This window comes from Pinus tabuliformis, chromosome 5_2, assembly GCF_031772625.1.
Source record: "Pinus tabuliformis cultivar Carrire ecotype Pingquan chromosome 5_2, CPIR1, whole genome shotgun sequence".
NCBI classification, from domain to species: Eukaryota; Viridiplantae; Streptophyta; class Pinopsida; order Pinales; family Pinaceae; genus Pinus; species Pinus tabuliformis.
In genome coordinates this window covers 572,119,277-572,186,729 of record NC_142306.1, presented here as the reverse complement: position 1 = coordinate 572,186,729, position 67,453 = coordinate 572,119,277, and the positions used below count along the sequence as shown (strand labels likewise).

Genomic DNA, 67,453 nt, shown 5'->3' with positions numbered 1-67,453 from the left:
TACGACTGAAGCAAGAGCTCAAGACACCATCATAAGAAGTTTGAAAGATAGATGAAGTGGAATTCTATGAATACATCGTTAGAAGAAAGTAGCTCTTTCTAACCTCATTAGAAGCATAAGTATGTGTAGAAGGAAGTCATCTACTATAGAGCTCATCATACATCATTGGAAAGGAGCATTGGCAAGATAAGCATAATCAAGATCCTCCATTGGAATCTTCATTAGAAATTTCATCTCTTGGAAGAAGAAAGTGTCTCGTTAAGAATACCACCTTGAATGGGATTCACTATTTAGAATAATGGTATGATGACAAAATAATGCAGCATGTGAACGATGATTGAAGCACTCTTAATCAAGGACAAGAAGTTGTTGAAGGAAGCCTAGATGACCAAAGAATAAAAGAGGTATGTATGCATATGCTCAATGAGTCAATTCATGTCATTATATAGTTACATATAGTAAGGATGCATGTTCTACCTCATGAGCATGATCAAGGGAAAAACGATCTCTTTCATTAAAAGGATGCATGGGTAACATATTAACTAGATGAAATCAAGGTAATATGTCCTCATATGGAATATGGGATGGTTGAAAAAATGAAGGAACTATGATTTGGAGTTCATGTAAAGTAATATGTGAATAAAGAGAAATAAGAGATCATGAAAAATGCAACTATGGAGAAGGAAATCAACATACTATGACTAGAAGAATTAACCATGATATCTCCATGAGAAAGATATGAAAACCATGGAAAAGTTTAAAAAGAGATAAGACCCTTTACAAATGAATATCTTGGAGATGTGTTAATATGAATGCAGAATGTTGATGTTGCAGCAAGAAGATGTGTGATGAAGGGCGATAAAAAAAGGTAATTTTTTATTTGATGTTCATTTTTTTTAACAATATCTGGATGGGCTAATACAGGGCTACCGAAAGAAAGGTGTGGATTCACCTACAACTAGTACTCATGTGGTGGGATGAAAGATAATGAAGGATACATGATGTGGAAAAGGTACCTATATGAGGAAAGGCCAGGTATGGTCTAATGAATCACTCTTCGATAAAATGAAGAAAGACATGACTACCTTGATTTGAGAAGGAAAGTGATAGATGGTTGATGACCTACGAAGAAGTCCCAAAGATGAAGGCTCCATAATGTTAAAAATGAAATTCATGACATCAAATAGAGGAACACTACAAGAAGCTAAAGGTCCCATGATCTCCATGAATGAAGAAAGAGTTGTTGCTAGGAACATGTCACTAATTAAGAGGGAGCCTGGAAGAAAGTTTCTAATTAAGAAGAAACTTGGAAGAAAGTCCCTAGCTAAGAGGGAGCTTGGGTACATACCTTTTATAGGAATGAGTACATTCATTCCTTGGAATGGGTATATCCTCTCTAGTTGAGAGGGAGAGATAGACACATCATTCTTGTCTTCACTTGGGAATAAAATGATGGAGGATTCGTAAGCATATGGCATCCAATACCTTTTGAGGATGTGGTATGGCATCCAAGATAAGAGTAGTCATAGAGGAATGATATTATTTGAGGACTGGGAATCCAATATAAGTATAGTCCTACAAGGACATACCCTGTGAACACTCGGGTGGGTTATGCTCCTAGAGAGACAATGATGAAGGTGTCTATAAAACATTGGTCTTGCCAGAATTGTGCTCTAATCTTGTGGAGAGATAGATTTATTAGTACAGGCCTTGCTATGTGACAATTTTTGATGATATGATGCTATACCGATGAGTTACCAATTCGACTCTTCTTATGAAAATTCTTTAGATTGAGAATGCCCAAGAACCTTGTATGGATTATAAATACCTCCCTAGTTAAGAGGGAGTGTTGAAATATGTAACTAGGTTCCATCTTCATAATGACATATGTAATTATGATTTTATGTATGTAATCATAAGAGACAAATAAATTTATTATTGTGAGTCTTGAAGCATGGGTTTCATGCTCAAGAGAATTTTTTTTATAGATAAAAGCACCCATTGAGTGCTTCTAGGCTTATCATAAAGTCATTGAGTCATTTTCATGTATGAATGATCCATTCGGGCATGTTACATATTGTAAGAAAAATTATTTGAGTCAAATTAGAGCCAAAAGACCCTCCAAGACCATACGAAATGTGCAAGCATCACATCGGCCTCATGAAGCAACAAGTCGGTCTAAGGACACTTCAAGTTGGCCTAAAAGGATGTGTCAAGAAGCCTATATATAGATCCATTGACTTCATTTGAAGAGAACTCACTCAAGAAAAAGAAAATTCGATCGAGGGACAAGAAGAAGGCTCCTATCCTAGCAACAAAAGAAGAAAGAAGAACCGAATTGTTTGGGCCTATTTTAGGCATGTGTGAAGGTTTAGGGCCTCTCCATGTTGTAGACTAGACCGATATATTACAACCATCATAGAAGGCTGAAATTTAGGAAGAGAATGTTAATTTTGCACACCGAATTGGTAAGGAAGTAGCCTATCATTAGCGGAATTTTGAGGTCTAAAACGGGCCTCCTAAGAAAAATGTACAACCAAAAAAAAAATTATAAGAATCAATAAGATTCAAGATGATGATGTCAACCATGGGGGATGATTTACCATTTTTGGAGTAAAACAATAAAAAGATTTAAAAATAATAAAATAATAAAACTACTTTTTAAACTCGTTTTTCAACTTATCTCCCTAAGGTTTTACTCAAATTTCGAGAAGGAATACTCGTTGGATGAAAAATTTAATTCCTCATTCAAGGAGTACCCATGTTGTATACTTTTGATGGACCTTACTACATGAAAGATAAGAAATACACGAAAAACGTGATTGCAATCACGTTTTTCATGTATTTCTCATTTTTCGTGTAGCAGGGTCCATCAAAAGTATGCAACATGAGTAATCCTTGGATTATGAATCAAATTATGTATCCAACGAGTGTTGCCGCTCAAAATTTGAGTAAAACATAGGGGGATAAGTTGAAAAAAATAGTTTTTCTTTTTTCCCTTTAAAAATTTGATGATGTAATCTAATCTTATTATATTATTTCCACTATTATTTTATAATTTTCTTAGAAGGCTCATTTTAGACCTCAAAAGTCCCCTAATTATCTAAGTGAAAGAGGAAATAAGAAATCTTTTGCATCACTTAATTGATCTAGGGTTTATGTAGTACGAATTGCAGTCACATACTGTAGATCCAGAATTGCAGGATCGAAGTGCAGTAGCACAGTCGAAGAAGAGTCAAGGTCAAAGTTGCAGCTGTAGGATTGAAGTTGCAATTATTTAAAGAAAGGTTTACATGGTCTTGGAGGGGCCTTGGTCAAGGGTTTAGGTCTTGGAATTCATCAATTGAAGTTTCTATAAGAAGAAGAATTCATTTGGGCTTTCCTCTCAAGATTGAAGAGGTTTTGACCCTGGCTGATTGCCTACATCTTGTGTCCTATTGTCTCATTATTTTTTTGCTTTTGGTAATTGATTGATGATAGAAGAACACTAATAATAATAAGAAAGAAGAATAATTTAATTAAGTAAAGTAAAATTACGTCACAATCAGTTATCAATTAAGAGAAATCACCTACACTTGCTTTCCCTAGATTTCTCAACACCATGCCCATACAGGGTCTGATACCACGTAAGAATTATTGAAAGTGTTACACTAAAATTTGTCACCATGACTATTTGCAGTCAGTATGGCTCCATCAATAACCATACTGTCCTCCTTGGCAAGTCTTATACCTCTGCTCCTCATGTCAAACTCCAAAAAAGAGAGAAAGCCTTTAAAAAATCAATATAACTCTGGTTCCGCACTTTATCTTACTCTTACCTGCGGGCACGCACCTCAAGTACATAATACCTGCGTACTTGTACGCTCTGTCTGTAAAGGGGTGGGTGCGTACCCCTGTAAAAGTCAAAAGGCGCAAGTTTTACTTCAAAAAACTTACTTGTGGTCGATTCTAGAGCATTTAGAAGATGGTTTGACGTGGATTGAGCGCCTCCAGATGGTTCATGCATCCCAATGAAAGAGGAACTTATCCCATGAAGAGGGGAGCTATCCCTTTGAAAGAGGGGCTTATCCCATTGATGGTGGACCTGTTTAACTTCCTCCAAAGCATTATAAATACAGGCATTAGGCCAGAGGCAAAGGAGGTTGAAAGCTGAACATTCCTAAGGGTAGATGCTGCTGAAATTAGGACTCCCTTATAGAGCTTGAGAGGATAGATCACATTCCTTTCTTAGCTTCATTTGGAAGTGGGTGAGCTGATCAAAGTAGAGGAGAACTCTTGCTGGACCCTGGGAGGGACCTGCACAACACCAAGGCATTGGTTGTAAGGTTTCTTTTGTTTCCAATTAATACAATTAAGTTCATTTTTCTCAACAAGTTGTTATATATAATTTGTTTCATAAACTCCTTGGTCTTTATGATGAATATGTTTTATTATATGAGTTATTCAGGTGCTATGTAATCGTTTGCTTGTTAGTGTATGCAGGCTTCGAGGAGAAGGAGCTCATCTGGATCGAAGAGGCTTGGCTACTACAAACAACGTTGGACTAAAGGTAAGCCTTAAACACCTAGTTGCTTTTATTTTAAATGCATATTTAGGGAAAGATAGTGCTTGATTGTTTTGTTTGTCACTAGAAAAGCCTTGTTTTCTAGGGAGGTCGATTTTGTCCACAAAATTGACTCTTTCCGCATGACAAAATGGCGACCATACTGGGGAATCCATGGATTTGATTGATTTCTCTTTTTGATTGATACTTTGACCAGAGAAACTGTATTTTCTGTTTCTGTTTTTGACTTGATGATTGTGGGATTGGGTGAATTTAGTTAATTTTGAGTTAGTTTTCATTTTTCATAGTTTTGGAAGAGGTACGCACTCTCTGAGTTAAGCACAGTGCGTACCTGTACGCACTTTTGCTTTGTGCACAGAGCGTGGACGCACCTGTGTAAACAGGTTGCCTGCGTACCCTGTCAAAAATTTGAAAAATTTTAAATTTTTCTCTTTTTTATCAGTTTAGAATTTGTTTATAGGTTTTAGCCATTGCCCAGACCTGCTTGTTCCCTGTCAAAAACTTTCCTTGGTTAATTTCATTGGCATTCCTACTCTAAGCTTTTATCAATTGGGTGTTTTGAGTCTCTTTTTGGGAAATTCTTGATTTATTTTCCTTTGGTCATTACTTGAAGGTTTCTCTCAGTCCTTTCACAATTTTGCATCTTTTTGCTTCTTGTATGAGTGTTAATCGCCTTTGAGTGTTTTTATTTTTTGATCTTTGGAACTCTCACCCAATTTTCTCGACTTGCACTTGATTGGTTCTTCGATTACATTAGAATCATCTTGTGTTTGAGAATTCTCTTGCATAGACCACATTTGCATAATTAGAATTCTCATTTTCAGAATATTAATGAAAAATGTGCATAGATTACATTTGCATACTTTTCAAGTGAATTATGCATAGATTACAATTGCATAGTTTACATTCTGAAAAATCAATCGTAGATTTAGATCAGTTTTCTTTGATTTGAATTTACAAAAAAAAAAAAAAAAACTATTTTGGAATTGATTTTCATTAGTTTTTCTTGATGAAATTAGTGCATTAGAGAATTTGTTATATTTTCTCTTAGTGATCAATTTTTTGCATTGTTGGAAGTGAATGGAAACTCTCTCCTTACTTTAGTTAGGATTCATCGAATTGAAAGGATTACATTATCATATTCGATTGCATTCAGTTTTGAGTCGGGTCATAACACCATTGGTTTCGTATCCATTTACCCCTTTGAGTAATAACAACCTAAATAACACAGCGCTTAATTAAAATTCATCTAGTAATTTTTACATTTCTAGGGCTCTGATACACCAACATAGCTTAGGCTAATGTCTTGGAGTAGGAGAGTAATTAACTCTCCAAGACAATAAAAACAAACAAGTAGTTGTATCTTGTGGCAGGAAGAAATCCAATTGTTGCATTTATGCCCTGGGAAAGCTCCTCTTAAAGGAGAAGCACGAGATCGTGTCCGAACCAGTGTGGGAATCAATCCTTCCTCATTGGGAATGACGCCAGATATTCACGTATTAAAAACGGTAAACCTTGGATTAACCATTGTCGAGGAGCATGGGGTCACTTGTTGGTAAACCTTGGATTATGTCAAGGAGCCTTCAAGGGGATTGAGCTTGCTACTCTGCCCTTGCATGCGTATCGGATCGTAGACTGTTCCCCCAGGTATATTTGTTTCAGTTGGTAACCTTAGTGGCCATATTCTTTAGGATTCTTCCTAAGGTGACAGTGGTGGGAAGATCCCACTGTACCGGGAGCAAACGTCGGCTAGACTCACTTGGATTTTCTGGGGGGTTCTCTTCACTCGAGACGGTTTAGTGGAGAAACTTGTGCCAATCTATTCATTAAGCAGGTTTCCGGGGTAACTGTTCCAACCGCTATTTCTGTATTGAATTCTGCGACGTTGGATTTCATCACCAACTAGTGTTTTCGATACGGAAAGTTACTGTTTGTGTGTGGTTTGACTCCTAGATTTGATAGTGCGTGTTAATTTGTTTGTTTTTACTTTTAGAGACCATAGGTGTGAATTGTGAATTTTAATTGTTAGGTGTGAATTGTTAATTGTTAATCTTAGTCTTAAATTGTTAATAAAATTCACTGAAGTTGAATATAATGGCAACTGTTCCGGAATTTACCAACCTAGGAACCCCTCTTAACGAGGATCCTAGTACTTTTCCTTTCTTTGGAAATGTTGGTCCTCCTTATATGGCTACTTTGTCATTACCTGGATTTGCAATAGGTTTACTGATATGGTTATTTTCAACTTCGTTGGCCCCAAATACTCCAATTGTTCCACCTCAACCGAATGCTTCACCTCAACAGAGTTCACCATCTCAACATCACCGACCTTCTGTTGACCCTTTACCTTCTTCGCCTAATTTTTCTTCCTCCATTTCTTCCTCTTCGCTTGGTAAAAGCCTTGATGCTAGTAACCAGGTGGCTAAGAAGAAGAAGAAGGGGAAGAAGAAGAAGAAGCAAGATAAGAAAGAAGTCAACCAACCAACTATGGCTGTAAGTGTTAGTTGTGTTAAGGAAACCTCCAACATGCATCGTAAACCCAAATACCCTTGCAGGCTTTGTAAGGGTGACCACTTCCTTATCAATTGTCCTGGTATTCCAAAGGTCTTGGAAGTATGGTCAGAAAAATCTCATCAACTTTCCATTGATCCATCAACCAGTGATAGTCAGATTCCTGGGAAAAAGGGTAAAGTTAGGTTTCCTTGTAAGTTATGCAAAGGGAGTCAACAAACTCACATTTTCCCTCACATGGATGAAGCCTCAACATTGTTGGAAAACCTTACTGTTCCACAGCAAGAATTTCCAACTAGTTACCATAAACTTTCTCCCAACCTACCGTCAACTGACGGAGTGATTGATCTAATTTCAAGTACAGTCGATCACACTCTTCCATTGGAGAGTGAAACTCATGTCACTCAGGTTGATGATCCATTAGTTGATCAAGTGGTCGATTCAATTTCACATTCGGTCGATCCCACTTTCCCTTTAGAGAGTGAATCTCATACCGCTCAGGTTCTTATTGTTACATCAGATTCTTCTACGACGGGGGGCATTTCACCTGTTTCTACAGAACCCCCTCCAAGTACTGAGGTCTTTTCCTTTGATTGGAATAGACTGACAGAACCTCGTCTTCCTTCCTCCATCCCTTTCCAAATCATTGTCAAGGCTGGTGGTAGGGACATACATCGTACTCAGGTAGATGAAGGTGCTTCTGTTAGTATTTTATCCTCAACTGTTTGGAAAGCTTTGGGTTCCCCTCAGCTTGCGCCTATTACGCAGAATCTGAAAGCTTTTAACAGAACCATTAGTGAACCTTTAGGGATCCTTCCTAAGTTTTCTATTACCTTGGGAGGTAAAACTGTCTGTATTGATCTTATGGTAGTTCGAGGTCCCTTGGATTTCAATTTACTCGTTGGGCGAGACTATGTTTATGCAATGAAAGCTGTCGTATCGACACTCTTTCGTGTGATGTCTTTCCCTCACAATGGAAATATTGTGACTGTAGACCAGCTTTCGTTCCCTAGTCTTGTTTCAACTACCAATAATATGACATCCCTAAGTGTTCCTGATTCTAAAATGGTATCTACCCTGCCATGGGTTAATTATGTGGCGACTGGTCCCATGTTTTCAGTTACTGGTCTCGCTGTTTGCTCATCTTCCTTTGATTTAGATCCGGTAATTGACATGGAAAACTCTATGGGATTACTTGAACACGATGTTCTTATCCCTTTCGAGTCCCTTGACATGTGTTCTTTCCAGAGAAGTATTCTTCCTTCTGATGAAGACCTCTTGGAAGCCATGATCAAGGTGTGTCCATTGACATGTCTTTCTTCCAGTTGGAAGCCATGATCAGTGAATGCGAGGATAGTTTTTTCTTGTATCAACCTCGTTAAAAAATGAAACAAGGTGTGAGGAAAGTTCCTGTTACTGAGAAAACCTCGTTAAAAAATGAATCAGGTGTGAGGATAGTTTGTTCCTGTCTCAACCTCGTTAAAAAATGAAACTAGATGCGGTGAGGATAGTTTGTTCCCGTCTCAACCTCGTTAAAAAATGAAACTGGATGCTGCGAGGATAGTTTTTTCCTGTATCAACCTCGTTAAAAAATGAATCATTTATTCGAGGAAAGTTCCTTTTACTGTGTCGACCTCGTTAAAAAATGAATCAGTGAGTATGAGCATAGTTCCTTGTCTTGTGTCAAGCTCGTTAAAAAATGAATCAAGGTTTTTAGAGTATAGTTCCTTGTTAGGTAGATTGAAGAGAGTAGTCATGAGCATAGTTCCTTGTCTTGTGTCAAGCTCATTAAAAAATGAATCAAGGATTTTAGAGCATAGTTCCTTGTCTTGTGTCAAGCTCGTTAAAAAATGAATCAAGGTTTTTAGAGTATAGTTCCTTGTTAGGTAGATTGTAGAGAGTAGTTATGAGCATAGTTCCTTATCTTGTGTCAAGCTCGTTTAAAAAATGAAACAAGGGTTTTGAGGATAGTTCTTTTCCTGTGTCAACCTCACTAAAAAATGAAACAACTCCCTCGAGTCTTTCCAAGATTTCGAAAGTGAACCTTCATTTCATCCAACTGGTTGAATGAAATGAAGCTGGGGGGCATGCGCTCTAGCAGTTATGCTTAGGGGGCATCAAGCACAGTTTTCTCTCTGTTTCAAGCTTGTGTAAAAATGAAACTACTTTGAAGCATAGTTTTTCTCTGTTTCAAGCTTGTGTAAAAATGAAACTACTTTGAAGCATAGTTTTTCTCTGTTTCAAGCTTTTGTAAAAATGAAACCTATCTCGAGTCAATTTCAGTTATTTTCAAGACTCGTTAAACTCATGAAAATCCCGAGATTATTTTGCTATCTTTCATTCTCGTAAAACAAATGAAAATGCCGAGTTCTTTCCGTCTTTTCTTGCTCGTAAATTAAATTGAAAGTCGACCATATGAGTACATTTTTATCATTTTTTCGAACTCATTAAAACTTACGAAAAAATGAAAACCATGAGTACATTTTTATCATTTTTTCGAACTCGTTAAAACTTATGAAAAAGTGAAACCTTAGAGTCATCTTTAAGCCCTTTTTTGACTCCTAAAATATGAAAAGATTGCCGAGCGTTTCTTTTACACTCGTTAAAATGGAATTAAAAGACGGTCTACTTACAGCTCTTTTCCGACCGTAAAAATACGAAAAGATTGCCGGATTTTTGTCGTTTCAAATTCGATATTGGTTATAAAACGACGTGTCGTTGATCGCTTTTTTACTTTTTCGGATCAGTGACACTAATAACGAAAAGTAATCCTTGGTCGTAAAAGATCAAGCAGTTCTCTCAAGTATTATTTTATACTTTTTTCGGGCTTGGGAGACACAAATTTACGAAAAAAGTCAACCCTGGAGTCTTCTTACGTTTTTTCAAACACTCTAAAATTGAAAAACACCGAGTTTCTCCTATACTGGACTCGTTAAAATTTCACAGTAAAGGACCTGTTCGATTACAAACAGGAACGGACCACTCCTTCTTAGGGTTCGAATCTAAACTAAGTTGGACTCATCCGAAGGATGAGCTTATAATCAAGCAAATGTTATCCTCCTCAAGCTTGTAAAAAATAAAGAGGTACTTGCCAGAAATGGTGGGGGAAAAGAGAGGAAAATGAGCCTATTTGTTATACTTTGTAACCACTCTTGAACACGACACTTTTATTCACCTGGGTTGGGAAATCCTTTGCCTAACAGTTGATCGAACCACATTGAAAGTCTTCAGCCGGTTTCTGGGTATTAACTTTGGGTCAATTGTCACCAAGCCATCTGTTGTGTCGTTATGTGTTCAAGAGGTCACTGCCAATAAGCCATTCATCTGCAAAATATCTGTCATCCATCTTGACCATCCCTGAGTCAGTCCTTACAGCTACATTTCTTCAACTTGATCTACGATTTCGTGTTGTGGGCTTGCCTACAACGGATCGCTTTCTATCGACTTCAGTTCATTATCTAGAAAGATGATCTAGAAATCATCAGTGCCTTGGGATCTGCATGCCTCAATGGCAGGTTTCTTGCCTTTGACGACAGGTTACATCAATGACCTTCGATCAAGGGATTCTGTGACATGTTCGACATCAACACATTCATTCACATCTCATGGATTGTATTGGGTACTTTGAGATCCATTGACATAACTGGTGGTTTCTCTCACACTTGTTAATAGTTTACATCATTGACGGGTAATCAAGTGGTTTCTACCATGTTCGACATCAACTCATGTATTCGCATGGATAGAATCGTACTATTTCGGGAAGCAGAAATGAAGACCCTGGATCTAGTTTCCGCCATCCAGGCTGCGAGGAGTTTTGTATTCATTATACAGTAGACTAATTATAAAAATATGGCTGCGTCCATACTGTGTCTACATGTGTGTATGATTATGATGTATTGCGAAATCATTCCTATATCAGAGCAGTAGTTAGTTTGTTAGTTAAGTTTTTGATCTGAGTATGGGAATGCCTACCTCAGCGATGATATGATCTCATATATGTATTTTGTGTTGAATATTTGCAGATTCCGACTGGGCTCTCCACAAGATAATCCTCGAAATGATAAAGTGCTTCACCCTTCCTAGATGATATAAAACCCTAATCTACTACAGACCTCGCACTTTAGGGGGCAATCTGTTACACTAAAATTTGTCACCATGACTATTTGCAGTCAGTATGGCTCCATCAATAACCATACTGTCCTCCTTGGCAAGTCTTATACCTCTGCTCCTCATGAGAAACTCCAAAAAAGAGAGAAAGCCTTTAAAAAATCAATATAACTCTGGTTCCGCACTTTCTCTTACTCTTACCTGCGGGCACGCACCTCAAGTACATAATACCTGCGTACTTGTACGCTCTGTCTGTAAAGGGGTGGGTGCGTACCCCTGTAAAAGTCAAAAGGCGCAAGTTTTACTTCAAAAAACTTACTTGCGGTCGATTCTAGAGCATTCTAGAAGATGGTTTGACGTGGATTGAGCGCCTCCAGATGGTTCATGCATCCCAATGAAAGAGGAACTTATCCCATGAAGAGGGGAGCTATCCCTTTGAAAGATGGGCTTATCCCATTGATGGTGGACTTGTTTAACTTCCTCCAAAGCATTATAAATACAGGCATTGAGCCAGAGGCAAAGGAGGTTGGAAGCTGAACATTCCTAAGGGTAGATGCTGCTGAAATTAAGACTCCCTTATAGAGCTTGAGAGGATAGATCACATTCCTTTCTTAGCTTCATTTGGAAGTGGGTGAGCTGATCAAAGTAGAGGAGAACTCTTGCTGGACCCTGGGAGGGACCTGCACAACACCAAGGCATTGGTTGTAAGGTTTCTTTTGTTTCCAATTAATACAATTAAGTTCATTTCTCTCAACAAGTTGTTATATATAATTTGTTTCATAAACTCCTTGGTCTTTATGATGAATATGTTTTATTATATGAGTTATTTAGGTGCTATGTAATCGTTTGCTTGTTATTGTATGCAGGCTTCGAGGAGAAGGAGCTCATCTGGATCGAAGAGGCTTGGCTACTACAAACAGCGTTGGACTAAAGGTAAGCCTTAAACACCTGGTTGCTTTTATTTTAAATGCATATTTAGGGAAAGATAGTGCTTGATTGTTTTGTTTGTCACTAGAAAAGCCTTGTTTTCTAGGGAGGTCAGTTTTGTCCGCAAAATTGACTCTTTCCGCATGACAGAAAGCTCACATATATTTTACACAAAGGTATGTATGCATTAACATACAAGCACACAATTTTACATTCGGTATTACTTTATAATATAGAGTTTTTGAGATTTAACTTATTCCTAATTTAGGAGGAAAGGTTGAGAGAATTTCTCAACCATCACCAACAACTCACACACCAACTTCTTAGATATAAAATGTAAGAATTAACTCTAAATTAGGTTTAACTTAATAAAATAAAAATAAAATCTTGAGTTGTTGTATAAACCAAGGTTACACAAATTGGACCAAATCATGTTGAATAATTTGAAAATTTGGCAATTCGATTTAGCCATTAAAACGGTTAAATCTGGTTGGATACAGGGGAAATGGTTAATTTGTGTTTCTTTTGTTGTTATGTTGTTACTTGAGAGAGCTGGTGTTGATGGTCGGAGTCAGAGTTATGCAGGAGGGAGAGACTTGTAGTATTCACACCAATGTGAAATAGCATTTCTATTTGCACTTGCTCAACCAGGGAATGTGTAGCATACGATTTAGTTATGGATAGAGGGAGCAGATCGTAAAAACGATCAACATGGTTAGGAAGTTAAGGGACCTAGCCATGGAATCGACACCCTCCAATGCTCTTACCTGCGGATACCAAAATCGAAGACCATAAAAGCCATGAATTTAACGTTCATGTGTGCTTCCTGAATTACAATTGAAATTGAAATTTGGATGTGTTTATTCCGGAAATTGTGGTCTAACGGCTTAGTCATGTGGTGGTTTAATCCTGGGTAAGACTATGTACACCTAAGAGCTATTCCAAACTTCAATAAAAAAAAATTAGATACATTTCCCTCCTCCTGACTTTATTCATTATTCTAGATTTCTAGATTTTTAAGATATACCATTTTAGTTTAACTAGATAAACATTACCAACAGCATAAACTACTGTTAAAAGTGTCCTTCAACAAGATCCAATCGAAATGCTAATCTACAAGGAGAGATTTAGATTTAGTTATTAATTAATAACCGTGAGAGAATGCTGAGAACCTGATTGGTTGTTAACAAAAATGACAGTTTACATTTCAAAACCCGTTCACTCCTTTAGTGGGGGTTTAGCCAACAAAACATGGTAAAAAGTTGTATTTTTGGTTTGATGTGTCCGCGCTTACTAATTATGCCGTAAGGCGTTCCCCTCTGAAATATACTCCCCTCTCGTCTTAACTGTCTTACTATGATCCGTCCAATCTGATGTTAGACGATTAAAAGGTTTGCGAACCCTAGATTGAGCGAAGGTAGAGGGCCATGGCTTGCAATATTGCAGAATATTGTCGTCCTCGAAGCGCAAAAACCCTCCTCTGGCTGAAACCCTCCTTTGGTTGTTCCGTCTCTGTCTAGCGAGTTTCGTGCTTGGCCCCGCTAGAGAGGGTTTCCTGCTTGTCCCTGCCAATGTCCAGGAAACGCGTCACTCACCTTCTTAAGGTTGTGCATATTTCTAGATTTTCCTTTTGAGTGCATTTCCTTCTGTTTGCTTACTCGATTTATCCCTTTTACCATAGCACATTTGATTAAATTTTTTCTTTGTTTGGCTATTCTGGTTATTTGTTGATATGCTTATTATTATCTCTGCTTTTTGGACAGGCATTTGGTGGGCTTTGTGCTTTTCCTCTGCCTCACAATATACACAGCCACCAAGCTTCCTAGTGTGGCGGATCTACCTGTTCCCAACATGGCCAATCTTTACAAACTGGGCATCTGCAACTGAGATGGTAGTTGGCATGAATGATAGGCCGATAACCCCATGGCCGGCCGCAGAAGAAATTTCAGCTGTGAAATCCCATGACTGCTCCGGAGGAGGTCGAGGTGTAACCAAGTCGTCAGGGTCCAAGATGAATTCTCGCCCGTTCTAATTTGTTATTACAGTGAGTTCCTTAACAAGTTAAGAAGTCCTTTGTGACAATGGTTGTGAAAGGAAAGAGCATAGACTTGTACAACAAAGGAACCTCACTTCTCGGGCAGCACAACTAATCATTACCAGAAATCTTCCTCTGCCAGGGGATTTCAAATCTCAAACAATACTTACATAGCAGCAGTCCGCTTTAGCTTCTATTTCTTCAAAATCAGCAGGATCTAGGACAAGGAGTCCTCAATCTCTGTTTTTTTTCCAATTTACAGTGATATAGAGTTGTCTGCAATCACACCGGATCACCACCCACCTTCTTGAGGTTGTGCATATTTCTAGATTTGCCTTTTGAGTGCATTTCCTTCTGTTCGCTTACTCGATTTATCACTTTTACCATAACACATTTGATTAAAAAATTTCTTTGTTTGGTTACTCTGGTTATTTGTTGATATGCTTATTATTATCCATGCTTTTTGGACAGACATTTGGTGGGCTTTGTGCTTTTCCTCTGCCTCACACTATACACAGTGACCAAGCTTCCTAGTGTGGCGGATCTGCTTGTTCCCAACAAGGCCAATCTTTACAGACTGCAGAACGAGATCAGGGCATGGTCCATGTATCTTCCAAATATGGCGGAACTGCAGGCAAAATTGAGGACGTGGTCCAGTGTTTGAGATTTACACTAAATAAACAGGGAAAGAAAACTCAAAAAATTAGATTGGGAGCGATGTCGTAAGTCGTCGAAGAGTCCTGTAATAAAATCCTGGATTGATGCCCTTAGAAAAGCATTTGCCCAAATTGATCTCAACTGTCCAAACCATAACTGACCACAACAAACTGCTTATTCACTAAGATCCGAAAAAAGTACTATCATGTAAATCACAATTCCCCCTTCCACCAGCCTGAGAATACTCTTCTTCTTATCTGGTCTATGTGGTGAAAAGTTAGCCATATAGTGATGGAGGCCTTTCCAGCAGGGTTCAACGACACACCTAATATGTGTTAATTGCAGATTATACAAAAAGATGGAACTCATCTCTATGTTTAAGCAGAAAAAGGGATCTGATATGTGCTAGCCCCCTTATAGGTCCTTTAGGCTTTAATAGACTATAATACCGAATTTGATCAGCCTAATACCAGGATTGAACTATGATACTGGAGGTAGTGTCAGATATGACTTATGCACAATGCTAGATAACGGCTCCCAAGTTTAAGTACCAATCTTGGTAGTTGACTTGAATCACAATTCAGTGTGCATGTGTTTATGTGTCCTTGCAGATTCACTACATACAATAGCCAATAGAGTTTGGTATAATTGTCTGCAGAAATACACATACAGTGATATGATATGTTCTTGAAATGTACAATTACAGAGTGCATGATCCCTCAGCCATTAAAGCTTTGAAGATTAACATTCTTATATGTCTGCATAGGTATTTACAATTCTAAATATCACTTGATTTCATTCTAGACCCTGACTGCTAACTCACTATGAACTGGAAATCCTAAACATCATTTAACAACTATCTTCCTTGCACCTCCATTTGGACCGAAGAATTTATATAATCAGGTTGTTATTTTTCCAGTTTGATTTTGGTTACAACAACTTCCAATTCTACACCTATCATTGCCATGATGATTGAGTTTCCCGTTACTTAAAGCCTTTGTTGATTGAGTCCACTGAATGAGCCAAGTTCATGTTAGCTTTGGTTGAGTTGATGTAAAATTGTGTAGTGGAGTTGATATCAACTAAGGTCTAGCTGTAGAATTACCAAACTGAGTTGAAGTTGGCTTAGGTAGACATACAAGGTTAAACATACATTCTTGTTATTACTTCTAGAACAAAAAGCTACTCAAGAAACACAACAGAAATATATTATATGAACAGAAGAGAAATGCAAAAAAGTCTGTTCTCAAATTTACTGTTCACAACCTTACATTCACCATCTCAGAACAGTAAAGCAAGAATGTAAATTTCATATAGAAAAGTCTATAATAGAGCAATACAAACTTACAATGGTTCCATATAATTCTTAGTGCATATGACTAGAACTCAAGCTTCGCTTGCAATATTGGCCTTGAGGGATTCTTTTCATTAAAATTCATAATTTAAGAGTTGACAAAATTCAAACACAATTCTTGTTTCTCAACTAGTTGATTCCCTTTTATATCTATTCTCATCAATGCCTTGTGAACACTTGGAATTCCTTCTTGGCAGTTATGAACTTTTCATTTAAATAGGATATTTTACAACAAGGATATGCCTTTGGTTGGAGCCATAGGCTACCATGTGCCTTATCATCCAAATAGGCTGACCATACATCATGCTAAGAGGAGATTCCTATTATGCACTTGAATATCAATTGCTCAAAGGAAACTTCATAAGATATCAACTATTTGGGAATAGGGTCCGCACCACTTTTGAGTGTGCTGAGATATAAACTAATCAAATTTATCTCATTTGAATGGTTTGCAATGTATTCCTTTAATATCTCCTTGGATATCCTTGAGGTCATTCCAATAGTAGTCCCTTTATCTCTGATAATTGCCTCTAGGTCATTCAAAGAATTAGCTATAGGTATGGATGAACTCATGTCTCCAAGTGGGGGGAGAGGACATCTTATCTTTCTCGAAGGATTCACTTGTGGATATGCAATTTGCTAGAGTTGTATAGTTACATTCACTCTCCCTTTCAATAATTCGAGGAAGATCATCAGGTGCATCCTTTTCCTCTACTTGCCATTTCTTTAGTATATTTGATGCTCATTTGGGCCTCATATTATATCACTTTTTTGTCTTTGATGCCAAATAAGTGGGGAATTGAGTGGTGTAACCTTTAAATTTTTGAATATTACTATACATAAACCTTTTGGGCGGTACTTAGTTCATATTGTAGTTCAAAAGTGCAGGCTTTGAACTTGGGCAGGCTAGTCATGTTTGTTTTATAATGGGCCACTTCCTTCTCTAATTGATCTATCTTTTGTTTGTAGCCCTTTATTTCCTTGACCATATTTTTTATGTTAAATTCAGAAGCCTGAGTGAGAACAACACTTGTAGAAGTTGTGGCAATTGGATTGGTTCTTGCATTTGCAATCAATGGAGTCTCAGTAGTCATTGTGAGCTTTGGGACTCTAAGTAATTTGGGTTTCTTGTGAGATTGTTTTACCACCCATCCTTTTGTCTAATTGAAGGAAAATGCTTTTGGAATTGCGACTGCTTCAAACTTTGATGGGTGAAATTTTCTACGTTGAGTTGGCTTAAAAGGAAATGGTGTCCTGTGATAGATGGCCTTGGGGATTCAATAGATGTTTTAGTCAGTGTGCATGTGTTTATGCGTCCTTGTAGATTCACTACTTACAATAGCCAATAGAGTTTGGTGTAATTGTCTGCAGAAATACACATACAGTGATATGATATGATCTTAAAATGTATAATTACAGAGTGCATGATCCCTCAGCCATTAAAGCTTTAAAGAGTAACATTCATATATGTCTGCATAGGTATTTACAATTCTAAATATCTCTTGAATTCGTTCTAGACCCTCACTGCTAACACACTATGAACTGGAAATCCTAAACATCATTTAACAGTTATCTTCCTGCACCTCCATTTGGACTGAAGAATTTATACAATCAGGTTGTTAGTTTTCCAGTTTGATTTTGGTTACAACAACTTCCAATTCTACACCTATCATTGCCATGATGATTGAGTTTCCCATTACTTAAAGCCTTTGTTGATTGAGTCCACTGAATGAGCCAAGTTCATGTTAGCTTTGGCTGAGTTGATGTGAAATTGTGTAGTGGAGTTGATATCAACTAAGTTCTAGCTGTAGAATTACCAAATTGAGATGAAGTTGGCTTAGGTAGACATACAAGGTTAAACATACATTCTTGTTATTACTTCTAGAACAAAACGCTACTCAAGAAACACAACAAAAATATATTATATGAACAACAGAGAAATGCAGAAAAGTCTGTTCTCAAATTTACTGTTCACAACCTTACATTCACCATCTCAGAACAGTAAAGAAAGAATGTAAATTTCATATAGAAAAGTCTATAATAGAGCAATACAAACTTACAATGGTTCCATATAATTCTTAGTGCATGTCACTAGAACTCAAGCTTCTCTTGCAATATTGGCCTTGAGGGATTCTTTTCATTAAAATTCATAATTTAAGAGTTGACAAAATTCAAACACAATTCTTGTTTCTCAACTAGTTGATTCCATTTTATATCTATTCTCATCGATGCCTTGTGAACTCTTGGAATTCCTTCTTGGCAGTTATGACCTTTTCATTTAAATAGGATATTTTACAACAAGGATATGCCTATGGTTGGAGCCATAGGCTACCATGTGCCTTATCATCCAAATAGGCTGACCATACATCATGCTGAGAGGAGATTCATATTATGCACTTGAATATCAATTGCTCAAAGGAAACTTCATAAGATATCAACTATTTGGGAATAGGCCCCGCACCACTTTTGAGTGTGCTGAGATATAAACTAATCAAATTTATCTCATTTGAATGGTTTGCAATGTATTCCTTTAATATCTCTTTGGATATCCTTGAGGTCATTCCAATAGCAGTCCATTTATCTCTGATAATTGCCTCTAGGTCATTCAAAGAATTAGATATAGGTATGGATGAACTCATGTCTCCAAGTGGGGGGAGAGGACATCTTATATTTCTCGAAGGATGCACTTCTGGATATGCCATTTGCTAGAGTTGTATAGTTTCATTCACTCTCCCTTTCAATAATTCGAGGAAGATCATCAGGTGCATCCTTTTCCTCTTCTTGCCATTTCTTTAGAATATTTGATGCTCATTTGGGCCTCATATAATATCACTTTTTTGTCTTTGATTCCAAATAAGTGAGGAATTGAGTGGTGTAACCTTGAAATTTTTGAAGATTACTATACATAAACCTTTGGGCGGTACTTATTTCATATTGTAGTTCAAAAGTGCAGGCTTTGAACTTGGGCAGGCTAGTCATGTTTGTTTTATAATGAGCCACTTCCTTCTTTAATTGATCTATCTTTTGTTTGTAGCCCTTTATTTCCTTGACCATATTTTTTATTTTAAATTCAGAAGCCTGAGTGAGAACAACACTTGTAGAAGTTGTGGCAATTGGATTGGTTCTTGCATTTGCAATCAATGGAGTCTCACTAGTCATGGTGAGTTTTGGGACTAAGTAATTTGGGTTTCTTGTGAGATTGTTTTACCACCCATCCTTTTGTCTAATTGAAGGAAAATGCTTTTGGAATTGTGACTACTTCAAACTTTGATGGGGGAAATTTTCTACGTTGAGTTGGCTTAAAAGGAAATGGTGTCCTGTGATAGATGGCCTTTGGGTTTCAATAGATGTTTTAGTCAGTGTCCATGTGTTTATGCGTCCTTGTAGATTGACTACTTACAATAGCCAATAGAGTTTGGTATAATTTTCTGTAGAAATACACATACAGTGATATGATATGATCTTAAAATGTATAATTACAGAGTGCATTATCCCTCAGCCATTAAAGATTTGAAGAGTAACATTCATATATGTCTGCATAGGTATTTACAATTCTAAATATTTCTTGATTTCGTTCTAGACCCTGATTGCTAACTCACTATGAACTAGAAATCCTAAACATCATTTAACAGTTATCTTCCTGCACCTCCATTTGGACTGAAGAATTTATATAATCAGGTTGTTAGTTTTCCAGTTTGATTTTGGTTACAACTTCCAATTATACACCTATCATGACCATGATGATTGAGTTTCCCATTACTTAAAGTCTTTGTTGATTGAGTCCACTGAATGAGACAAGTTCATGTTAGCTTTGGTTGAGTTGATGTAAAATCGTGTAGTGGAGTTGATATCAACTAAGGTCTAGATGTATATATTTTGGTTACAACAACTTCCAATTCTACACCTATCATTGCCATGATGATTGAGTTGCATGTTACTTAAAGCCTTTGTTGATTGAGTCCACTGAATGAGCCAAGTTCATGTTAGCTTTGGTTGAGTTGATGTAAAATCGTGTAGTGGAGTTGATATCAACTAAGGTCTAGCTGTAGAATTACCAAACTGAGTTGAAGTTGGCTTAGGTAGACATACAAGGTTAAACATACATTGTTGTTATTACTTCTAGAACAAAAAGCTACTCAAGAAACACAATAGAAATATATTATATGAACAAAAGAGAAATGCAAAAATGTCTGTTCTCAAATTTATTGTTCAACCTTACATTCACCATCTCAGAACAGTAAAGCAAGAATGTAAATTTCATATAGAAAAGTCTATAATAGAGCAATACAAACTTACAATGGTTCCAGATAATTCTTAGTGCATGTCACTAGAATTCAAGCTTCTCTTGCAATATTGGCCTTGAGGGCTTCTTTTCATTAAAATTCATAATTTAAGAGTTGAAAAATTCAAAAAGAATACCTGTTTCTCAACTAGTTGATTCCCTTTTATATTTATTTTCATCGCTACCTTGTGAACTCTTGGACTTCCTTCTTGGAAATTATGAGATTTTGATTTAAATATGATATTTTACACCAAGGATTTGTCTTTATTTGGAGCCATAGGCTACCATGTGCCTTATCATCCAGATAGGCTGACAATACAACATGCTGAGAGGAGTGTGGATTCTCACTAATTGTTAGGGAAAACAGAACTGTGGAATATAATCACTGAAAATTTCAATAAGGTCAGAGACAAGCCATATGTTACTTTAATTAAACTAAGGCATATTCTAATAGCACATTCAGTCAAGTAAAATAACTCCCCTATTTACTTTTTTTCATTTATGCTACCTGTAGCCATGGTGTAAACCTCGACTGTTTGTGGCTCTGTGACCTCAACCAGTTCACTTGGTTTATGAGTGGGTATTTCAGGGCACCATTGATGGTCGGTACAATTATGTTTGTATTGATCCATACTTAATTGTCTAGGTTGCCCTATGCCGGATTAGCTCATCTCAGAATTTGAATTATTTCAACGGGTCGATAGCAGTTTTTTTACTTGTTACATTTTATCCATCACTCTGCTGTAGAGTGAGAACTGTGTATTGTCCTTCAAATGTATTTCTGTATGTCAGCCAGATAACCATCATATTTTTGCAATTCAATTAGACTTGGCAAACTAACGTGGAGTTGTCTTTGATTGATCTACCGTCCTCTTTAACTGGACCTAATTTCAGATGAGGCAGTTTTTGAAAATTGTTACTGTTTTCATTTTTCAGTTAGTCTTGTAAGTTGTCTGTAATGAAAAATGTTTGTTATTAAATTTATCTGCAAATTTAATTAGAGGAAAAGTTTTAGCTCACTAAATGTTGTGGCAATTTTTAGTTAAATTGCATCAAGGTACAAGTGTATAAGGTCTTGATTGATAGGATGTGTTTTAATAATTTTTCCATTTCATTTTTTATTTTTGATATTTTCTTTTCTTCCCTTATTTGTTTTAGCAATGCCAATGTTTGTGAATGTTCTTCATGTTATCTTCTAGATCGCTTCATTTTTATACTCTTTGATATCTATGAGCTGGTCATTGAATCTCTCCCTATGTTTATGTTAACATTTTGAATTGTTTCATTCATTGCAACATCCCTTTACAATGTACTTCCATACTGCTGTAATTATTGTTAACTGATATTACTGGTATTTTGACAAGGTTCGAAGAGTCACAATGGGAGCTCACCTTATCAATATGAGCAAGATAAAAACGATTCTTCTCAGCATCCACCATTGCCAATGATGATGCAACAAGCAGTTGCCATGCAACAATTACAGTTTAAACATGCATTGCTTATGCAACAGTCAATGGCTACACAGCAGGCAGCCAGTAGGGCTGCATCAATGAAGTCTGCAACTAAAATGGCATCAGCTAGGGCTGCAGAAATAAGTTAAACCCTTAAAGTAGATGGAGATGATATTGATGAAAAGGCTGCAAGTTGAAAATCAATGCGTGCATTCACTTAGTCTTTTTTCTTTTAATTATATTGAATCTACTTCCTTCTTATGTAGATGACATTATTTATATTGGAGCTGTCTCTTTTATGTGAATAAAGTTTCTATGTTGGAGCTCCTTTCTTCTCACACGAATAAAATTATTATGTTGGAGGCTTATCTGAAAATATCTAATTCCAATTGACTTGTCCAGATCTCCTAGGTCACATGCAAAATCACGCTCTAGGTCAAGGTCCCCAGTTAGATATCGACATGGTTGGCGCTCTCTATCACCTCCGATTTGATATCAGCGAGACCACCACTCTAGATCACTAGTGAGAGCTTACCGTGGCCACATAAATCATGGCAAGGGTCGAAGTTATTATTACAGAGATGAGAGGACCAAGCACTGAAACTATTTAATGCAATGCCTAAGCTAGATGAAGTTACATGGAATTCTGTAATTTCAGGTTCCGTAATTTGGTGATATGCACAAAATGGGTAATGCCATGAGGCCCTAAATGTTTTTGGTCAAATGAGGAGAGTGTTTTTAAGCCATTCCTCGTCAATTCTTCGGTGAGCTGCAATCCAGGTATGGGAATCAATTTTTTGTATTGGAAGAGGGCTATCAGGCAGCCCTTTTCAATACAATTGATGCCATCAAGCAATGCATTGTTAGGGAAGAGGGATGCAATAACGTGCCTGGTTTGACAGATGACCTGTACTTTTTTACTCTTGCGACATCCATTGCTGGGGGTTGTGTGTTTGGGTTTGCTGCCCGGCTTAACCCTCAAGGCAGAGTGGAGGGTTCATGGCAATGGGTTGTTCTTCTTTCTCCTCTGTGGCTATTGGTATTTGCTTTGTTTGGGATACTTCCACTTGTGGGGAGAACTTCGGATTGGGAGCCTATGGTAAAGAACAGCTTAGGGTTTTTAGGAGTAGCTGCTGCTTTTTATCTGACACACATCTTTGGAAAATCACCTATTGAGAAAAAAATGATTTAAATCTGATATAAAAGTCTGGGAATTTTTTATTTTGCAGAAGTTCAGGGCTCAAATGCAACTCATGTTTATGAGTATCCTCAAGAGGGTTGCAATGGCTGCTTATAATTTTTTTCAATGTAGCCTTATGTTAATGGTTGTCCCTGTGGCATATCTGAACCTGTCTCTCTTACATGGGACTATTAATCCAGTGGTTGCATCAAAGGAAATGGAGATATAACACAGAGTGATCATGCAAGACTGCATCAATTAATGGGTCTCCTTCACATATCCACCATGCTTTGTAGTGAGATGGAATTGGTTCTATTGCTATAATTGACTCTGTGTTTCTCTTGCCAAAACAATACTATAATTAGCTGTAAAGTTCCCAAGTCTGAGATGCTCTATGCTCAACATCCCTGTTATATTTTTGCTGATTGATGATTATATTTATTGGTCATTTAATTGTAATGATATCAATGATATATTTCGTTTGAAATTCTTGGCAGTTTAAGTGCAGCAATGTAGTGGAAGTTGGGTGAGGTGAGCTATGTGGAGGGTCTCTTGGCCCATTGTAACACTAATGATTTCCTTTCCTGATGAGTTGAAACTGTTGATAACTCGAAGATGTGGCATATTCTCATTTATGTGGATCTCCTTAGGATACCCCATTGCCTTCAAGATAACTGCAACTTCACCTAGTTTAAGTGGACAACAACACTCGTTTTGTTTCTGCAATGCTAGTGGCCATATGTGGGAACAATTTTTATAACGGCCAGGCCACTCTTTTTTTCTGTAAGAAACCATCATTGTATTTTCAGAAAGGGAGCCACATTTTGATGTACTTTGAGCTTTGAATCCTCATGTAGAATAAAAACAATCTTCTACACAAATATCGTCCTGATAAAATGAAAATAGTCCAAAGAATATGGACTCATTGGCATCTAGGACACTAAAATAGAGTGGCAAATAGGAAGTGGAATTTATAAATATACATTGATTTAAAGGTCCTGTATATATAGTTGTTTTTCCTGAAAGATTATTTTATGAAATTTTTAACTTTCAAGGCCAATTTTGAGCTTTGAAACCTCCTGTAGAACAGAAGCAATCTTCTACACAAATACCCTCCTGTAGAATAAAAACAATTTTATATAGAAATACCCTCCTGATAAAGTGAAAATAGTCCAAAGAATATGGACTCATTGGCATATAGGACACTAAAATAGAGTGGCAAATAGGAAGTGGAAGTTATAAATATACATTGATTTAAAGGTCCAGTATATATAGTTGTTTTGTGAAATTTTTAACTTTCAAGGCCAGTGATTAATTACCCTCATCTGATACCTACATCTAAACAATAGACCAATAAATAATTGTACACATTGGCCAAAGCTACAAAACCTCTTCTCATGAGAATTAAAGTAGGTAGCTTACGTGAAAACTTTTCATGCATTTCGGCACATGGTTTGCATGAAGTTGTTGCGGAGTGTGGATTCTCACTAATTGTTAGGGAAAACAGAACTATGGAATATAATCACTAAAAATTTCAATAAGGTCAGAGACAAGCCATATGTTACTTTAATTAAACTAAGGCATATTCTAATAGCACCTTCAGTCAAGTAAAATAACTCCCCTATTTACTTTTTTTCATTTATGCTACCTGTAGCCATGGTGTAAGCCTCGACTGGTTGTGGCTCTGTGACCTCAACCAATTCACTTGGTTTATCAGTGGGTATTTCAAGGCACCATTGGTGGTTGCTACAATTATTTTTGTATTGATCCATACTTAATTGTCTAGGTTTCCCTATGCCAGATTAGCTCATCTCAGAATTTGAATTATTTCAACCGGTGGATAGCAGTTTTTTTACTTGTTACATTTTGTCCATCACTTTGCTGTAGAGTGAAAGTTGTGTATTGTCCTTCAAATGTATTTTTGTATGTTAGCCAGATAACCATCATATTTTTTCAATTCAATTAGACTTGGTAAAACTAACGTGGATTTGTCTTTGATTGATCTACCATCCTCTTTAACTGGACCTAATTTAAGATGAGGCAGTTTTTGAAAATTGTTACTGTTGTCATTTGTCAGTTAGTCTTGTCAGTTGTCTGTAATGAAAAATGTTTGTTATTAAATTTATCTGCAAATGTAATTAGAGGAAAAGTTTTAGCTCACTAAATGTTGTGGCAATTTTCAGTTAAATTGCATCAAGGTACAAGTGTATAAGGTCTTGATTGATAGGATGTGTTTTAATAATTTTTCCATTTCATTTTTTATTTTTGATATTTTATTTTCTTCCCTTATTTGTTTTAGCAATGCCAATGTTTGTGAATGTTCTTCATGTTATCTTCTAAATCGCTTCATTTTTGTACTCTTTGATATCTATGAGCTGGTCACTGAATCTCTCCCTATGTTTATGTTAACATTTTGAATTGTTTCATTCATTGCAACATCCCTTTACAATGTACTTCCATACTGCTGCAATTATTGTTAACTGATATTACTGGTATTTTGACAAGGTTCGAAGAGTCATAATGAGAGCTCATCTTATCAATATGAGCAAGATAAAAACGATTCTTCTCAGCATCCACCATTGCCAATGATGATGCAACAAGCAGTTGCCATGCAGCAATTACAGTTTAAACAGGCATTGCTTATGCAACAGTCAATGGCTACACAGCAGGCAGCCAGCAGGGCTGCATCAATGAAGTCTGCAACTAAAATGGCATCAGCTAGGGCTGCAGAAATAAGTAAAACCCTTAAAGTAGATGGAGATGATATTGATGAAAAGGCTGCAAGTCGAAAATCAATGCATGCATTCACTTAGTCTTTTTTCTTTTAATTATATTGAATCTACTTCCTTCTTATGTAAATGACATTATTTATATTGGAGCTGTGTCTTTTATGTGAATAAAGTTTCTATGTTGGAGCTCCTTTCTTCTCACACGAATAAAATTATTATGTTGGAGGCTTATGTGAAAATATCTAATTCCAATTGACTTGTCCAGATCTCCTAGGTCACGTGCAAAATCACGCTCTAGGTCAAGGTCCCCAGTTAGATATTGGCATGGTCGGCGCTCTCGATCACCTCCGATTCGATATCAGCGAGACCGCCACTCCAGATCACCAGTGAGAGCTTACCGTGGCCACAGAAATCATGGCAGGGGTCGAAGTTATTATTATAGAGATGAGAGGACCAAGCATTGAAACTATTTAATGCAATGCCTAAGCTAGATGAAGTTACATGGAATTCTGTAATTTCAGGTTCTGTAATTTGATGATATGCACAGAATGGGTAATGCCATGAGGCCCTAAATGTTTTTGGTCAAATGAGGAGAGTGTTTTTAATCCATTCCTCGTCAATTCTTCGGTGAGCTGCAGTCCAGGTACGGGAATCAGTTTTTTGCATCAGAAGAGGGCTATCAGGCAGCCCTTTTGAATACAATTGATGCCATCAAGCAATGCATTGTTAGGGAAGAGGGATGCAATAACGTGCCTAGTTTGACAGATGACCTGTACTTTTTTACTCTTGCGACATCCATTGCTGGGGGTTTTGTGTTTGGGTTTGCTGCCCGGCTTAGCCCTCAGGGCAGAGTGGAGGGTTCATGGCAGTGGGTTGTTCTTCTTTCTCCTTTGTGGCTATTGTTATTTGCTTCGTTTGGGATACTTCCAATTGTGGGGAGAACTTCGGATTGGGAGCCTTTGGTAAAGAACAGCTTAGGGTTTTTAGGAGCAGCTTCTACTTTTTATCTGACACCCATCTTTGGAAAATCACCTATTGAGAAAAAATGATTTAACTCTAATATAAAAGTCTGGGAATTTTTTATTTTGCAGAAGTTTAGGGCTCAAATGCAACTCATGTTTATTAGTATCCTCAAGAGGGTTGCAATGGCTGCTTATAATTTTTTTCAATGTAGCCTTATGTTAAGGGTTGTCCCTGTGGCATATCTGAACCTGTCTCTCTTATATGGGACTATTAATCCAGTGGTTGCATCAAAGGAAATGGAGATATAACACAGAGTGATCATGCAGGACTGCATCGATTAACGGGTCTCCTTCACATATCCACCATGCTTTGTATTGATATGGAATTGGTTCTATTGCTGTAATTGACTCTGTGTTTCTCTCGCCAAAACAATACTGTAATTAGCTGTAAAGTTCCCAAGTCTGACATTCTTTGTGCTCAGCAGCCCTGTTATATTTTTGCTGATTGATGATTAGATTTATTGGTCATTTAATTGTAATGATATCAATGATATATTTCGTTTGAAATTCTTGGCAGTTTAAGTGCAGCAATGTAGTGGAAGTTAGGTGAGGTGAGGTATGTGGAGGGTCTCTTGGCCCATTGTAACACTAATGATTTCCTTTCTTGATGAGTTGAAACTGTTGATAACTCGAAGATGTGGCATATTCTCATTTATGTGGATCTCCTTAGGATACCCCATTGCCTTCAAGATAACTGCAACTTCACCTGGTTTAAGTGGACAGCGACACTCATTTTGTTTCTGCAATGCTAGTGGCCATAAGTGGGAACAATTTTTATAATGGCCAGGCCACTCTTTTTGTCTGTAAGAAACCATCATTTTATTTTCAGCAAAGGAGCCACATTTTTATGTACTTTGAGCTTTGAAACTTCCTGTAGAATAAAGACAATCTTCTACACAAATACCCTCCTGATAAAGTGAAAATAGTCCAAAGAATATGGACTCATTGGCATTTAGGACACTAAAATAGAGTGGCAAATAGGAAGTGGAATTTATAAATATACATTGATTTAAAGGTCCTGTATATATAGTTGTTTTTCCAGAAAGATTATATTATGAAATTTTTAACTTTCAAGGCCAATTTTGAGCTTTGAAACCTCCTGTAGAACAGAAAAAATCTTCTACACAAATACCCTCTTGTAGAATAAAAAAAAAATTCTACACAAATACCCTCCTGATAAAGTGAAAATAGTCCAAAGAATATGGACTCGTTGGCATTTAGGACACTAAAATAGAGTGGCAAATAGGAAGTGGAAGTTATAAATATACATTGATTTAAAGGTCCAGTATATATAGTTGTTTTGTGAAATTTTTAACTTTCAAGGCCAGTGATTAATTACCCTCATCTGATACCTAACTCCAAACAATATACCAATAAATAATTGTACACATTGGCCAAAGCTACAAAACCTCTTCTCATGAGAATTAAAGCAGGTAGCTTACATGAAAACTTTTCATGCATTTCAGCACATGGTTTGCATGAAGTTGTTGCGGAGTGTGGATTCTCACTAATTGTTAGGGAAAACAAAACTATGTAATATAATCACTGAAAATTTCAATAAGGTCAGAGACAAGCCATATGTTACTTTAATTAAACTAAGGCATATTCTAATAGAACCTTCAGTCAAGTAAAATAACTCCCCTATTTACTTTTTTTCATTTATGCCACCTGTAGCCATGGTGTAAGCCTCGACTGGTTGTGGCTCTGTGACCTCAGCCAGTTTACTTGGTTTATCAGTGGGTATTTCAGGGCACCATTGATGGTCGCTACAACGCTAATGCTTTCCCTCGTACATTTAATTAGGAGTGTTATGCATATCTCGTTGCCTGCTGCGACCGAGTGTCGTAGTTTCTTAGTCTACATATCCTCATTCTGGTGTGTGCCTGGCCTTACAGGTGGCTCAGAGTTTTGGTGCATTTGGTCTTTCGTGATTAGACCCATCTCCAGTATCTCATGGTAACTCAAGCTCAAGCCTCAACAAGCAACCATCAAGAGCATTCTAAGTCTTTCTCCACCCTAGTTAAAATGCCACTCAGTTCCTGTTGCGTTATCTCTTTTAAGTCATTCTCTGTCCTCTCCATTTTCAATTACAAGCCCACCTTCAATCGCATAAAACACTCATACTCTGTCAGTCAATGTACACCCGATTCAATAACCCACAACTTCAACCCCTTTCAGATCACCTTCAAAAACCTGGGTATTTCTCAGTTGATATATGCACAGCACAAAAACAACATTCTCAAGGATGTGGGTAAGAAAACTCTGCCAATGGCATCCATGCTCTTGTTCACCTTTCTGATTCAACAAGTGTAGTTGACACCATCTTTAGCAATTACCCAAATCCTGAACTCAGACTTTCAATCCAACATGGCCTCAAAAGAGCCAGAAGCAATAAAAGTCCCAGACCTTCAGCTACCCAACAACTTCACCAATATTATTGACATAGCCAGGGTCTTATCTCCAGCTGAAGCAGTGAAGATTTCACAAGAGTTGTAGGCTTTGGAAGACAAGTCAGAGTGGAAAATGAGAATCGTTACAAGGTCTGGGCCATCCCCGTCTCCTTCAGATAAATCCTTCAGGGACCTATGGCACCCTGATGACAGGATTGTGATTATAGTAGAGGACATCTCTTCCCCAAACATCTTGAATTTCGGCATAGGATCAACAGTGGATTCCAGGCTTCCTTGTCAATTCTTCGGTGAGCTGCAGTCCAGGTACGAGAATCAGTTTTTTGTATTGGAAGAGGGCTATCAGGCAGCCCTTTTGAATACAATTGATGCCATCAAGCAATGCATTGCTAGGGAAGAGGGATGCAATAATGTGCTTGGTTTGACAGATGACCTATACTTTTTAACTCTTGCGACATCCATTGTTGGGGGTTGTGTGTTTGGGTTTGCTGCCCAGCCTTTTTTATATCGACTTCTCATGGGATTGAATTTGAAGAGCCACACTTGATTCTTCTTTACCTTCACTATGTTAAGACAATTTAAATGCATATAGGTTATAGTTTTAATGTTATAGTTAACATGTTAGGTATTAAAGTTTATGTCTTGTAACATTTTAGGAGTTACAATATGTTTATGATGAGTGTACTAGGGGTCATAATTTTTAGAATTCATTGTGTTAAAAATCATATTGCACTATGGTTTACTTAATAATAGAGTTATTCCCTTGAGGATTATAAGGTAATAAATGCCATTTTTTCTTAATGGTAATAGTGGTTAGAAGTTCCATTTTGGAAGGGTTTGCAATTCTCCAAGAGTGATCAAAATATATTATGGTTTATATGGGATATGGGACATATAAGTATTTTGACTTTCATAATGGCTTTTGGTTAAGAGACACATATTGTATTTGATATTATAGTGACCATAGTGGTGAAAGGTTACATTAAGAAAGGGAAACAATTAGTGGGGCTAATATATAGGAATATCTAATAATAAATTCATTATAAGTATTTTAATTCTTTATGAAAGTATTTTTTTTGTTGTATTTGCGTTCTTCAATTTATGCCTTATAGCGTTTCCTTTGCAACATGTGGTGCAAATGCTAGTTTAAATTATCACTTACTAATAGGGCATTTTGTTCATAGTTATTTAATTTTTTTACTTTTTAATTTTTGGATGAATATTCGAATATTTATAACTGGAAAAAAAATAGAAAGTGGACTTTTTTGGAAGATAAATTCGCGTAATCTGTTAGAACAGGTTGTTTGAATCAACTTCAAATCAGTGAATTCGAATTCTCTATGTAATCATTTTCTAAATATTAAAGATTTATTTTATTAAATAAATGATAGAGGTTATTTATTAAATTTATAGTTTATTTATTATATATTTTGGAGATGTTTTTAATGAGTTTAATGGGTAAGAGTATGTGTTTTCTTTTAAAAGATTAGAAATTTAAAACTAGAGTTGTGGAGTATGTATGTTTTTGTAGACTTAACATGTCAAATTACTACATGGAGGTGGGTCCATTTTCCACAAACAAAAAAGTCTCATACGCCAATGCAGTGTCTGGCTTGGTCATGACTTTAAAATTAGATAATAATAATAATTTTTGAGTTAAATTTGTTCAAAATCACAAATTTAACAAAAATAAAAAATAAAAAATTAACAAAACCAAAAACTCTAAATATATATAATAACTAAACAAACTCTTTATCAAATAATTAAAAATTTATTTATAAAAATAGGTAGTTTGAGTTTGAAAGGGTTACCTCTCATAGTTTCTAATTTTTTCATTTTAGATAAATATATATAATAAAAAATACATGTATCACATTTCTGCATAATCAATATTAATAATTGTTTCTATGTAAATATGATTCAAAAATCGAATTCTTTATGTAATCATTTTCTAAATATTTAAGGTTTATTTTATTAAATAAATGATATAAGTTATTTATTAAATTTATAGTTTATTTATTATATAGTTTGGAGATTTTTTTGACATATTTTTTAGTTAAATTTGTTGTAAAGATTTGTTGGAATCACAAATTTGAGTTGTGAACTCTCTATAATCCAAGTGCTTTGAAGTTTCTGAAGATGCTCAATTTATATATAAAATCAAAAGCACATTTTAAACAATAAAAAATCAAAATTTGCCAAAACCAAAAACTCCAATATATAATGCTCAATTTATATATAAAATCAAAACACATTTTAGACAATAAAAAATAAAAATTTGCCATATATATATTCTTTATCAAATAGTTAAAAGTTGTTTATAAAAATAGTTAATCTGAGTTGGAGATAGTAACCCTCTAACAATCGATAGTTTTTTATTTTTATTTTTTTCCATCAAACAAATTTATATAATGAAAAATACATGTACCACATTTATGCATAACTAATATTAGCAGTTGTTTCAATATAAATAATTAAAAGAAAATAGTTTAACCAAAGATAAAATCAAAATGTATATATTTTTTAAATTTAAGAAATAAATCATTTTGTAACATATATCTAAATTTTAATTCATATTTATATTCAAATATGGTAGCTATTATATAAACCACATTGAATATAAAAATAGCTAGATAGTAGCTAGTACTTGCCACTTAGTTTAAATATAGCTCAATTAAACTAAAAACAATGAAAATAAAAATTTCATAAAGATAAAACAACTAATTAAATATATTATTGTTAAATGTTATAACCAAAAACTAAGAAACACTATTAACTAATATTGTTTATATTAACATATATACAATTTAATATATATTTGTGTATGTTGCTTATTTTTTATATATTTATGTGTTTTATTTTTTTTAATGTATACAATTTTGTATAATTAAATTTATTAGAATATTTTTTAATATAATAATAAGTCATTTTAAACTGAAAAGAGAAAAAAAGTAAAAGTAATGAAAATGGAATAATAGAAAAAGGAAAAAAATAAAAGTCAGAAATAAATAAAACAAAAAATTAGTAACTAATAGAAATAGAAGTTATTAAACAATCTATAATAAGACCTCAACCAGTCAATTTACAAATAAATACATTTAAATAATAATAAAAAATAACAAAAAAATATTTCCTAATGTTAAACTAGGAATAAACAGTGTAACTTTTTAGTCAAAGACAAATTAATACACACTCAAAACAAAATTAAATACTTACTACCATACTAAATATAATAAAATAAAAAATTATATCATTTATACCACTTAGGTCGTTTTGTGCATACTTGATAGAGGAGCATCATTTAACATTATATTTCCTATATTTTTGATAGACTAAAATTTTTGACTTGATCTAATATACTTGAGAGATTTTTGACTTTATCTATATACATAAGGTGTTTGTTCTTTTCTTCAAATATGGTGTATTGTAACAGATTTAAATTAGAGTTTATTATTTTCTTTGCTATTATTAAAAGGTTGGTTTTTTCCTCAAATATGTAACAAATTTACTAAATTAGAATTTGTTCTTTTCCGAGCCATTATGAAGTTTGTTTTTCCCATCAAATATCATTTAATGCCAGGGAGAATTTGTTATATTACTAGAAGTTTGATTTTTCTTCACATATCAGTTAATGCAACACATTTGTTCTCTTACTATTACTAAAAGCTGTGTGTTTTTCCTCACATGCCATATGATGCAACAAACATACTAAGTTAGAGTTCGTTTTTTCCCTCAGATACCATATTTAATGTAACAAATTTTCTAAATTAACAAATATTGGAAAATATGAGAGGGTTTAGGGAGATTTAGAATTATTTGAGGGATTAGATTTCATGTTTTTGTTGAAATGGGGAATATGAACCCATCCTTCAGGTTCGAGTTATTGCTCATAGATCTGTTTAAGTGAGAACAGACTACAGGAGTGAGAGAGAGTAGTAGCGTGTCTTCGATCTCTATATTGTATTAGAGGTTTTTGTGATCTATAACATTTATAAGTGGTGTTTATTGAATTGAGGCTTTTGTGATCTATAACATTTATAAAAAGAATTTTTACCGAAATTCTTCTTATAAATCTGGTGTTTATTTAATAAAACTCTGAGTTGCAGAGCGATTTATTGTGTAATACTCTTCTTTTTTCTGCTTATCTGCCATCGAATCACTGTACAGACAACGCGGACATTTCCATATGTTGAATAACGGTAGAAACCCTCTAAATTCTATGTTTTCGCCAGATTTCTGGGGCGATGGTGAATGACAGAGTAAATTGTAAAATCTCGGAGAAGCGGATCGAACCTCAATTTAGGCCGAAAAATCAATATGAAGTTGCGGCCTGCGCAGAATGTCCATAGGCATGGTTTATGTTGAATACCGGGAAAATATAGATGTTTAAAATTTAATAATGTGGATATAAATTTAAGAATGTATGTTTTGCTGTAATAAAAAAATCAAGAGAATATTTTTTATAATTTTGTTTAGGATTAATCAAATTATGAGTTGTCGGTCAATCTTTAAGACTATTTAATTTGAGTTGTTGGTTGATTTTTAGGTCTATTTAATTTAGAGAGGCTGAACCACATTACGATTCATATTGATTTTGATAGTCTTTAGAATTAATCACATTATGAGTTGTTGTTAGATATTTTGAAACATTTAATATGGTGAGGATGAACCACATTAGATAGTTGGAAACTTCCACGCACAACTCATAATATGATTAATCCTAAAAACACTATCAAAATCAACATAAATCACAAAAATCTAAATTCAAACAATATTTTTCATAATTCAATAAATTAAATTAAATATTTTCAAATCATTTTTTTTTTTCTTAATTTCATTGTTTTTACTTTTAAATTTACAAAACTATAAAATATTTATAATCATTTAACAATATTAATATTTATCAACTATTTAATTTATACAATTATACTAATTTTTATATTTATGCAATAAAAAAATATTTTATTTTACATCATCTTTACATCTCTAAAACATTGTGCCCACTACTAATGTGTATATATATACAAATTCGAATTTGTTAACTTACAAATGGTTGTATATATATACAAATTCGAATTTGTTAACTTACAAAGTGTCATATATATATACATATGAAGGCGTTTAGATTTGAGATTAGTTTCCACGCTAAATTAAAAAAAAAAAAAAACAATTCTTAATTTTCAAGATTATATATATATATCTAGAGGTCTAAGATTAGTTTCCATGCTGGATGGAAAACCAAAAATTCTTCATTTTAAAGATCACGTATATATATACATATGAAGGCATTTAGGTCTCAGATTAATTTTCTCGTTAGATGGGAAAACCAGATGTTTTGTTTTTGTTTTAAGTGTTTTGTTTTTTAACGATAATAAGTTTAATTATAAGATATTATTAGTAGCATTGTGTTAAGTGTGTGAGATAGATTTATTTTTAATATTATAATATATAGTTTTAAAATGAGTTCAGTTCTAGGGGTTAATTTAGTTGGTCAAAAACCGTGCCTCGCCATTGGAAGGTCATAGGGTCGATTTTACTGGAAGCTTTTGGGGTCAGGTCTTGCCAGTGGGCCGAGGGGTGATTAGCCCAGATTTTTTCCGTGGACGTAGTAACCACTGACCACGATGTTCGTGAACCACACTAAAAAAAGAAAATTAAAATGAGTTTATATAAAAGTGTTGTATGGAAGTTCACTTATTATTTAAAATATTAGTGAATATATAATAAAAAAATATTGCAGAGCCGGCATCTGGTCCTGTAGGTGGCAAATCCGCACAACCTCCAAAATTCTCCCGCGGATGAAGATGGATTATAAGTGGTACCTGCAGATCATCAAGCATTCGGAATTGAATGCGCCTCTTGTTTGAGACTCTTCGCAGGATTTTTTATTTATGGCTTCGTTGGTTTTATCCGTTGTCATTCCCATCAGGTCTCCCTTCATCAGCTCGTCTCTGTCCCTGCATCCCTGCAATGCTCTGATAGCTTGGTTGCATGTCTGGTGTAAGACTTTTATTCGGCTCCCTTACCTTCGAACCTGCTCTGTCTGGCCTTGCTCTTCATCTCCTTCAGGTTACTTCGTTCCCTTGACAATGGTGCGTCGCCGTGGTTGTTCTCGCTGTGGAGGCAGTAGTGGAAACCGTGGGCGCTCTCAGCCTGCTCCCCAGAATGTTATCCCTCTGGCTTCGGCTTCCCCCTCCTCAGAAAATGGCAAGCCTTTCCCGCACAATTCGTTCCAAACCACCCACTTCAAATTCCAGAGTCGTCTCAATAGACCGGTTCTCTCAGCTAGCATCACTGTAATTTTGGCGGAGGAAGAAGCTCGGCCTAGTGTCTCTGTGCATACCTCAACTTTGCAGTCTCAGGATGATAGCGAACTCCAGGGAGAATATGTTGGCATTGTGTTCAATTGTGGTGAGTTGCAGGCTGAGGGGAGTGTCCCTGATGTCTTCAAGCCTCCATAAGACAACGCACAGGATATCTCGGCCTCTATTAATCCGACGAACTCCTCTGGTGGCAATCAGCGCTTGGCAGCTCTTCCAGGTGGCAGCGGTACAGGTGCTGAGGACAATGTTGATGACTCGTGGATGGGCAATCCTTGCCTGGTGGAGAAGGAAGCTCAGGACCCCCAGACAGATGCTTGATGCCTCCGGGGCCTCGTCTGATGTCGCAGTTTCTCTTCTGGCTCTTTTGTCCAATGTGTTGTGTTATTATGGCTTTTGTTAATGTGTTTTGTATCAGGTCTTGGCTCGGCAAGTTTATCAGATCTTTTGTTAATATGTTTTGTATCAGGTCTTGGCTCGGCAAGTTTATCAGGTCCTTGGTTTTTCAGTTTTGCATATGGTTATCCGGGCAGCACAGAAAGTTTGGCTACAGCTCTCCTTTGACCTGTACTGTGGTTTACCATTATGGCCAGCTTCTTTGTATGTATGGCTTCTGGGTCTTTTGTATCTGGTTATCTCAACCCTGGGATAGTTTGTCAGTTTTGTTGGACAACTTCGGCTTCCTCTGAGGTCTTGACCTCCTTGTAACTATATTTTCCTTTTATTAATAGAATTAGCCTTTACTTAGAATATATATATATATATATATATATATATATATATAGATATATAACAAAATTTAATTTAAATAAATAAATTATTATTTATTTAAGAAAAATATAAAAGAGTATTGAACTTTTTATCTTAAAACAAAAGAAGAATAAGTTTATATTATCTAAATTAAATGGATTTATATTATCTAAATTAAAAGATAAGTAAATGTTGATAGGCATTAATCCATGGTAAGCATCAAAATAGGCTTTGTTACAATATTATGGGCGAATACATGATTTATCAAAAAAACCATAACTCATTTCATATGACATTTTTTTAGTTAATCAATTTAATTAAATGAGTAAAAGGAAAACCATAAGTCACTTCATATGACTCGTTCATATGACATTTTTTTAGTTAATCAAATTAATTAAAAGAATAAAACTGAATAACTACTTTGGAGATAAATTTCAACCATTGATCTATCTACATTACTATGAATATTTTAAAATGTTCCATGGAGTTTAATCTATACCATCCATCTACTAATTATTGATAGTTAAATTAAAGTTCTATAAGGCATATTCCAAAATAAAGACGTGTATCATCATAATTATAAATCAATATACATATAAACTATGTATATTATAATTTATTTTGGAAAAATTGAAATGAGATTAATAATAAATTTGTTATTGTTTTGATTTAAATTTCATCAATTAGATTACTCAACTTTAAAAAGGTATAATGGAGAATCCCCAAACCTTTTGAAGGTTTTAACTACATGTAATACCATAGGCCATTAATACCAAGTGCCTTAAACTATGGTTGTCGATAAAACAACCTTGGCAAACATTTTTTTTGTAACAATGCCCTTTTAAATTTGAAGTGAGAGATTCTTATGATCCCATCCAGAAAACCACAAGACCCCATATCACTTTAGACTTTATAAATACACACATGCCTTACCACATCTCACAACAATATGCCATATAAATGTATTAAAAAAAAATTCTATAACCAAAGTAATTATTTTTGTTGTTGTGGAGCATTTATGTCGCCATTTTCTAGCCTTCATACCTACTCACACCTTGTGCTCTTCTCATGCCACTTCATTAAAACCAACAACATGAACTAGCTTTTATCTATAGTGGCTTTTATATTTTCTCTTTGCCTCTCCATCAACCTGCTAAACTAGCGATTTCATCTCATCTCTAGGTAGGTTGTCCCTGCATTGTGCATGCTCTTCACACCTTTGTGGGTTGATCAAATACTAGATTTATTTCTTCAACAAGTAGCAATTTCTCATTTTCGATCCTTGTTTTTTCTATACTCCTACTTATTAGTAATTAAAACTATGCCAGAATAAAAATATTTATGAAGAAACACATACACATAATTAACACTTTTTAGCACTTCAAATAATGTGAGAAGAAAAATAATTACAAAGGAGCACATATATATCAACCATGCATACTATGATTTATTACGGAAAGCCCGAGCCAAGGAAAAAAATCCTACTATGATATCTATTATTCTTTTAGATTAAATGCATCCAACCAATTGAATACCCTAGTTTCGAGCAAGTGAGGCTTCAACTTGCTCAACTTTGGCCCATTATAAATAAAAAATCTTCAAGCCTTTTAAAGGCTTTAACTACATGCAACACCACATGGTCAATACCACAAGTCAGCACTTAACTCTTTCATCTTGTCAAGTTTACCTAACAAATAAAATAGGTTGATGATGTCTACAAGATCCCAAACGAATTGAAAAAATGGTTGCACACACAAAAACTATTCATGTATTCAAACTTAAATACAATACATTGATATAGTTATATGAGGTCCAAATTATTTTGAATTTGGAGATACATGTTGAGAGAATATCTCAACAATTTCCAACAAGCCCTAAATAAAATCTACTAAAGTAGGCATTAACTCTAACACCTTACCTTATTGCTTATATAAAAAATAACAATACTAAAATGACAAATATTTTTGGATTTTGATCCTTGTTTGGTCTAGTCATCATTAGCATTCCCACACTCTTTGAAATCTCATAGATTGTGCACTTTCTCAAACATTAATTTTGAGCTATGACTTGATACATATAAGATACAATTGTGCCTAACCATCAATGACATAATTGCAGGATACACGATTCTCAACATACCCTGAAGAATAGTTTAAACACTAAATCATTCTATTTACATACTTCCATCTATCAAATACACAATGAGATATGTATTCATCAGTTATATGGGAAAGCAATCTAGATATTGAATGGATACGGTAGTCAATCATACAATTTAACCTTTTTAATGTACATAAAATTACAGACACACAAAGATAACTAGTAACCATTGTTCTTAGAGAACTGAAGTACAACACGATCCACTATCATATAACATATTTTATATATAATTAAACCAATAATTTGTTCTTTTGACACTAAAGAACTTTGAGAACAATCATCTTAAATTATGTTATTATGTTGTATGATTGGTTCTTCATTATATAAGTTTACAAAAAAAGGAAATATAACATACGAAACCAATAGTTATATCCAAATTAGGTGAGTCCTCGGACATTTCATTCGAAGGATATTTAGGGATAATTATGTTGGTTGATTCTTTTAGTTTTACATTTAAAATATATTTGGCATGAATTTTGCAATTCAATGATGTATGTCCATGTCTTCGGTAGTAGAAGCATTTTACTAAACTCTTGTTTTTATTCATCCTTCCCTTGGAAAATAGTGTGATTTCAGCTTGTGAATTGTCTTTTGTGTCTCTTGCTTTCATCCTCTTCACTTCTATTAAGAGTGGTACTATCATTTCATCTAGTTTTTGAGAGGACAGTTGACTTAAATTAAATATAACATTGTCATAATTTGAAGATAGATTTTTCAATAAAGTTATATTTGCATCTTCTTCATCTACATTAGTCCCAATTTCCAGCAACTTCCTTATAAGTGGTTTTAGTTACATTTCAAGTTTGAACGACTGTAATTTTAAGGAAAACTTTGCATTTATAGTTTTTTCGCCAAATATATTACTCAATTGTTCCCATATTTCTACAAATCTTTTTTCTAAATTGATAATGTAGTTGAGATTATGAAAGAGATGGTGCACAGATGAACTTATCTATTTTACCTCTTTTCTCCCCTTCAATTAATTTCTTGGATTTGCAAGTGTTGCTTCTATGCTTTTTACTATACCCCACAATTTTATATTCATCATTTGTAGCTATGTATTTACTTTTCCTTGTATGGAAATCATAGCCATTAAATTTTTACAATGTTGTATCCTCCATGTTCAAAATAAACTAATTTAAAGCTACTACCTCGTCCAACAACAAGTGAGGCAATGAATTCTCTATGGCAAGCACAACAATTGATGACTTTGTTTTTAGCTAGAAGTGCACAATATTACCACAAATTTTCTAGCCAATAACACAATTTTGGGCTAGAAATATTGTTCTTCCTTACATATATTGAGGATCTATGGTACTTTCACAAGGTTCTAACCAAGTACAAACATCAATATAGCCACAAACTCACCCACATGATTTCCAGAGTTACACTAGTGGTAGCCTCATATTCATGAAGTCTCTACATAGCAAGAAAGATACTCCTCAATGTTGAATGAAAAACTCTTACATAATGGAAGCTCCCTTTGTAAACCCCAATTTTTATTTAAATGGAAATTCTCTATGGATTGTTGTAAGGAATTAAGTTTATAGCATATTGTATAATTCAAAAATCTGCAATTCTTGTCTTGGAAATAGTTATCGCTTTGGATAGACATTCTCTTAATGGTTCTCTGGAAAAATTAATAGCTCAATCATTGTGTTTGGCATACATTCAATGAAACATGTCAAGGTGAGTTTCATAAAAGGAATAAAAGGTGCCACTATTTCCATACATTGTCATTTGAAGTTGACGTATCACAAATTTGTCATCTCAATTTATTGGAGAAGACAACTCATTCATAGAAGAGCCATCACAAAACTAAGCCACCACAACAAATCATGGAGTCGAGATTTGGAAAAAGACGATCCACCATTCATATTTGTTAATAATAATCTAGAAATCTCCTTCTTACACATCTCTTCATAATCCACACTTCATTGAAATCAACACAAAGGCACACAAAATGACCACACATCTACATAGAAAAATACACACACCATAAATTATACATAAAACTATTACACACGCTTATGTTTTTCTAGGTCTCCCATAAGAGTGTTATATCCAAAATTAAAACATTTATTGTATATACATAAAAATTATTCATATATTAAATACAATAATTTTATATACTTGATATAAAATCCAACTTATTCTAAACTTGAAAATAAAAGTTATACCTCAATAATCTTCAACAAACTCCAAACATAAACTATTAAAATAATTATTAACTTAACACAAAGTAATCCTCAATAATTTATATATAGTTTTCAAAAATATAATTAATAAATCTCTATCATCATATATTTAGACAAACTCTCTCCTATTATTCTCTATAATCATAATGAAAAAACTAAGTTATAAAGGAACAAATTTAAATATAGCTATAAAGATAAGCAACCACTTAAACAAATTTAAATATAACTATCCAATATAGAGATAAACAATCACTTAAATATGGCTTTCCCAAAAAGTATGGCCTCCTATACATCATTTGAAATTGTGTGGCAGAAAATAATAATAATAATAAAATAAAGTTAAAATTATATTTAAAGAAAGATCAAAATTATCGAATTTTTGGTCCGAGGTGTTATCTATTTTGGTGCTCAAATATTTGATTATCTCGACCAGTTTTGCATTCCCTTGGTCTACTAATAATTGACTTTGAATTTGTGGGAAACAAAAGTGGACAACCTTATGCTTTCAGAACAAAATCTATATAAAAGGCGTGGGTGGAAGGGAGAAGAGACACATTCTCTGGTTCGATCTAACAACAGAGTTTCATATTTATCTAACCTCTGAAACTATTAGCTCTTTCCATAAAGAAAATCAGGATGTTTAACATAGTTTCATATTTATTTAACCTCTGAAACTATTAGCACTTTCCATAAAGAAAATCAGGATGTTTTAGTGCATGTATTAGACAAGTGTTAAATTTTAATAGCTTGAATGTGCATCGCTCCAATTTCTAAAAAGGGCACTAGGTTGTGAGTATCAAAGCAAAACATATAGTATATGGTACCATGTACTTTTACCAAGTGTTTGTGAACAAAGACTTATTTCTGAAATTGTTGAGTTTTCTAAATACATGGACACATCACCATGCCTCTGAAGTCAAACCTTGTTGACTGCTATTATTGATAAAGATATTTTCGACCAACTCAAGGACATGAATGTATTTTTAGAAAATATAAGTGTGTTGGTAATTTATTAGTTTCAAAGTTGTTTTCCAGAATGGTTAAGTTTTGGAAATTATTTTTGCATTGATATTTAAAAAGACTCTATTGTTAGCTTAAAAAATATTAGAATTTATTTGTTTTTTTTCCATAAAATGTTGAGATCTCACGTAATTAAAATAACTAATTGGGAACTTTGAATGTTTTTTTTTCTCGGTAAAAACTATGCTAATATATTATGTACAGTAGGCAAAATTTACATCATGACAAAACAGAGAGAACCAGGCTCTGGGAATATCATCCAGGAGCAGTTGAGGCCAATCAAAAAGCTAGCCCACGCAGGGGCGCCAAACAAAGAAGCTAAACCATCCAAAAGAGCTAGCCCACGCAGGGGCGCCGACCAGAAATCTGAATTATCCCACGCAGGGGAGACTAACAATAACCAGCCCATTAACGAAGTTTCTAGGACACAAACACAAAGCACTGATGCCAAAACTAAGCTAAAACAGACAGCATTAGAGACCAGAAGACCAGACAGAAGAGCCATGTGAACCTTGAGCTCGGGCATCGCTATTCGTCCATTTGCACCTCCTCTACCCGGCACCAACCGTAAGCCTCCCTTTCAGCAGCAGTGGGGGCAGTGTCTTCTGCTTCGCTGGTCCTCTCCCTCTGATCTAGCCTGCTTTTCGAGACATTTTCCAGGTCTGAGGCAGGATCCTTTACTTCCTTCTCCGGGCCAGTTTCAGGAACCTTTGCTTCTTGCACCTTGCTGTCAGCTTTCCCCTGCCCATGTTCATCCAGGGAGTCATTGTCTTCCTGGGAATTTTCAATGAACAAGACCGAAACATGCGCACTAATCTGGGGGTTGTTCATGGAACTGCTAAAATTGAAGATAGCAGAGCCGAAGGCAGGCAAGGAAGCCGAGCTCGATGCACCAGCGTCCATGAATTGACTGGAATGAAGGGGATTAGCTCCAGTGGAGCGTATGTTATGGCAATGACAGCAGTGGACAGAATTATCTGCATCGTGACTGCGAGAGGTTCCTCCTCTGGAAGTGCCTCGACGGCTAAGCAGACGTTGTCGAGGTCTCACCATCCTTACAGGGGTCGAGGAGAGGAAATTCAAACAGACCACGGAATAATCCAAACAGCCAGCTGCCGGAACAGACTGCGGAATAACCCAAACAGACAGCGAGGAGATCCCGGCGGAGACGGAGAGGCAGGGCAACCGGAATTGCAGAGACCTGCCAGAAGGAAGAACCACCAACATTCCCTGACCAGACGCAGCGACATGGTTTATAGCCTCAGCTACCTTACCTTGGAGCGCGCCCGCCATAACTGCAACCTCCACTTGAGCCGAATAGCCGTGCAGGGCATTTACTATGCTCTGCTGCATAGCCTTATACCAGCCGCTTGCAACGCCTGTGCCAGCCTTGCCTCCGACGTCTGCCACGTGATGGCATATGGCCGGCATGTGGCCTGCCGCACACTCCCGTCCCATCCTATCTAACACCTGCATCCGGGGGGGAACTTTGAATGTTAAACCACCTTAAAAGAACATTATATATATATATATATATATATATATATATATATATATATATCTATATCTTCATATATTCTCTAGAGAGATAACAGTTGGAATTAAGGACATATAGTCTCTATAGAGAACATATGTATTTTAATCTCGCCTATTGTTTCTAAATAGAAAATATCTCTTCAAACTCAACTATTGTCTTTAGACAGATAAATGAAATTGTCTCTTAAAAAAAAAAAAAATTGTGTTATAAATTGTATTTATATATACAATAATAATATGTGTGTTCTATATTATTTTTATAGAGACAATTTTTAAGACAATAATTTAAGACATTTGTTTAATGACAATATCTACGACAACAAGTTTCTTTTTGTCTTAGATTAAGACAATTTACTAAAAATTTGTCTTAAAACCACCCTCTTTGTAGTAGTGAAAAAAATTCCTAAAATCCCAATTTGAAAATAATAACCACAAGTTTGACACATTTAATTTTTATGATAAATGGTTGTCTTAAAAAAATGCATGAATCTCAATTTAAAATACTAAGCACATGTTTCAACTCTTTAATTTTAAGGTGTATGGCTCTATTATTGTTAAATAGTCAATGATTGCACCTAGCGAGGTATTCTACAACCCAATATGAGGGTTATGTGTGATTTATATAAGAGTTAGCCAAAGTTCATTTTAAAATAAATACATATTTTGGTTAGCTTTAATTAAAAAAATTATAGAACATCAATAATCACATTCTATTATGATTACATATAATATAAATACATATTTTGGTTAGCTTTAATTAAAAAGATTATAAAACATCAATAATCACATTCTATTATGATCACATATAATTGGATATAAGAATGTGCTAAAAATATTTCACTTTCACTATAGAAGCCACAAATAAAATATTTAAATGTCTATGTTAAATAACATAATCTGATATTAAATTTAAAATAAATAAATAAAAAATAAAAAGTTCTTATATTTAAGCTGTAAATATTTCAATATAAGACTTAAGTAAATTTATTAAATAATTGTCCATAAGACTTTGGATTGATATTGAATGGGTGCATTGTTAACCCACTCCATGCTCAAATCCCCTTTTAAGATTTACCACACAAAATTATATATATATATATATATATATATATATAGCAGTCAATGTAATCAAATGAAGAAGTCTGTTGCACCATTATTGCTAGTACCCATCTTTTGGAGCTGAATTGGAATTACAAAACAAATTCATAGTTCACTAGTTAACTTTGAAAGTTTTTACACTTCTTCCCCTATTAAAGAAATATTTTTACACTTCTTCTTCTTCTTCCCCTATTAAAAAAATATTTTAACAGTTTTTATACATTTTTAAACAGTATTTGACAAACAAATCACCCTTTTTGACCAACAATTTTCCTATCACATTCTATCTATCCCTACTCTAGAGTCACAAGCAACCTGCATGGTTTCTCCGTGCAAAGCGCAGAGAGCAGGACAGGTCCCTCTTGCACCCTCACAGAACACAAGACCCTCGTCATCCTATCACTTCGACTCTGTGACCAGAAAAACATGCCATACGACTTACGAGATCTTTCGATATTTTGAAACCCTCAAATTCAATCCCTAGTCACGACAAGACAACCACTTTTCCTCAATCGATGAGACCTTCCACCATATTCGCTACGGTTTTCCCACATGATCTCTGCGTTCTCGACGAATGAAAATGTAAAGGTCACGTGCAATGTTACTTACGCTTATCTTCTTCTTTCTGTACTTCGATGTAACAACCCTGACTTTGATGATAAATCCAAAGGGAGAGAATCGAAAATTATAGCAAAAGTAGAAGGGTCCCATGCTCTCCATCCAGGTACCTACTATCCATGAATATTTAAAGCAATGATATTATGTTATGGGTAGTAGTGAGGATTTGTCTAGAAAGTTATGGAAATTTCAATTTTATTTAGAGAAAATTTAGCAAGGATTTTTTAAATCCAAATTATAATTGTTAAACTTCAAAATTTTTGTTGTATTAGACGTTTTTAATGGTGTTGAATCTATTTCCACTATAAAAACACGATTCAAACATTGCCTCTACAAAATCTTTTGAAATTTTTTTCTCAAAATCCAACCACTTTTAACCGTCCTGCACCTCAGTAGACAACTCCATTATGTTATACGCTGTTAACTGGATATTCCCTTTGCCTTGCTTTTCTATTTTGGCTCCCAGGGTGCCCACTTCTGCAATACGCTCAGAAAGTTTCAGAGCTGAAATTTGAGCGAAAATACAGTTTGTTATATCTAAGATCACAATTTTTTATCGCACTAAGATCGCAAATTATATCGAACTGAAAATTCTGACAAATTTTTTGATTTGATGACATTAGAGAGTAAAAACTATACAGGTGAGATGTGACCCGTGTCTCATCGGATGGGGTGTCTTGTCGCTTTTGCTTGATACTTCTTGTTGCATTAAGAGCCATAAATAATCGACATTAACAATTTGGTGTTAGTTTAAAAGGTGATTCTCTTTAAGATACTTTGTGGATCTCATTTAAATTTAGTGAGGAATTCTGAAAATTATAATGTTAAATGATTGAATTTGAAATTTAACTAAATAATTTGGAAAATTATAGTGTTAAGTGGTTGAGTAAATGTAGGTTTTCTAAGATGAATTTGGTGAGTCATAGCCTAGAAGATATCTTAGCTTTTCTTCTATGTTCGAGATTTTTTCGGCTTTGTGTTGCGTTCCTTGTTAATGGCAGTGTTGATCTATCGCTCCTGTGTGTTTTGTGGATCCGTTAACTTTAGTGATGTGTCTGTTTACTAACACCTGTGAGTTTTGGTGTAACGGAAATCGTGATTCCAATAAGTGATATCATAACCAAAGGTCTCGAGTTCAAAACACACTTGGCTCGCGTTGAGAGGGGAGATTGTTGCGCTCCCCATTAAACGCCTTATGAAAAGTCTTTCAAACATTAAAATAGCTTCCAAAATCCCTTTAATCACTATTTACATGATAAGAAAGTTGAATCTCATTTTTCCATGTTAATTGTTTCAGAAGGAGGACAATTTAGAAGAAATTTCGCACACTCAGCTCTCATCGTAGATTATTTTGACAACGATGTTTTAAAACAGTGACAATCTAGAGGAAATTTTGCACATTATGCAATGATCCTAGGTAATTGGTTGTTCACATCGTGCAATCATTCATATATATGAGATTTATCTGTGTAGCCTTTGGGACAAAGGATACTTGACCCATGATTAATTATAAATTAGAATGAAAAATTTACTAATAGCACCATGGCACAATGTGCGTTAAAATATTGGAGGTGGCGTGAAATCTTTTAAACATAGGGGAAGCGGCGGATTTACAAATTAATTGTGAAGTGTTATTTCAAAAAGTGTATTCCAAATTAAAAAAGCCAAAAAAAAATTGATCAAGAAATTTGGGCAAATACCGACATTGTTCTTATCGATGGAGCCATTGAGAAATTAACCATGCTCTAACTACGCACCAAATTTTATTCCTGGCATGGCATTGATGTTAACTTCAATGGACTAGGATCTTGATCGGGCTTAAGATCGAATCGAGCTCCTTTGTCACTAAAAAATAAATACAAATTTGAATTTGTGAAAAAATAATAATAGACATTCATTCATAGAAAAATATCAGAACATGGAAATTAAACCAGAATTGATAAAAAAATATGGGAAATTGGAGATTCTAATCCCAAAAATGAGAGTGTTCCAATCATAAAGGAAGTGCGAGAAAAAGATGACAGACATTGAGAGAACAACAAGATCATGTAATTCAATATATTTATGTAAATATAGATAATTCAAATTGTTTCACTTCTCATATAACTTGCTCCATATTGTATGCATTACGAAATATGATTGAAAACAAGAAAAAAAATGGAGAATGAAACAACAAAACTAAGATAAAATAAACATTGAAATTAATACCATGTGGTTAAAAATTGTGATGTGACAACAACTAAAGAAAAATCACTTGGTGTGATTAATGGTTTATTGGAATTCTTTGAAACCACTTGAATTCATGTAAATTATGAACCACCTTAAAATTGTAATGGTTTAGGATAACCCACAAAAACTAAGGATGTGATTTAACCAAAGAAAATTGTTACATTTCCATATATTATTTACATGAATTACAATTCATGACAATTTATTTACTAGAGGGATTAGCAAAAATGGTTGTCACATAAGTGCTCAAAACCCTATAAACATTATTTTGATTGATGTTTGATATCCTTGTAGGAGTTAAAAGAGAGAAAATGTGTCAAAATCTAGAAGGAGCAAGAGTATATCATTCCTTCCAATGTGCATGTTGAAAATACATTCTTTGTTAAACATATAACAACATTAAATTTTCTTGATATCCATGATCATATATAGCATTTAATGGTTCCTTGAATCTTAAATAATATTCCTTACCTTTGAAAACCTAACAATTTTCTTCTTCCAATCTTCACATGGAAGTTATGAGATTTTTTTAAGGAGAGTATGTTTTTTAAACACATACAAAGTGTAGTGTAGATTCGTGCTTGCACAAAAAGAAATGTTTTATTGCATATCACTATAATGCTCCATAGAAGGTTCATGTGATTAATCAATATTAAATTCATAAATAATATATGCAAAAGAAATAAATTAGCATGCACGTCTTGATGATACGCTAGAAATGTTTACAATGTTAATCTTCTTAGACTATGACAATCTAATGTCGATTAAATTCATCTAGTTTCTTCTCAACATGTAATCGTGAAATATTGCAAAGTATGGTTCAAAACTGGAAAATATGAACCTTATTTTAAACTTTGTCAAGATTTGATGAAAATAATTGAAAACATAAAAGACATTGGATATCCTTCTTTGCATGTGCATAAAAAGGTTCTTTGTAGAAACATATAGTTATTAAAATCTTCTTAAAATATTCTTACTTGATTGGTGTGCTAAAATTTCCATGTACATTGTCCTAGAAAAACACTCAAATCACTTGTGCCCCTCTTCACTACAAATGATAACAATGATACATCCATTGTCGATAAGATCTTAAAGCATCCTCCTTGTTCTCTAAATCCACTAAAACCTCTAGATCTCTTGATTTGTTTTTGTTTCCATATCAACAATTGCATTGGTCTTCTCATACTTTCTCATCCCACATTTCTCCCACTTTTTATTTGGAATTGTGAAATTCTCTGTAGTAATGATAATTTCTTCCTTTAAAAAAGTTCCTACTATTGTTTTATTGTAATTTTAGTTACATGTTTTAAAATGCTAAATGATATGGTGCTTATAATGAAGTAAGATTTTTCCAAGTAATTTGATATTGTATACTTAAAATCCAGTTGAATAGGTTCTTTCTTGTATCATGGAGAGTGTATTTATTTATTCACTACAAAGAAAAAACCCTCTAGTGGAGGTTTTTGTGGAAACCCCTATAAAAGTAGTCCAAAAATCCATTTGTAGTGGAGGTCACTAGCAAATTTGGGCAAGCGAATGTTTTAGAAGATGTTTTAAATGATGCATCTAAAATATACGAACGCACTGGTGCATTACTTGATTATACACACCGATTCTTATTAGCATATGGTGCACCATGGCAGAGTTATATTTTATAAAAAATGAAAATAACGGTTGCTAAGTACATAATGCACACAGGTGTGTATACTACTTGATAGCACCATAAGAGGGTTAAATTTAAAAAAATGGCAGTCGTAAAGTTCATTTTGCCTAGTTTGTTTCTATACTCTCACAAAGCCCCATTGTTAACCTTGTGTATGAACGCCCTAGTGCATAAACAATATGGTGCACTATTGTGGGGTTTTTAATTTCAAAATGGCAATGCACTTCTTATATTATACGCACCAATGTCATTAATTGAGCTAAAGGACCCGATGCCTAATAGAAAATGGGATCTCTATCACTTACAAATAATCTTTGGGTTTCCATGTAGCTTTTGAATTGTTTCCATAAATGCAGTAGTAACTGTACTGGCTTTAAATGGATGAGATAATGCACAAAATTTTGCATACTTGGTAATTCTATAAACTACCACCATGATGACACTCTTTCCTTCAGACTTGGGTAAACCCGTGATAAAATCCATTGAAACCTCCTCCCAACATTGACTCGGAATGAATAAAGGTTGTAACAGACCCAGGGTCTTGATTGTCTCAACTTTATTTTGTTGGCAAACCAAACATTCCACCACAAACTTTTGAATATTAGATTTAAGGTCGTCCCAAAAAAAATCCTTCTTAACGCCTTGGTAAGTTTTTAAAAATCCTAAGTGCCCTACTAAGGGAGATTTGTGTAATTCCAAAAGAATCTTTTGTTTGAGTTGGGAATTCTTACAAAGGTATAAGTCATCTTTGTACCATAACGAATCATTTTTCCAGCTAAATGTATCAGATGTACTGGGATCTTACTGTAACTTTTGAATGAGTGCCAACACTTCTTCATCATTCTTCCATTCATCCCTTACTTCATTTATCTAATCTGGCTGGATAATAGAAATTGCATTTTGCTACTCTTTTGAAGATAATCTTTGTTCTAAAAAGTATTTAATACTATCATGATCCTTTTTTACCTTGAAGTGTCTTCCCATTAGGTAAGGTCACCATTTCTTAAGTGCGCGTAGTATTGCCAACATTTCTTTCTCATAAATAGCCTTGTGTAAATAGTTTCCTTTGATTGGATGACTTTCAAAAGAAATGGGTCTTTATTTTTTCATTAAAACAACTCCAATTCCATTTCCTGAGGCATCACTTTCCACAATAAAGGTTTTTGTGAAGTTTGGAGTAGCTAAGACCAATGCTTGTCACAATGCCTCTTTAAGGTGTTCAAATGCCTTTGTTGCTTCTGAAGTCCAAGAAAATGTATCTTTAATTAGTAATGTTGTTAGAGGTGCTACTATTGTCCCATAATTCTTAACAAACTTGTGATAATACCTTGTCAACCCGAGAAATCCTCGCAAATGCTTTATGGATGTGGGTATTTTCCATTTCTTAATGGCTTTAATTTTTCTAGGGTCTGCCTTAATACCTTCATGAGGTACAATATGACCTAGATATTCCACCTCTTGAACTCCAAAGAAACATTTGGAGGTTTTTGTATATATTTGTTTCTCCTCCAATAGTTTGAGCACCTAGTCAACATGTTGAACATGATCGTTCTAAGACTTGTTGTAGGCTAGTATATCATCAAAAAATACTAACACAAATTTTATAAGGGTGGGTTGAAAATGGAATTCATCAAACCTTGAAATGTAGAAGGTGCATTCATAAGGCCAAAATGCATGACCAAAAGTTCATAATGACCTTCATGAGTTCTAAATGTTGTTTTTGGAATGTATTCAATATGCATTCTGATTTGATGATATCCTGAATGAAGATCCAACTCGGCGAAGTAAATTTCTCCATGTAATTCATCCAATAATTCATCAATGACTGGAATGGAAAATTTATCTTTAATAGTGAGCTTGTTGAGCTCCCTATAATCTATACACATGCGCCACGATCGATCCTTGTTGTGCATCAATACTATTGGAGTAGAGAAAGAACTTTGACTAGGTTGAATTATACCAGCCTCCTAACATTTCTGCAACCATACATTCAATTTCACTCTTTTGGGCATATGGATATCTGTAAGGCCTGGTGTTTGGAGGAACACTTCCTGGAATCAACTGAATAGCATGATCATGATCGCAAATATGTGGGAGGCCTTTGGGAGTCTCAAATACCTTGGAATGATTGTCCAAACTGTTTTGGAGATCTGGAGAAATAGATGATTTCGAAGTGGGAACCTCTTGTGAACATAATCGTGAAATTACGCCTCGTTTTTCTTTCTTTAGAATATTTGTCATGCTGTTACAATTGATTATCTTTCCCAATTTCCCTACGATACCCCTTAATTAACTTCCTTTCCTTCTGTATTTTCTTTCAAGAAAATTTGTTGAAAATTAAAAGCTATCATACCCAAAGATTGTAGCCATTGGATTTCTAGTACAACATCAGCACCACCCATTGGAATCGAAAGCATTGAACTATTCAATACATATTCTCCCATGGATAGCTTAATATTATGGCACTTTCTAGAGCAATTTATGGTTCCTCCATTTGCAACCATTACTTGACACTCTAGTGCTGGATATAGGAAGCAATTCAATCCCTTGGCTATCTTACAATGGATGAAATTATGGGTACTACCTGAATCAATCAACACTATTACCTTTTTCTTCTTGATATGTCCTTCTATCTTGAGAGTTTGAGGAGTGGTACTTCCTGCCAATGCATTACAAGATATGGTCGAATTCATTTCTTCTTTTTCTAGGGTTGATTCCTAGTGTGTATCCTTTTCTTTTGATGTTTCTTGTTCCTTTTCTTCCTCCTCTTCGCAATCTATGTAAAATAATTTCTTCTTATCACATGTATGACCTTTAGTGTATTCGCTATCACAACTATAAAAAAATCCATTTTTCTCTTTTTTCTTCCAATTGTTGAGGTGTCAACCTTGTAGGTTGTGGAAGGCTAGTCGTGAGTGGTAGGCTTCCTTGTTGTCATAACTTTTCTTTCAATTTTTCTTGCCAACCTGAATGCCTTCTCCAATGAATCAGGTTCCCAAAGGCAAACCTCATGTTGGATGTTATCATTTAAGATCCCTATGAACACATCAATCCTATGATCATCTGGAATATCTTTTACCTTTATATTCAATTTATGGAAATCCTCAATGTGCTCCACCATTGTACCCTTTTGTTTGAGATTTATAAATTGGCTAAAGAAGGTGTTTCTTTTTGTATCCTCATAATGTGCTATCATTTCCTCCATAAAAATTTACCAAGTGAAAATTTGTTTATGAGAGTAAAGCCATCAATACCATACAAATTGATTGGGTTCCAAATATAAAGTTGCAATGCGTAACTTTTGTGTGTTTTATACATTATGGAGACCAAAATATTGCTCCATTTGTAGTATCCATGTTACATGATCCTTGCCATCAAACTTCCTCATATGGATCTGTGGAACATGGTGAGTCTTCAATCCAACGTTAGATTCTATGAAATCATGATTAACATTTCTTTTATTCTCACCATGAGTTTCCTCAACTACCTTTTCACCATTAGGAAGCATTTCTTGTAGCAACTTTTCCAAAAATCCTTTCAAACCTTCCATGTCTTTCTTCAAAGCTTCATTGTTTACTTCTAAACCATCCATCTTAGCTTCCACGCCATCCATATTAGCTTCCATGTCATTCGTCTTAGCTTCCATGACATTCATCTTAGCTTCCATGTCTTTCTTTAAACCATCCATCTTAGCTTCTGTTACTTTTTGTGAAAGTGAAATTTGTTGCACTTGGTCTCGTAATTTTGATATGTCATGTTGCACTTATTCCTCTTCTTCATAATTCAACCTAGAGCTTTCAGGTTGCTTACTAGGTGTTTCCACTTTCTTTTTTCGCTTTGTAGGAGCTCGATATTGAATCTGTTGTATCTCTGTAATTTCATATCTTCAATATCTAAAATTTCGTTCTTTGATAGCCCTCTGTGTCCTCTTTCCAACCCCGTAAGTCTGATGAATATTGGACTCTCCAATAAAGTGTTATGTCAAATATTCCACAATGATCTGATTATAGACTGGTTTAGTAGAGTGAACTTGTACAAATTGCCATGTGTCACTAGTTCAACCTTCGGACCTGAACATGAAAAACAGAAAACTAAAATCCGTTCTCTTTCTGTAAATGTTTACGAAATTTCAATCCGATGCTCATAGAAAAAGTTATGACGATTTTCTCAAGGTCATCTATTTGATATGTAATTCAGGAGCCTGCAAAAACCCTTACTTCCTTGGATCATATCTTCGAAAATGTAGCGAGACAAGATCTAAAATTCGGACCCAAGGTTCATCAACAATTTGGCTCAATTGGGTTTTAATTTCCAATTCTGAAATGTTTTAGAAAAAAAAAATAGTTAAAATTCCATGATAACCTGTTTGAAGCAGCGAAACCCTAGAATCCAAAGCTCTGATACCAAATGTTATGCAACATGCTCACAAACTAGAAGAAAAGAGAGATCAACGACTGACAAATCATCCTATTCATGGGGGAAACCTCCTTTACATTACATATATGAACAATTCTCCGATGATACAAATGACAAAACCTCCTTTATATATAGGAGTCTAAGGGGTCACAATATAATCAGAGCCGACATAAAAATAGTGGGGTTCTATGGGGCACAATAGTAACAATATGGGGACAACATGGGCACAAAAATAATAATAAGGGGCTATTATGGCAATAATAATAAGGGAATACACTAGTATTATAATGACCTAACATATATTATTTGCAAAGTAAATACGGACTAGGTCATGTTGGGGGAACTAGCCCCAAGCTCTAATGAATCGATCCTAAACAAAAGGGGTCGCATCAATGTTCTTAAAATATTTGAGCGGAATCAAACTAGCATGTCTAGAACAATAATCTGGAGGGATGTCAAACAAATTCCCACAAACATTAATGTCCTTGGTGGTGTCTTTCACCTCCTCCCAAGTATGTGGAACTCTAACCTCCAACCTCCAAATCTATGTATGGATTGTAGAAGGTGGCTCTATGTGCCCGCGCTCTGATATGTCTTGATCAACCTATCAATTTTATCCAACATCAAAGACAAGCTACACCTAGTAGGTTAATTAGTACAGATTTAACCCTGCTCTTGTGTGATCCATGTATGTTGGGCCCGAACATCCTCAATTTTCATATTGGTTATAGTTTTGTTCCACAGAGTGATCGATGTTGCAATGTGATCCTTAGCTTCGCCCTAATGGGGTCTACAAATCATAAAAATAATTTAATATATATGAGAAAATAGAAGCATAATAACATATACATTAAATTCAACACATTAATTGAAGAAGATTTAAAATTTCAAGACATAAACACATAAAGTTTAAAGAGGATTTAAAAATGCAGGAGGTGTACCTACAACTGGTGAATAAGGTCCATTAGATATAACAAGATCATCAATAGAGACAAAAACACTGCCTCTGACACTTCGATAGATGTCAAAACTGGGATCTATGTGTGCAGCATCCACTCTGGTTGGGCTATGTGATCTATCATGAGCCCAACCATGTACATCAAATCCCCTCACACTCTAATGACCTGTGGTTGGGGAGCGTATAGGAGATGTCTCTGCACATTACATATATTACATATCTAAGAAAAATATGTTGGCTAAATTATTACATATAATACAAAGCTATTACATATAATACATATAAACTAATCCAAGAAAAAATTGTTGACTTAGAAAGAATGTTGATAAGAAAACCATTTCTAAACTCAAGTAAAATAATTTAGTCTAAAGTCCTAAACTTTAGAGTCATTTTTTGATAATTTATCAACCAAAGTATTGAGTTCCATGTAAACGCAATCGAAGGAGGTGACTAAATCTAACTACACGCTTCTTCTCACTTCTAAATAATGCATTTTATTCATAGAGCATAAATATGTAAATATGTAAAAGAATCAAATAAACATATTTGCAAAACTAATAAAATTTCATGCCAACCAAATGCTCCATAGGAAAAATTCTTATAATGTTTGACTTTGACACATGACATGTAGTAGGTTTAAGAACATGAGGAAAGTGTTTTTGGTACAACACACTACATAATGAAATGTTAAGATTAGGTATGTTCTATGCTAGAGCAATTTATTTAAATTTTCACAGTTAGCAATCACATCAGCATTATGATAAACTACAGATAGAACATAAATATAAAACGCAGAAGACAAGCCAAGACAAGAGGACACAAGATGTGGCGCAAGCTAGGGACAAACCCCACAATGTGTGGGGAAACCCTTTGATCAAATCTTCTTTTATCTTCAAAGTTCAGCAGAGAAGGAGAGAGAGAGAGAGATTAATACATTTACAATAGAAGTCAACACTTTGACTTATCTGGATCTGAGCATAGATCATTTCCTATAATGATGAGATCAGTTGAAGATATTCTGCTTCAACTGAATCTCCTAGGTGACGACTTCACCTATCCATTTCGTTCATCTGTTGCACCTTACCGTGTAGCACCATCATGCTGCATCATGCATCTTCATGCTTCATGCTACCCATGCATCATTGTTATCATGTTGCTTGTGCATATGTTGCCACTGCTAGTATGAATCATAGTCATCATGCTGCCTGTGCATCATCATGATGCAACACTATAGTACTATTATCAGCCTTAGCTGCTTCCTATGGCTTGCAGCCTAGCAAAGTAGCTAGGCTATAGTTCCGAAATCCTCTATGCAGTCTCAAACTACAGAATCATGTTATCGTCTACAGTAATCTGTTTCCATTACTACGTATATATATATATATATATATATATATATATATATATTGCTTGAATGAAGCTGTGCGTGTATATATATGTATATATATATATATATATTTACTGTGAGTATATATATATTGCCTGAGATATATATATGCCTGGGCTGCATTGAATATATACCTGAGTGACTGCGTGCTTGCGTATATGTATCTATTGCTGTGGAAGGAGTCTCTGGACAGCGTATGAGACCATATGTGACTGCATTCCAATTTCATATATGACTACGATCCATATATAAATGTCGTTGCGTTCCATATATGAATGCAAGTTATATATAACTGCGTTCCTGTTCCATATATAATTGAGAGTTATATGATCCATATATAAAAGCGGCTACATTCCATATATATAAATGTGACTGCGTTCACATTACAACGTGTTCCTTCTGCCTTGACAACATTCCATCATGTGACTGCGTTCCATGTATATTGCCTTCATTACCTTGACTGCGTTCATAAATACATCACTGTCTTTATATGTACAACCTTCATTACTTGACTGTGTTCATATGCATGTTAGGGTTTACAGCATCAGTGTACCATAAATATATCAGCGTATACAGCGTATTAGCGTGTTAGGGTTCAGTTTGTAGATGAATACATCTCAACGGATCCATGACTGCGTTGGATTATGACCTGCGTAACCATGAACAGATCATGACTGCGTATATTATTTATAGCCATGAACAACGTATACTGTATAAGGTTTCCAACGTATCTGGTCTCCTTGAACAGCATATGAAGATTCATCATTTAGATAGATGTCTTCTTGACCTGCGCAGGATTAGAGCATCATTTTGCAGCTAGGTCTTCCAATGAGCAGCGTATATATATTTCATTGCTGCGTGCATCTCAACGTATGGTTGCGTGGATAAGGTCACCATTACAGTGTGTGGATGGCCTTCATTATAGTGTATGGACTGCTGCTCTTTCTACTGCAGCTAGGGCATCCAACGTATTCTCTTTTGTGTCTTCTCCTTCTCCAAAAACCCAAGACGTGGAGAGGAGGAGTTCACATGGAGAATGTGTGTTCTAAATGACATCAAATCCTCTCTTATTTATACTAAAAATGTAGAGGTTGAATAGACACGTCGGTTGGGCTTCTAGAGCCTACATAAGTGCTGGTCGGCTTGATAATAATTACATAAACAAAATAAATTCATATCTCCATAAATACTTATCGGAATCGGATGATATTTGGATCAATCCTACACCTCTCGACGATAGGGATCCAATAAAAGTATCAGCTTCCATAAATAAGCTGACCCACATGGAGTTTGGCCCTAGTTTCCAATTTAACACTCCCTCTCAACTAGGGGGAACTCCATCTGCTGATCCATATGTCCGACTGTACTATCTCTGCCATTAGTGCCCTGCACTGCTCTTCCCATCTTTGCTCAGCTCTGCTGGCTCTGCTCTACTCTGCTCAGCTCTGCTGGCTTTGCTTTACTCTGCTCAGCTCTGCTGGCTCTGCTAGCTCTGCTCTACTCAACTTTGTTGGCTCTGCTAGCTCTGCTCTGCTTTGCTCAGCTCTTCTGGCTCTGCTCTGCTCATCTCTGCTGGCTCTGCTAGCTCTGCTCTGCTCATCTCTGTTGGCTCTGCTAGCTCTGCTCTGCTCAGCGTTGTTAGTTCTTCTAGCTCTACTCTGCTCAGCTCTGCTGAATTATGAAGAAGAAGAATTGATCGAGAATGTCTCATACCATTCTCCACTGACCCGAAGTCAGACTCAGAGTGCGTACCACTGGTCCCAGACCAGTCTCAACCGACCCAAAGTCAGCGTCATAGTAGGTACCACTCCTACTATTGGTCCCAGACCAGTATCGCAGTCTCAAAGAGTGTACCACTGGTCCCATACCAATCTCAGTGGACCCGAAGTCAACGTCATAGTATGTACCACTACCACTGGTCCTGGACCAGTACTGCACTGACACGAAGTTAGTCTCAGAGTATGTACCACTAGTCCCAAACCAGTCTCAGCTGACCCGAAGTCAACGTCATAGTATGTACAAATCCTACCACTGGTCCCAGACTAGTATCGCAGGCTAAGAGAGTGTACTACTGGTCCCAGACCAGTCTCAACCGACCCGAAGTCAGCGTCATACTATGTACGACTCTCAGTGGTCCCAGACCAGTCCTTCACTAACACGAAGTCAATCTCGGAGTATGTACCACTAGTCCCAGACCAGTCTCAGCCGACTCAAAGTGAGCGTCATAGTATGTACAACTCCTACCACTAGTCCCAGACCAGTATCGCAGGCTCAGAGAGTGTACTGCTGGTCCCAGACCAGTCTCAACCGACCCGAAGTCAGCGTCATAGTATGTACGACTCTCACTGGTCCCAGACCAGTCCTGCACTGACACGAAGTCAGTCTCGGAGTATGTACCACTGGTCCCAGACTAGTCTCAGCCGATCCAAAGTCAGCATCATAGTATGTACAACTCCTACCACTGGTCCCAGACCAGTATCGCAGGCTTAGAGAGTGTACTACTGGTCCCAGACCAGTCCTGCATTGACATGAAGTCTGTCTTGGAGTATGTACCACTGGTCCTAGACCAGTCTCAGCCGACCCGAAGTCAGTGTCATAGTATGTACAACTCCTACCACTGGTCCCAAACCAGTATCATTGATCCCAGATCAATGGAGGACATCCTAGCATAGGGAGTATGGTAGATACAACGATGCATCCATCGATACTACTATGGTCCCTAACTTCATTTCCCTGCTCATTGATTAGTTGAGAGGTACTTCCCATGAGCCCTAGACTGCATGGGTAGGATGCCTCGACAGGAGAACTTAATCAATCCTGTCCTCACAGGAGAACACATCAATCCTGCTACAATCGCCATGGAGAACACATCAATCCAGGCCGCCATGGAGAACACATTAATCCAGGCCGCCATGGAGAACACATCAATCCAAGCCTCACAGGAGAACACATCAATCCTGCTACACAGGAGAGCAAATCATCCTGTTCCACAAGAGAGCGAATCATCTTGTCCCACAAGAGAGGGAATCATCTTGTTCCAGTGCGCACCACCAGGGGAGGGTGAGTCACCCTGTGGTCGTATGTTGCTGAAGTAGAACTGCAAGCCCCCCAGAGCTCCCAGAGCTCAATGTATGCAACATGCAGGACCCTTTTACAAAAGTCTCTTGATGACTCCAAGTCATTTGGGAAAATCACAAATTTGATCTTTCCCCCAGGGCTTTAGCGACCTGTATATCATCTCAGTGCGATGGAGCCTCCTTGCTCATCGACTTTCCATATCCCAGATAAGGCAGTATCTGATGTCTATCTGCTGGAGCAATTGTCGAATACAGGATTCCTCAATAATCGAATCACAACTCTAGTTGTCACAGAGAAAAACAGCTAACATAAGAAATTCTGCAACCATGCAGCTTCATACGAGATCATACTCGTAGCCATGTATTCGGTCTTGGAAGTGCTTATAGTGACCGACTTCTGCTTCCTACATCGAAGCAGAATCCAAAGAGAACCAACACTGAAAAGTGCTTTAGTGATCCTCCACACTGCCTGCCCACTCATCATTCGAATAATCATGTGGTTTCATATTTTCGGCAGTGTATCTCAATCCATGAGAGATTGTGCCCCTGAAGATATCTCAGAAGATTCTTGGCACCAATCCAGTGAGGCTCAACCAAATATGAGCTCACCATGCTAACTGCAACACATATGTCCGAACGGAGGTTCTTCAAGAACATCAATGCGAATGAGTTTATGAATTTCAAAGGCATTTCCAAATCAGGTCCGACATCACTACCATATAACTTCTTGAAAGTTAAGATCCTCGAGGTAGTCACAGGCTTGCAACTTATCTTTCCACATTCAGAATCCAACTCCCTCTGTCTCCTATAAATGAGAGGGTCTGCACCTGTCAGACATACGTGCCGGTACGAGAGGTTTATCATCCACAACCTTCGAGTAATGGTTTGGATCGGTTTCACTCCTAGTGAATCTCAGCTGCATTAGACAGCTATCAATCCTCTCATACTACGCCCGAGGTGTTTTGCTTCAAGCAATAAAGGGCTTTCTTCCACCTGTATACATGAGATTCCCGATCACGAGTCTCAAAACTCCTCGGGTTGTTCCAAGCCTCTGGACCTACTGCATGAGGGGAATGGTCCCCTTATAAAATTTTCCTTCCGTGCATCTCAGACATGTACCTTCATGCTCCTTTTTGAATTCAGGCATCCTAGTCACCTTCTGACTCACAGACCTCCAGTGCTGAGTCAATGGACATGGTCCCCAGTGGACTTCCTGCAACTTGATACAACCCTGAACTCAAAAACATCTTTGAAAGATCTTTTTTTTCAAACATGTACCTTTCCATCGATAAGTTCCATCCTGTAACCTTTGACTTCCATTTCCGAGATGGACATCAGGTTCTTCTTGTGATCAGGTACATAAAAGAGATTTTGGGGTTCCTTGCTTTCGTGGAAGAGTCGACCATTTCCTTGATGACCTGCATTACCAGTCATTCTTTTGATCATTGAAGATGTCCCAGGAATGATTGTTATCTTCATCAAGAGATGTGTCTCTACCATTCGGACATTCCTTCGCATAACGACCGAACTTATTTCAACAAGGCATCCACCTTTCCTTCCACCCTTAGATATGAACTTCCCAATGAAGTGATCTTAAGATGGACCATCAAAATCTTTCGCTGCGCCATTTTGATAACATTTTGTGCTTTGACTTCACCCTAGGTGAATTATGAGGAACCCATTGATCCTTCTGTCTTGTCCCAACTGTCTTCGGTGATAGCTCTTTCACTCTTGCTTGGGCATTTTCTTCACCTCACCTATGATACCATGTTAAGATTAGGTATGTTCTATGCTAGAGCAATTTATTTAAATTTTCACAGTTAGCAATCACATTAGCATTATGATAAACTACAGATACTGCAGATAGAACATAAATATAAAACGCAAAAGACAAGCCAAGACAAGAGGACACAAGATGTGGCGCAAGCTAGGGACAAACCCCACAATGTGTGGGGAAACCCTTTGATCAAATCTTCTTTTATCTTCAAAGTTCAGCAGAGAAGGAGAGAGAGAGAGATTAATACATTTACAACAGAAGTCAACACTTTGACTTATCTGGATCTGAGCATAGATCATTTCCTATAATGATGAGATCAGTTGAAGATATTCTGCTTCAACTGAATCTCCTAGGTGACGACTTCACCTATCCATTTCGTTCATCTGCTGCACCTTACCATGTAGCACCATCATGCTGCATCATGCATCTTCATGCTTCATGCTGCCCATGCATCATTGTTATCATGCTGCCTGTGCATATGCTGCCCCTGCTAGTATGAATCATAGTCATCATGCTGCCTGTGCATCATCATGCTGCAGCACTATAATACTGTTATCAGCCTTAGCTGCTTGCTATGGCTTGCAGCCTAGCAAAGCAGCTAGGCTATAGTTCCGAAATCCTCCATGCAGTCTCAAACTACAGAATCATGTTATCGTCTACAGTAATCTGTTTCCATTACTGCGTATATATATATATATTGCCTGAATGAAGCTGTGCGTGTATATATATATTTACTGTGAGTATATATATACTGCCTGAGATATATATATGCCTGGGCTGCGTTGAATATATACCTGAGTGACTGCGTGCTTGCGTATATGTATCTATTGTTGTGGAAGGAGTCTCTAGACAGCGTATGAGACCATATGTGACTGCATTCCAATTTCATATATGACTGCGATCCATATATAAATGTCGTTGCGTTCCATATATGAATGCAAGTTATATATAACTGCGTTCCTGTTCCATATATAACTGAGAGTTATATGATCCATATATAAAAGCGGCTACGTTCCATATATATAAATGTGACTGCGTTCACATTACAACGTGTTCCTTCTGCCTTGACAACATTCCATCATGTGACTGTGTTCCATGTATACTGCCTTCATTACCTTGACTGCGTTCATAAATACATCACTGCCTTTATATGTACAACCTTCATTACTTGACTGCGTTCATATGCGTGTTAGGGTTTACAGCATCAGCGTACCATAAATATATCAGCATATACAACGTATTAGCATGTTAGGGTTCAGTTTGTAGATGAATACATCTCAGCGGATCCATGACTGCGTTGGATTATGACCTGCATAACCATGAACAGATCATGACTGCGTATATTATTTATAGCCATGAACAGCGTATACTGTATAAGGTTTCCAATGTATATGGTCTCCTTGAACAGCATATGAAGATTCATCATTTAGATAGATGTCTTCTTGACCTGCACAGGATTAGAGCATCATTTTGCAGCTAGGTCTTCCAATGAGCAGCATATACATATTTCATTGCTGCGTGCATCTCAACGTATGGTTGCGTGGATAAGGTCACCATTACAGTGTGTGGATGGCCTTCATTATAGCGTATGGACTGCTGCTCTTTCTACTGCAGCTAGGGCATCCAACGTATTCTCTTTTGTGTCTTCTCCTTCTCCAAAAACCCAAGACATGGAGAGGAGGAGTTCACATGGAGAATGTGTGATCTAAATGACATCAAATCCTCTCTTATTTATACTAAAAATGTAGAGGTTGAATAGACACGTCGGTTGGGCTTCTAGAGCCTACATAAGTGCTAGTTGGCTTGATAATAATTACATAAACAAAATAAATTCATATCTCCATAAATACTTATCGGAATCGGATGATCTTTGGATCAATCCTACACCTCTCGATGAGAGGGATCCAATAAAAATATCAGCTGCTATAAATAAGCTTACACACATGGAGTTTGGCCCTAGTTGCCAATTTAACATGAAACAATATGGTACAAATTAGAAAAGAGTCAAAATGATTTTATTCACTTTACATGCACTTTTCATCATGGATTTAATCTATGTATCAATGACACATTGTTGAAACTTGAATTTATATATATAGTTATATAATTATATAGTTAAATGTTATATATGTGTGTGTGTGTGTTATAGTTATGTTATGTTGTGTTATATAATTAAAATAAAATTTAGGAAGTGTAAGTTAAATATAGTTAAATAAATAATCAAATAAAATCTATTGTTAATATACAGGAAGAGTAAGTTACAAAATCATTATTCAACTAATAAATTTAATAAGGGTGGTAACTAAGAGATATATAGTTGTAATATCATTAAATCAAAATAATTCTACAAATATAAGTTGTGGAAATTTTAAGGAAAATTGTAGTTTATAGATAAACTTGTGTCTTACAAAGTTGTTGAGCATCACCCTTTTTATGTTATTACGTTAAATAGTTAAATAGTTAAAGAACTATGTTAATTATTGTATATATATATATATATATATATATATATATATATATATATGATGTTATAGTTATACTTAAATCTATATAGTTATATTACATGCTATGCTGTGCTATGTTATATAAAATAAAAATCTTGTTTTGATAAAAATCTTGTTTTGGAGTTTTATTTAGTTATTTTATTTAAGTAAAGTATTTAAAATATAAATTAATTTACATTAAAATTTCTCAATTCAAACTTTTGTGATTCATAATGATCGATAAAAAACTCTTTCGAAATAATCGTATATGATTTTACTATATTAACATTTCAAACTAGGGTTCATCATCAAGACAAATATGGAGGATGATCTAACAAGAAAAATAAATAATGTTAAGATACTCCAGAAAATTCCAACACTAATACGTTAGAGAATCAAATTAAACAAAAAAGTCAAAAACTAACTACATCAAAAATGAATGTAAACATCAAAAACCTAAAATAAATATATAAAATGTATTATTAAACTGCTATAAAATAATAACAAAATTATATTAATAATACTAATATATATATATATATATATATATATATATATATATATATATATATATATATATATATATATATAAGTTTAAAATTTCTTATTTGATAAATGGAGGTTCACCTTGAGACACCATATTCATCATGTAAATCTCAAGCTCTTAATTTATTTATTTATTGGTTGTATTTTGGTTTTTTTTTGGGTTTTGAAGTTTTTTTAGCATATTTTTGGTCAAACTTGTTGGAAAATTAAACTTCATTTACAAAAAAAAAAAAAATGAAAATTTATTCTACTTAATTCTTAAGAAAAAAAAATTCAAAACTAAAGTAATTAAAAAATAAAGTTTTTACCATAGAAAAAAATTCATAATAAACATGCTACCATTGCAATTATCGAAAATTTATAAAAAAATAAAACCTAAATTATAGAATTTTTTTTATGATTTTCAATAGTTTTCTTAATGGTTTTCTAGATGTTTTTTTGTGGTTTTCAAGGGTTTTATTTGTCGTTTTTTGTGGTTTTAATGGTGGTTTTCGTGGTTATTTTTGTGATTTTTGTATAGTGGGTTTTTATTTCAAATTAATTTGTTTTATTTTGCAAGAAAAAATAAATAAAAAAGAAAAAAAAAGATAGGAAACCTACTTTGGCTTGAGCCTCTGGGACGTTGGTGGGGTTGTTGGGCCGCTGGATGAAGCTCCTCCATCTCTGTTGAGCTTATAACTCCTCCGTTGAGCTCCTTCTTCCTCGCAGTCTACACAAAATGGCTTACAAAGATGCTGGCTGAGATTTTGATAAGAAATAAGGGCTCGATCTAGCCCTAACACTCGATTGAGCTCCTACCCCGGGTTACATAGGAGCTTGAGTTCCCTTTTTTCACCTAAACGCACCACCCGCCAAAAAGTGTAACTTAGCTCCATGTATAGACCCTATTGGTTATTATACCAATAATACTATATAAATAAATAACTTATTAAATAAACAATTTATATAGACCAATTTCTCGTGATCAAATTGGTAGCTTTGTGCCTTATATTTTACATTACATTACATTTTGCACTTTGCATTTTTTATTTGATTACATTTTGTATTTTAAATTTACACTGCATTTTGCATTTTACCTTTTATATTTATATATGTTTAATTTGAATATTAATTGAAACATATATATATATATATATATATACACACACATACACTAAGAAGGTCTAAACACCTACACCTTTCCCCTATTTCCCTATAGAGTACTTTTAAGTGCAATTATTTTGTGACTAGTTTATTTAATCTTATTTAAAAACAGTTGAATGAAAAAATGCATATTTTAGAAGTGAAAATTTTTCTTTATTTAAATATATTCATGATAAATATATGGCACAGGTGTTGTAATGTAATGTTTAACATTTTGACTAAGTCAAATTACATTTAAAAAAATAAAGTAAATTAAAATATTAATATAATGTAATGTAAACGTTAACAAAATAAAATAAAAATAAAAATGATCCATGATATTCGAGAAGCTCATTCTACAACCAGTATGAGAGATGTGTAAGTCTGTCCATCTGCCAATTCCCTTTAAAATAAAACAAAAATTATGTTGTAAATTGAAAAATAATGTCTGCTATAATAAAAAAAATTGAAGATGTTGTAATAAAAAAATTTGTGTCTATAAAATGTTTAAATCTTATACTTTTTAAAAATATTTTAACAAGAGATTTAAATAAACCATTTGAAGATATTCAATAAAAAAAAGGTTGAAAAAAACAATAACAACAATAAGAAAATCATTTTAATTTGGATGTACATTTTATGTAAAATATTTACGTCGTAAGGCATTTCCCTTTGGGAAGAGCTCCCCCGGCTGCCACTCTGCACCATTTTTCACCGTCAGATCTAATGTTAGACAATAGAAAATTTTTCCACCATTAGATCCCATTGCTTTTAACTATCAACCAAATCTTGATTTGTGGAACCATTACTTGTTAATCTTTATTAAGCAGTGAAATCGTTACTTGCTAATATTTATTAAGCAGCTAGCAACAAAGGTGGCCATGAAATCTGCACCAACGACAGGTGGAGTGAAGAAGCCCCATGTATTTAGGCCCGACACTAATGCTCTCCAGGAAATTTGAAAGTACCAGAAGAGCACCGAGTTGTTGATCATAAAGCTACCCTTCCAGAGGCTTGTAAGAGAGATCGCCTAAGATTTTAAGTCAGATATGAAGTTCCAATCGTCAACAGTGTCAACATTGCAAGAAGCGGCGGAGGCATATCTTGTTGGGTTATTTGAGGACACCAATCTCTGTGCCATCTTGTTGGGTTATTTGAGGACACCAATCTCTGTGCCATCCACGCGAAGAGGGTCACCATCATGCCCAAAGACATACAACTTATTTGTCGCATTCGTGGAGAGAGAGCATAATCATATGGATAAAGTACTTCTTAGTATCAATACCAATAGTGTGTTTTCACACCACCATTTTTTGTTCCTTACAGTTTGTTCTCCCGCCCTCATTTCTATTTTTGGAAAATTGTGTTTGAAATCTTCAATTTCCTGTTTCTTGTGAAGATGCGGAGAAGAAAACCAAGTTTGTGTTTTGTTTTTGGAAAATTGCAGAAGCTCTACAACTGAAGATAATATCAGGGCCAGGTTTCGATATCGGAACCTGTGGGCTCACCACATTTTTGTTGTGCCACTTTGATACACTACATAATTAATTTGATTTTATTTGAGTCTGCCTGCATAAATTAAATGGAGGTCAGCCACAAATTTTACTCTCTATTTTCTTGCTCGTTTTGATAAATAGAAAATGCACTTTTCTTTGCCGCACATCTGATAAATACAAAATGTGTTGCAGAATAACTTCATTTATTTTACATTTAGTGGGAATAGTCTGAGATGTGCTTCTAATAACAGGTCATGTGAATAAATCATGACATATTTGTTGGCGAAAGCAAAAACATAATTAATATTGAGGCTTATTTGCAATGGTTTTAAAAAATTATAATATTCATGATGAGGTTATTGTGCTTTACAAAGTGTGGAAGGAACTTTGTATGTCCAACAGTTGAAAGAATGACCAACAATGGTTTTTAAATGGTCTAAGAAATGAAGTTTTAATAAGATTGGTCCAAAGATTCAAGAGTTTATTTTCTCACAATTATATTTTTCAAGTTGGTTTTTTAATTAGTCTATTAGGGATAGTTTAATTAGTTATTACCACGTTATGAAGTATTAATTAAATCATAAAATCAAAATTCAAACCTCTTTGGAATTAAATCATTTAAAATTTATTAATTTTTTTATTTGGAAAACTTAGTCTAGAATTACTATGTTATGAAGTATTAATTAAACTATGAAATCAAAGTTCAAACCCCTTTTTGGATAAAATCATTTAAAATTTAACAATTTTTTGATTTAACGTTGTGGATTTTGAAAATTGTCTTCATTTAATGACTCAATTTTTAATGATATTATAAGATATTTTCACTTAAAACTTTAAAGATCTTTTAAAATAATAACTAAATTTTTACAACTATAAAAAGAGTTTATTTTTTTAATATCCATGGAAAGATCAATTTGAGATAATTGAACTCATCATCTCATAAAACTCAACCAAGTGAACTAACACTTACGACTAAACTCTCACTCATAATTATATATTAAAATATTATATATCAAATACAATCCACTCATATTTAAATATTATATTTATTATTTATATTTTCTAAAGTATTCTATATCAAATTCATACTAAACACGGAAAAAATTATAAAAATTAATAAAATACACATTTTCCTAGTTATAAAAATTGAAAATAGTTTTTTTTTTTAATTATATTTTATTCAAATAATATTATTATTTAAAACTAAATAGTTTTTAATAATTTTTTTAATTTACACTTACTAAGTTATATTATATTTTTATCACACTTTAAAATAAATTTAATAAAATCTTATTATTTTGAATAATTATATATATTTTTTAATATTATTAATAAATTTATAAATAGTTTTTTTTTAAATAAATTAATATTA

The 67,453-nt window shown here is 35.0% G+C and overlaps 3 protein-coding genes across 4 annotated transcripts; all 3 read left to right on the top strand.

The window, feature by feature from the left end:
- Positions 1–25,594: 25,594 nt before the first annotated feature.
- On the top strand, positions 25,595–26,819 carry LOC149160267 (uncharacterized). Of its 2 annotated transcripts, none has more exons than XM_089433673.1 (2): positions 25,595–25,804; positions 26,063–26,819. In XM_089433673.1, exons 1-2 carry the CDS (start codon positions 25,654–25,656, stop codon positions 26,185–26,187), a joined length of 276 nt encoding a protein of 91 aa, XP_089289799.1. In that variant the 5' UTR covers positions 25,595–25,653; the 3' UTR covers positions 26,188–26,819. The 2 variants fall into 2 exon arrangements, with proteins under 2 accessions (XP_089289799.1, XP_089289798.1); XM_089433672.1 differs by having other exon boundaries at positions 25,595–25,865; positions 26,063–26,776.
- On the top strand, positions 26,276–26,846 carry LOC149160266 (uncharacterized). Its single transcript, XM_089434560.1, has 2 exons — positions 26,276–26,323; positions 26,436–26,846. Exons 1-2 carry the CDS (start codon positions 26,276–26,278, stop codon positions 26,844–26,846), a joined length of 459 nt encoding a protein of 152 aa, XP_089290686.1.
- Positions 26,847–29,342: 2,496 nt separating this feature from the next.
- Positions 29,343–29,774, top strand: LOC149160265 (thylakoid lumenal 15.0 kDa protein 2, chloroplastic-like). The gene has a single exon (XM_089434559.1). The coding sequence runs from the start codon at positions 29,343–29,345 to the stop codon at positions 29,772–29,774; it is 432 nt and encodes a 143-aa protein (XP_089290685.1).
- Positions 29,775–67,453: the final 37,679 nt, after the last annotated feature.

What these genes read in the sequence shown, in the direction of transcription:
- LOC149160267 (XM_089433672.1), top strand. Translation starts at nt 25,654, where the DNA reads ATGATGATGCAACAAGCAGTTGCCATGCAGCAATTACAGTTTAAACAG. An exon ending in GCTGCAAGTCGAAAATCAAT is followed by an intron (nt 25,866 to 26,062) that starts GCATGCATTCAC and finishes TGACTTGTCCAG; the next exon opens with ATCTCCTAGGTCACGTGCAA.
- LOC149160266 (XM_089434560.1), top strand. Translation starts at nt 26,276, where the DNA reads ATGCCTAAGCTAGATGAAGTTACATGGAATTCTGTAATTTCAGGTTCT. An exon ending in ATTCTGTAATTTCAGGTTCT is followed by an intron (nt 26,324 to 26,435) that starts GTAATTTGATGA and finishes GGTGAGCTGCAG; the next exon opens with TCCAGGTACGGGAATCAGTT.
- LOC149160265 (XM_089434559.1), top strand. Translation starts at nt 29,343, where the DNA reads ATGAGAATCGTTACAAGGTCTGGGCCATCCCCGTCTCCTTCAGATAAA.